Consider the following 71,717-nt stretch of genomic DNA (forward strand, 5'->3'; position numbering starts at 1 on the left):
TTCATTTGCATTTGGGCCTCTGCAAACCATCGGTGTGTTGTGATTTTAATGTTGTTATTTCCTGTTGGAATGCCATCTGAGCTGTTGAGTGGTGACACCAGCACTAAAAGGTACAGGAGAAAATTCATGCCCTTAAAACAGGTCACAGGGATAACGGGCTATGAAGGAAGCTAAAACATTACTGTGAGCCTTGCTACTATTTTAGGAGAGGCCTCTGCAAACTCTCAGGGAGGATGTTGGGAAAATAAAAGTAGTGTTGAGATAGGTGATGCCTTGCATTTAAAATATATAATCCAGGAAGGGCAATGCAAAATGTGAATAGTGCCAACTGCAGATGACATGCTTGCCTTGAGTCTCATCCAAGGTCCCATGGGTTGTGGAGAAGCTGGTGCGGTCACAGAAAGAAGCTACAGGAAAGTATCAAGAGCAAACTGACTTAAGGAGCTGAAGATTGCAGGAGGGAAGAAGAGAAAGGCAAGTGGGGTAGGTGTTTGAGAAGTTTGGGGGTTTATAGAGGAGGAGCAAACAGAAAAGAAGGGAGGAAGTGCTACAGAATGTGAGATGTACGACCTCACGTGCTCTTTCCCAGACACACTGTGGTTGGCGTCAGTTACTTCGTGTTACCTTGGAGGAGACCCTGGGTGGCGGGACTGGGCCACGTGGGCACGCAGCTATACTCGGGTTTCACAAGGCACAGAAAGTCAGCTGAATGTTCGAACATCCATGCATCCATGACCTGTCCTTTTTTTGAGATTATTTACATGAGGTCTGTTTGACTTGATCAGATGTGAGCGTGAGAAAGTGTTGACTGAGCCTGGCTCTCTGGGTGAGACTCAGAAACATTATGCACAGTCCTGGCCTACCCCCTACTCTAACCCTACTTCTTCCCAGCCACAGCTGGCCACAGCCTTCCTCCTTGCCCTGGCCTTCAAGGTCATCCATAGTTGCGCCCACCCCTCCAGCCCTGCTCCCCACAGTGAAACCGTGGTCCTGCCTGAGGCTCACGCCCTCCCTGCTGACTCACTGCCCCGCAGCTGCTCCCGGGTCTGATTTCCCGGGTGATGGGCCCAGGCTCCGGAGCCTCCGTGAATCTGTCTCCCACATTTGGAGGCTCTTCCCCACTCGTCCTTCGGATCCCCTGTAGCACTAACTAGCTCAGCCTTTAACTGTTGCTGCCTTCTGTGCACTGCCTTACAGACCCGTGCTTGGTAAATTCCAAATTGTTGAAATTAACCTGTAAAATACATGATTATTATCATTCAACTCTTGTAGCTGGTCAGTTAGCCCTGGTAAAAGTTGTCATCAATGTTAGTTGAAAAGGATACGTAGAAGAATACTACAATGGTGAGGTTGATAGCTATCTATCATCTATCATCTGTCTATCATCTATCATCTATCATCTATTTATCTATTTATCTATCATCTATCTATCTTTTTTTTTCTTTTTCAAAATCATAGTCATTTTCTGAAGAAGCAGGACACATTTTATCAAATCTCTCTGCAGGAGTTTCCTTAATCTTTATCACGTGGCACGAGAATTAAGCACGAAAGGCCCATCTACTCAGTCTCACAATTACTATTTCCCTACATTCTCTTAGCAAAACCCACAAACACGGTATTCCGAGTCATAGCTCTTTCATGACCCTACTTGGTAAATTATTTTACTTTATCTGCAATGCTACACTTCCCCCTGGTGGAAATAAACCAGCTATAACAACTGGAATCTTCCTTTTCCTGAATCCGTGGGAATAGTATAAAAGGACCAGGGAGGAAAATCTAGCCTGTTTATTTCCAGACTTCTCACCCCCAAACTAATCATTTCATCTCTTTTGGTCCCATTGTGAAATACACTCTTGTGCTTTATTTTCCTCCCTACTTGCGTTGTTGTATGTGGTCTTGCAATTCATCTCTTAAAATTAATTTATCTTCCTATTGAAGTCGAGTTGACCATACTAATATTCTATTAGCTTCGGGTGATTCCGCTGAACAGTGATTCAACATTTGTATACATTACAAAATGCTCACCCGGGTAAGTCTGGTTACCATCTTTCCCTATGCAACATTATTATATTATGGTTGATGAGATTTCCTCTGCTGTGCTTTACATATCCGTGTATGCTCTTGTAATTCTTTCAGAGTGTTATACAAATGAAATGTATATCTTTTGAAAGATTTTTTTGATCTCCCCAAATCTCATGTATTAATTATGTTTTTATCTCTAAAAGCTTATGCATAATATATATATATATATATAGCAAACATTAACCAAAAAAAGTTAATTTTTTATATCATTAGGAAGCATAGAACATTTAGGAAAGAAGGATTATTAGAGAAAAACAGGAATATCTCATCCTGACAAAAGATTTTTTGATCTCCCCAATTTTCATGTATTAATTATGTTTTATCTTTAGAAGCTTATGTATACATGGCAAACATTAACCAAAAAAGTCAATTTTTTATATTATTAGGAAGCATAGAACATTTAAGGCAAGAGGGATTATTAGAAAAAAAGAGGAACATTTCATCCTGACGAAAGGGTCCCTTCTCCAGGAAGATACAAGGATTTTAAATGTATAGGCATCTTACTAATAATACAGCCTCAATATAGAAGAAGCAAAATTAGACCACATTAAAAAGAGAAATAAACAAATTCATGTTAATAGAGGTTTTCCCTGCCTCTTTAATAAAAATGTATTAGGAAAGGCAGACTAAAAATTCATTTTATAGATATAGAGGAAGTGAACATTGCAATTAACAAATGACACCTATTTATGCATTAAAATTAATACATCGGGTGTTTGTTAATATGTATATCACTCCAGCCACACTGCCGAATATTCATTTTCTCAAGTGCAAGAGAATATTTATCTGAATGCACCACAAAACATATCTCAACCCATTTTCAGGAATTAGATCAGACAGGTGTATGCTCTGGCTACAGTGGATTTCAGCCAAAAGCTGCAAATGATTACTTTCTTAAATCCCAATTTAAGAAAATTGAACATTCTTTTCCTTTCTTTTTTTTTTTTTGAGAGAGACTGCTTGTGGGGGGTGGTGGGAAGGAGGTGGAGGGAGGGGCAGAGGGGAAGGGAGAGAGAGTCTCAAGCAGACTCCCAGCTGTAGATCCCACAACACTGAGATCATGACCTGAGTTGAAATCAAGAGTCAGCTGCTCCAACTGAGCCACTCGGGCGCCCCAAGCTTTATTTTTCTATATAACCCATGGGCCAAAGAAGAAGTAAGAAATGGTTTAAACTAGGTGTAAAACCTGTGATTGTTTTTCTGTGACTGTGAACCCTGGAGACCCCTGCTCAGCGAGAATGTCTGATCTCATTGTCTTTCCAGCCCTTTGACTCTTCCCCCGAAGCCCTTCATTAAAATGGTTGAATCCAAAAACAAAAACAACTTGTGGATCGCAAATAAAGCCATGTTTCAAGTGAACTTTATAACCTGAAATACATATATTAGGAAAGAAGAAAGGTAAAAAAAATCAATAGTGTACATTTCTATCTCAATAAGTTAGAAAATAACTTGAAGGCGAGAAATAATATACATAAAACCAGAAGGAAATAAAATTGTGATTAATAAATAAAAAGGCTCAAATGTCAAAAACTGATTTTTTGAAAAAATGAACAAATTTATTAATTGTGAAATATGTAAAATTATATAATTTATAATAGCATCAAAATAAAAAAGACACTGTTAAAAGGAAACCACAGGCCCAAAATGGAGTCACTTGGGCCAAGATGCCAAACCAGGGCTTAATAGCTAACTGCAGTTTCAATCCCCACCCCAGAGATGTAGTCTTAACTGGCCAGTCAGGAATTTTCTGACCAGTTCTTTTTTTTTTTTTTTTTTTTTTTTTTTTTTTTTTTTAATTTTTATTTATTTATGATAGTTACAGAGAGAGAGAGAGAGGCAGAGACACAGGCAGAGGGAGAGGCAGGCTCCATGCACCGGGAGCCCGATGTGGGATTCGATCCCGGGTCTCCAGGATCGCGCCCTGGGCCAAAGGCAGGCGCCAAACCGCTGCGCCACCCAGGGATCCCTCTGACCAGTTCTAATAAGTCACATGGACCCTCTCCACACCCCAGAGTGATCCACCTAATAAGACTCCCTACCTACCCCGATAAGAGAAGGTGACCTGGTCTGAAGCAATTCTTTCCTTTTTTTTGTTAATTGTCCCACTTTTTTTCTGCCCATAAAATCCTTCTATTTTACGCATCACTTCCTTCCTACTTGTTAGGATGCTGCCCGATTCATAAATCGCTGGATAAAGCCCATTAGATCTTTAAATTTACTCAGTTGAATTTTGTGTCTTAACACAGCACTCCATCTACCAAAAGATTTGCAAGGTATCTCCACATAAAACAATAAATGTGCTCGTGGATTAGAAGATCCTACGTGTTAAGTGGTCAGTTCTACTGAAGTTTATAGATTCAATGCAATCCCAGGCAACATGTCAGCAGGTCATTTTGTGTACATGGACAAGGTCCCTATATGTTTTATGGAAATGCAAATGGCCAAAATAATTCAGATGATCTCAAAGGGGAGTAATAAAGTTGAAAAATTACTGGTTATTAATACTTACAAAATCACAGGAATTAAGATTATGTAGTATAGGTACAAAATTTGACAACAGACCAAACTGCAACAAACAAAAATAGACCAAACTAACAAAATACAGAGAGCCTAGTAAGGGACCCACACATATCTGGACACTTGACTTATAATAAAGTTGTCATGATACAGCAGTGGATAAATGACACTCCTTTGTCTAATTGGTGCTCAGTCAATTGTGTGTCTATACAACTGGAATAATGCATAGTGACCCCTCCCTTACACTGTACACAAAAAAATCAAACAACTTATCAGTGGATTATAGACCTATATAAAAAAGGTGAAAGATAAGGCTTCCAGAGGAGCACTACCTTGAGAACTTCTGCGGTGATAGAAATATTCAGCATCTAGCTGTCCAATATGGTAGCCACTGGCCACAGGTGAGTAGTAAGCACTTGAAATATGACTAGTGTGATTGAGAAATTGGATTTTTATCCTATTTAAGTTCAATTTGGGTTAGTTTTTGATTTAGAGAAGGAGGTAAAGAGAAGGGGAAGGATTTCCCCTTGTATGAGTCAGTTGTTTTACATCTACACTCATTTTTCTATTGGGCTTTTGTCTTCTTGTTTACTCACAGAATAAACAAGATTGTAATTTTATGCTGTTCCTGTAGCAATTATACATGTTGCAAATATCTATAGCCAATATCTCGTCTGCCTGTTGACATTATCTATGTGGTATGCTAGTGAACATAAATCTTTAATTTTGGTAGAATCAAATCATGATTTTTTCTCTGATATTTGCACTATTTTGGTTTTCCTTGCCTATGTCCAGACTCCCTCTTGTCTCTTTGTCTTTTTAAATATATCTATGGAAGTATAATTGATGTATAATAAACTGTACATATTTAAAATGTACAATTTGATAAATTTAGCAATATATATACACCTATTAAATAATCACAATGAAGATGATGAACCTATCTACCACTCCCCTAAATTTTCTTACAACCCTTTGTAATCCACCCTTTGTCTCCCATTCCTATCCTTAGAAATCATGGATTTGTTTTGTGTCATCACAGATTATTTTGAATTTTCTAGAATTTTCTATGAATGGAAGCATAAGTATGCACTTTTTTTAGGTCTGGCTTCTTTCATTCAGCATAATTATGTTGAGATTCACTCATATTGTCATAGGTCAGTTTCTTCTTTCTCTTTGAATTACAGAGTGGTATTCCATCATCCATTCCACGATCTATTTATCCTAATCACTTCACTTTGGACATTTTTGTATTGTTTCAAGTTGTTGGATTACTGTAGAAAATAATCTATAATATTTTATAACTTTAAATTCATATTATTATAAATAATAATGCTTGACTCTGTTTATGAATCTTCTAAGTTTGTGTGTGGATGCATTTCTATCCTTCTTGGGTAAATACCTATGAGTGGTGTAGCTCAGAAGCGTCGCCCCATCTGCTTACTTTCAGAAGATTGGGGACTCATCCTAAATCTTACCATGTCCAGGCAATAGGCTGGCATCCATGGGGTTACCCCATCTGTTTCCCCTTTCCCAGGGATTGCTGTTCCCCGTATCTTGTTGTTCTATGTCCGAACCGTTGTTTCACATATTCTGTCCTGGTTTTGTGGTTCTCTAAGGTGGGAGGGTCAATCTGGTCCCTATTCTTCCATCTTGTCTGGACTCAGGTATCACCACTCCATGGAACTGACTTTATAATTTCTCCTTTTACATTTAGGTCTTCAACCCACTGAGGTCGTGCCTTTATGTAGGCTGTTATGTAAGATCCACTGTTGTTTTACTCTACATAATGGGCCAATTCTCCCAAGACTGTCAGCTAAATCATCTGTCTTTCCCCACTGAAACCATCTTTATAATATACATCAGGTTCTCAATTTATAGGGCAAGAGACATCTCTGTTCCAATGCCATACCACACTGCCACGTTACTGTGTCTTTGTGCTAATTTGGTAGGACAAGTCTGACAAGGTTCCCTTAGCGTCTGTGAATCTTTATTCTTCCTATATCAGGAAATATATTATTAAATGAGGAATATGGTTAAAACTTGAAAAAAATCTATCTAAAATTTTGAATATAATTGCTTGGAATTTATAGAAAAATTGGGGAAGAATTGATGTCTTTATAAAGTGATGTAATCTCTTCCAAGAACAGTTTCACCTTTTGAGTTTCAATTTTCTTATATATTCTTTAAAGCACCTTTTCTTTCATAGAGTTCTCATGTAGAAGGAAATTCTTTGGTATAGTTGTCTTACTATCATGAATTATCTTTTATTTGAGTATAAAAATGTGATTGAGTTTTTACAATTTGTTTTGGAGTCTAGAAACCTTAAAGTCATTATTTCTGAACAGTTATGTTTGTTTCAGAGATAGAGTAAGAGAGAGAGAGAGTCAAAGAGAAATTATTCCTCAGACTCATTAAAAATAGCAAGATAGGGGGCACCTGGGTGGTTCAGTGGTTGAGCATCTGCCTTTGGCTCAGGACATGATCCTGAGGTCCTGGGATCGAGTCCCACATCGGGACTCCCTTGTGGGGAGCTTGCTTCTCCCTCTGCCTATGTCTCTGCCTCTCTCTGTTTCTCATGAATAAATAAATAAAATCTTTTTTATAAAATAGCAAGATAGATATTATTTAGATCACTTCTAGAGAGGGGAGTCTTTAGTATAGAACTGAGCTCACCTCCAATGTGTGCAGAGGTGACTGGGTATTTCAAAGGTAGGAGGATGGGAAGTAGGCAATCCAAAAGGTGGGTAGGGGGTTGTTCAATGAGATTAGGCCATCTGTGTCTACTAACTGGCACTTATTAAATTAGGCTGATACCCTCTCCAGAGACTGGGAGGCAGACATGAGACCATTTATGATGAGAGTTTGTAATTCTTTAGGCCAAGATCCCAGAGAGGACTCAGAGGAGCCTAAGAGTTTGGTCAAGGAGACTATCTTGGTCAACAGATAATATTGATGTGGGAAACAAAGCCAAAAGAAAAATTACATTTCCTTACTACTTACAGCCCATTGACAAGTCCTTGAAACAGGCAGAGTGACCTTCCCCTAGGGATTCAGCTGCCTCAATGTTCATACTTTGCGAAGGGCAAGAGGCAATCTTAGCCCCACCCCAAAGATCTTATAAGTCTACTTTAACATATAAAAATTCCTTTGGAAACTTCCTTTATCTCTGCCCCCAAGATATATGTTAGTAATCAACCTCCAAACCTATGGGCTCCCTGATACCCCTATGAAGGGTTTTATGACCAGGATTCTACTAGACAAGACTAAATGAACTGATCTTAACAGCAGCCAACCCCTCGTGGTCCTAGAAACCTTGCTTCCAAATTCTTTAGAGACTGACGCCCTCCCTAACCTCTGCCCAACTTGACAGTCTATAATCAGTTGCTCCTCACAATCCCGGGCAGCAGCTCTTTCTGTCCATGGGTCCTGTTCCCGGGCTTTCATAAAACCATCATTTTGCCCCAAAGACGTCTCAAGAATTCTTCCTTGGTCCTCTGCCAAACCCCAACGTCTTTCCAGAATCACTATCATCTGCAAACAATGCAGTTTTATATCAACCCTTCCAATTCAATTTTACTTATTTTTTATAGTTGTCTTATAGGTCAGGACACTGGTATTTCTTTGAGCCATCCTGGACATCAGATCAAACACAAATCAAAAGGGAGTAGAATAATAGAGATAATGCTAGGTGTCTACAACAAAGACAAAGCCAGAAATAAGAGAATAAAACTACAGATAATCAACAACAAATAGTTAATTTTATGAAAAGAAAAATGAAAGAAACCTTTAGCAAGAGTAATTAAGATAAAAGATTTTAAAAGTGCAAATAAACTACATAGAACACATAAATGGAAAACTGTAGATTTAATTTTTAAATTTTTTATTTATTTTAAAGATTTTTATTTATTTACTCATGAGACACAGAAAGAGAGGTGGAGGGAGAAGCAGGCTCCCTGCGAAGAGTCTGATGCAGGACTCGATCCCAGGACCCCGGGATCATGACCTGAGCCGAAGGCGGCACTAAACCTCTGAGCCACCCGGGCTGCCCTGCTCTGATGTTCTTTTTTAAATTTCCAGGTACAAATGCTTGTTTATTTGCAATTTTTTTCCTATTTTGTAATAAATGCATTTATTGATTTTTCTGTAAGTACTGATTTCTGTTTTCCAAAACATGTTAACCCATGGGGTTTTCATTATTATTGGGGTCTAAATAAATAGTTCATTATTTTAAGGATCCTTACTTTGAAATCCGATCTTTCTTTAGAAAAATTTGTTCAGTTTCCAGTCACATGGGATCTTTTTAGGTTTTATTAATTATTTCAAAATACATTCTCTTATAGAATGTATGATGACTTCTTTTGTCTAAAAAAGAAGTCTTTTGTCTAAAGCATGTTTTCATGGATATTTTATGGGCCTGAAAGCAACATGTTTTCTTCAGTGTTGGAGTAGATTTCAAGCTCAATAATTGTGCTGTTCAGCTCTTCTAATTAAATTTGACCAGCGAGTGTTATTTGTTGCCAAATCTGTTCCTGCTTTTTGTACTTGTTCTTGTAATTAAGAAATTTATATATGCTTAATTACAACAAAAGATGAAATATGATGCCCAAAGTAAACAAATGAAATATGACCACCAAAACTGTGTTCCTAGGAAATCGAAGAATCCTTTAGAATGACAAATAGGAGCAATTTGCTTAAAAAAGCACATGGAATCCAGTGGTAAGGTATTAGTGAGATCGTTGTAAAGAATGGGGAAAAAAGGAACATCTAGAACGATTCTATATTTAGATTTTGTGTATGTTTCCTTAAGGACGTACTTGACTTCACAGAAAATAAAATGACCCATCCTAAAAAACGCTTACAGTTTATGTGGGAAAGATGACTCAAAACACTACTCAGAGCTGAGGCATCATGTGAAAACATGGTCTATTTTTATTTATGATAGGTTTTAAATTAAAATAAAATGTTTAAATTATATATGTATTTTTATGACTTCTGATTTTAGTTTTTGATTAACCACCGATTAATCATTTTAACTGTGTTAGATAAAAGGGCATCTACTGCATATTATTCATGTGAATATTAGGATATCTATAAAAAAGATTGATGGCCAATATTCTAAAATGCTAACAGTAGTTCTAGCTCTGTGAAAGGATTGTATCTTCCTGCAGCTCCCGTCTACTTGACACATTTTTATGGCAAGTTTGTGTTAGTCCTGTAACCAGAGGGGAAATTTTTTAAATAGAAAAGAGAAGAAGTACTAATAAAATTTTAAAAAGTAGGGAAAGGAAAAGTGATCAACAAAAGCAGTAATAACTTATAGTACTTTACAGATTTTTTTTTGTAAGATTTTATTTATTTATTCATGAGAGAAACACAGAGAGAGGCAGAGACACAGGCAGAGGGAGAAGCAGGCTCCATGCAGGGAGCCCGATGCAGGACTCGATCCTGGGACTCCGGGATCATGCCCTGAGCAGAAGGCACCCAGGCATCCCAGTACTTTACAGATCTTAAAACACTTTTATTTGATCTTTACAAAAGCCTTAAGTATCAGCTACTCCAGAAGATCATTTTCTTCTAAACAATGCAAAAACAGGATCTGGAAAGTTGAGGGGCTAGACCATGCTCACTGTTTCCATTGTCTGTCTGCCTGCAGCAAAGCACCCCAGCTCAGGACCTAGTGCCCTAGATCACAGGAGGGAGCTCAGCTGGGTGGCCCTATTTTGGGGTCCCTCCCGTGGTTGCCGCCATCTGGGGACCCTCTAGGCTTGGCTGGCGAGATGGTGCACTCCTGTGGCCACAGCTGATGCTGGCTGTGCGCTGGGAGCCTGGCTGGGCCCTGGCCGGGAGCTCACACGAGCCCTCTGGCAGCACGGATGCCGGATTCTTAGAGATTCTACTAGAAGTGAGCTCTACAAGAGCCCTGGGCAGAAAGAGCATGTCTTCCAGAAGAGCCTTAAAAATTCAAGAATGTCATTCCCACCACCTTCCATTGGCCAACCAGTCACTAAGACCAGCCCATATTCAGGAAGAGGGGGCTTAGGGCCTCCTCCTGATGGAACATGCCGCGTTCACATCACAGAAGAACGTGCAGGACGGGCGTCTCCGGAAAACAGAAATCTGTCACGGTCACCTGGCTAAAGATCGATAGGACGAGGATGATGCTGGTGCTCTTTTTACTGCAAAACACCCCCTCTCAGGACGATTCACGGGTGTGAACTGTCGCACCACGGGGTCTGCAGGGATGTGGGTCTGGTAAGCTTTTCATTTATGTTTTTTTTTTTTTCCTAAGGACTATTTGGGGGCAGGTGCATTTTTAAGTGCAGCATCAGGACTGGCGTTTTCAAAGTTCCGAAGCCAGTTGGAGTTTGCCGACAGTTTGGAACACGCCAGGGATTTCACGAGGGCGCTAGTGGGACGCTGGATTCACAGCCCGTGGATTTTCTTCGAGTAGAAGTCAGCGTGGTTGGGGTGCTGATTGGTTAGTGGTGATAAAGCGATTTCCCTAGGCTTGAAAAGCAAACTTAGTAACTGCTTTCTATATTAAAGTCGTGAATTGCTCAAAGCAGCTTCCTGCCCCCCCAGGAATCCAAAACAAAGCACAGAGTGACTTTTACGGCCTCCTTTATTTCCCCTGGGGAGCCACATGACTTCTGCTCTTCCTTTCTGGCTCTTCTCTTTCCCCAGAACATAATTTCCCTCTGAGGCAGTATCTGGGGAGCTTCAGTCCCTGGAAGATTCCAGAGTGTGGGATAACTGGTGGTGCCACACGGTCAAAGGTCAAGATGCCCCTGGGGACGTTCAGGCCTCGGGGGGCCTAAGCATTTTTTTTTTCTTTAAAGATATATATTATTTTCTATTTGGTTTAGTTCCTCCAGGGTCTTAACACGGTTAAGGAGTCCTTCTATTTTATTATTATTATTTATTTATTAAATAATTAAATTATTATTTAATTTATTAAATTTATTTAAAATAAATTATTTATTTTAAAGAAATAAAACAACATAAATGAAAATATGTCCGCGATCTTTGATGTTTAGTGAGCAAAACCAGAATCTTCCGAGAGACTATCTAGTTATTTTCGTAATCACCAGAACTTTAAATTACGCTAAGTATTTGTTTCCCTCATTATTCCTTGGGGTGATTACTGGACACTGATTTTCCAATTATGTTCATTAATCGTCATTTTTGCTGTGGGTTCAATTCAAAACATGCTTGCCAAATCGGTGGGGGGGCTTCCTTTTCTCCACCTTTTCTCTTCCTTTTCTCCTTTGCCAGAGCCGCTGAAAGACCCCCCACGACTCACCTGCTGAGAGCACCTCCTTCCCCTCGCCCCCACCAGCCTGCCCCTCTGCTCTGTGAGTCCGTGGGATGGGAGACATCCAGGAGGGAGCCCGAGGTGGGGAAGCAGGGCGGGGGATACCATGAAGCGGCATAATTTTTGTTTGGGGAGGGGTCACTGGGGGGAGAATAGGGATTGAGAGCCCAGGGGGGCTGTGGGGAGCCAGAGGGATGATAGAGGGAGGGGGGAACCATTTGCTGGCACTGCTGGGACCACGACATGGCACCCCCAGGGGCTGGCATGCAAAGTGCATCCAACCCTGTCCTGGAAATGTGGGGTCCAGCCCCGGTTGAGCTTTTGGGATGCATTTCAGCAGCTTCCCCCTCTTCTGTTGCCCCGGAACTCTACAACCACGGTTCTATGCTTGCTTGTTGGATTTCCAGCGTGCTCTTCCCCCAGGTTGGGTTTTTTTATTTTTTATTTTTCTCTTCTCTGCCTTGTACCTCCTACATCTCTGAGTCTTAAAACCTGTCACCAGGAAGCCCTCTTGTTGCTGACGCTCTTCTGGATGCAGCCTATATTGATCAAAAATGCTTGCATCTCTTTTGAAAATAAAGCATATTTACAGCTGAAATACAGACCGGTGCTTGTGTTAGGAGCTAGGTGGACAGTTAGGGAGTCAGGGCCGGGGTTCCCAGCAAGAAAATACAGAGTCGGGAGAGCTAAGATGAAACAGCCCCGACATCCTGTTCTGCAGCTGAGACAGGGCCGCACTCACACTCTGCTTTGCAGCCCTTGTGGAGACAACTTCTGCAAAACATCCTAAAATAAGACAATTAACTACAAAGCATTTGTAATATCACAGGCAAGGGGCAGTGAAGACGTAAGCCCCCCGATGTCAGCAGAAAAAGACCATCAGCACCTTGACATTAACCTCATAGGTAGACAGGTATGTGACCATAAGCCCTGATTGGTGCGACTTAGCACACCCTGGTTGCTTAAGAAAATTCCGCAAAAGAGCTCATAAAAATCCCTAGACTTAGATACTCAAGGGGGCAATCCCCTGAGGCCCCCCCTCCCTCCCTGGGAGGTTTATACTTCTGCTCAATAGACTTTGTTTGGCCACCCACCACTCGTGGTCTGGTCCACCTCTTCACTCTTCCACGTGGGGTGACCAAGAACTGGGGACGATGTGAGGGGGGGGCATGCAAATCCTGTGACACCTGGACACAGCTATTTCTCTAGCAGTGGCCTGCAGACGGCTGGATTCATCAGTCCCTCTAAGAAGCTCAGACCTCGGGAGGTTGATGTCCTTGGGATCCTATCTCTTCTGGGGTTTGGCTTCAAGATGTGTGACCCGCACTTTGCAGCAAGCTTCCCCAGCCTGGAATACAAATGAGGCCTCATTGGCATTTATGTCCAGACCATAACGGCCCCCACTGGCACTTCTGAAATGGATCTGAACTTTCCGGAATATTTCCCTGCTCAAATATTAACAAATAACCCCAGAGTTGTACAAAGCCATGAATCAGTGCGGCATCTGAGCGGCCCCATCCCTGCCCGCTCCCCGCAGCAATGGGGTAGACCTTCCCTCTCAGTCCAGAGAGTGGTAGTTCGTCGAGGGAAGGAGGATAGAGTCAGGAATGTCCCACAGGAAGGACCTTCAATGTATCCCATTAGGGCCAGTCCAGCCCCACCAAAGCCCCCCATGTCAAGGGAATGTCACTTCAGTCTCCTTTTCACCCTCAGGTAATTCCACCCTTGTAAAGATAATAGCCACGTATTCACGCACTAGTGGGAGCAGGAGGCCCGAGTCCCTAGGTAGTAGGACAACCACACCGCGAGCTCCATCAGATGTCCTGTTTCTCAAGAGGACACATGATGAGCTGGGGTTTTCAGAGCGGTCTCTCCCTACAGCCAACATGCACCCATCCAGTGCAGGGCATAAAGGGTCTCAGCCCAAAGGTCACGGGCACATGGGAAGGACCCTGAGAGGGGGTCCTGGAGGATTAACCAAGGGGGTCTCTGGCTTCACGCAGGATGGAAATCAAACGTGAGCCAGCAGGAAGTGAAAGCAGAGTTTATTGAAGTTTGAGAGAGAGAGAGAGAGAGAGAGAGAGAGATGCAGGCACAGCACCTGGAAGACTTAGGAAGGAAAAAAGGATGAGTCTCATCTTTGCTTTATTGGAGGTTGTGCTCTGGGGCACGTGTCCTCTTAGGCATTTAGAAACTTGTCAGAACAAGGACAGGGTCCAAGTGTCCTCCATAGGTCACTCGTTCCCTGAAGCCAAGGGTGTTGGCATCAAGGCCTTTGGAGCAGAGTCCTGGGGAACGTGTATGACGACCCCGTCCAGCTGCTCCTTGGATGATAGCTGTTGTGCTGGAAGCCTCCAAAGATATCGTTCTCTGTCTGTGGACGTGGGCTGTTTACATTACAAGGCATGTGCAGAGTGGGGTGGGGGTGCAGGTGCCAGCAAGAATAGAAGCCGGAAAAGGAGCAAAGGAAAAAACAAAAAAGGCTTTTTTAAAAAAAAATTTTATGGGATCCCTTCAGTTTCCCTGTCTCAACATGAAACAAACAATAATAATGACCAGAAAAGAAACATAACTGGTGAAAAATTTCTAGTTTCGAATTACATAGATAGAATCATACCAGCAAAAAATAAATAATAAAAATAAAATAAATATCACGGTACCAAAAAAAAAGAGAGAGAGAGAAAATAAGCACACTTTTCTCCCCCAATGGTTCTGAAATCTACATAATAATTTAAACTTTGATCCTTGGATTATGGTTTAGTAGAATATATATATTTTTTACCTTATTACTTTTTTCCAGTTTTATTGAGGCCCAACTGCCTTACAACAGGGTATGAGCTTCCCCTGTACGATGTAATGATTTGGCCCGTGCGTATGTTGCAAAATGAATGTGCAGCAAGTTACCATCCGTCACCTGACCTGGTTACAAAGGATTTTCTTGTGTTGAGAACTTTTTAAGAACTTTTAAGATCTGCTCTCTTAGCAGTAGATGTCTATGACTGTCTGATACAATAGTTCGCGTGAATAATTCCCCCCATGACCAATAAGCGGGTTTTAGTGAAGACGAAGCGTCTCCAGAAGTCAGAAGTCTGGCACAGTTCAGGCAACTCCGAAATGATACCATTTTTGGACATTTTACTGTCTTGATCTCTCTTGACTTTTAAAACAAGCAACGACAAGAAGTCTCTTGTTCGAAATCGGCGGACAGCTGCTGGGAGGAACTGAAGGAAACCTGAAAGAAGGGGCATCAAAAAAAAAAAAAAAAGAAGGGGCATCAGCGGAGCCTGGTGGGGCCCGGTCACCCCTCCGTTTCTCCGCGGCTCCGGGTGACAGAGAGAGGCTGCGGGCACGACCTGGGCTTCCCGCCGGGACGTTCGTGTGCAGCACAGTGTTATTAGTGTGCAATTTGAACCTTTCTCTTGCGGAGACAGCGACAGGAGCAGCTGATGGCAACTTCACCCCCAAAGCAGGTTCCGGGCCGCAGAGCAGCAGCGTCATTGCTGAACTGCCCGCGCAGCCCCCGGGGACAGTGAAAACCCGACTGGCTTTTAGTTGGTTTTATTATTGTTTTCCACGTTCTTCAGACAATGGCATCCCCTCCCCTTATTGTCCGCTCCGGACAGAGCCTCCCGCTGCCTGGGGAATGGGGCTCCCCGCTTAGGACAAAGGAACAAATCAACAATCTGCAGGAACCTCACCTCCAGGATCTGATAAGGCAGGAATGTCTGCAGTGATGCACGATGCTCCTGCTCGAAGGCCAGGCCGGGTGAGGACCCGGGGGTGGGAGGGCTGCAGGAGCCCCCGGGGTACCTGGGCAGGATGGGAAGCCAGCATGAGCAGCAAGGAGTGAAAGCAGAGTTTATTGAGGTGGGAGAGAGAGAGAGATGCAGACGGAGCATCTGGGAGATCAGGAGGGGAAAGGAGCCTGAGTCTCCTGGAGTCGGGGGGCCTTTACTGAGGCTGGGGGGCTGGTGCACCTGGAACCTTGGGTGCCCTGGAACTGCTTAGAACAAAGATGAGGGCTCAGGTGTTATTCCCGGAGGCCAGCGGTCGTGGCGTCGAGCTGTCTAGCACCGGTGGTCTGGGCTTGCCTAGGATGGCTTCCTCTGGTCCTTCCCACTGGCCCTTCCTGAGATGTGTCCTATTCTAGAGAAATCATTTAATTCCTTGTCCCTTACAAGGAGTATGTGCTCCTTGCATTCTGAGGCATGCGCAGAGTGGGGCGGGGGTGCAGGCAAGAATAGATTCAGAAAAAGGTGCAAAAGGCAGAGTTTTATGGAGTCCTTCCGTCTCCCTGTCCCACATGGAGTCCTGCTTTTTCCAAATACCGGTCTTTTTTTTTTTTTTTTTTTTTATTTATTTATTTTTTTTTCCAAATACCGGTCTTAAAAAACTCTCCCCAAGCCTCTCAGACACAGAAACTTCCAAGGCCCCGGCCCCACGGTGGCCAGCACGTGCCCCTGAGCTCCTGAGATCCCAGGAGTGTGGGCATGAGGCGATCCTTACTGCAGCAAAGGCTTGAGGTCTGCTGCAGTGAGCTCTCTGCAGACAAAGGCCTCAGGGGTCTGAGCTCTGCTCCTCCCTCCCCAAAACCCCAGGCCCCGGGGTCCTCGCGTCCTGCCCGAAGTGTGTTCATGCCTCCACCAAGTCTTTCCAATTCCCCCAAATCTCAAATGAAAAATTAGCCTAGTAACTAGTAATCATTAGTTGCATATTGAATTTCTTTGGGACTAAAGCTAAACATAAACTAGAATCAATTGTTCTAAAATGGAAGACAGGGAAAAATAAACAAACCAGATTGCCTTTTTTTTTTTTTTTTATGAACTACAGTTATTTAAAACTGGCACTAGAGTCCTGCAGTAAACAGGGCTATAGCTCCCCAAATTTGTCTGCATCCTAAACCCTGGAGCCTGTGAATATGCAAAGTGTGGGCTGGGTTCAAGGGAGGGGTAGCCAGCATCAGGAGTGCAAGAGGGGCTGCCGGTGGGCAGGAAGCGCCCCCACCACAGGCTCGACCCGACTCTGAGGGCCTCCGTCAAGGGTGGGTCCCCTGGAGCCCTGGGTCCCTCCAACCTCGCAGCACCAGGAGAGAGCTGGACCGAAGGCCTTGCAATGAAAGTCACCATCCCTTCACTAAGGCAGTGACCAGTCTCATATGGAATGTTCTAGAACCTTGCGATCTAGATAACACACCAGCTACTTGGGCTGCACAAGAATCTTGATCTACCTTAAGGCTGAGATCAGGATCAGTTCAGAGACTTCTAACTTTTCAGGTTTAACATTTTTAATAGTAATGGTGTATGGGCTCGTATCAGTTTCCGATTGCTGCTGTAACAAATGATCACAAATTCAGTGGCTTAAAATAACTCAAATGTATTATCTTACAGCTCTGGAGGTCAGAAGTTTGCACAGAGGCCTCGCTGGGCTAAAATCGAGAGCTGTGCTCCTTCTGGAGGCTCAAGGACAGAATCTGTCCTTGTCTCTTCCGACCAGACAGGCTACCGGCTTTCCCTGGCTCCACGTCCCACCCTCTGTCTCCTTCTCTTACTACATCTGACCACCTCCCGCCTCCCTCTTCTAAAATCCCTTGTGGCTGCATCTGGGCCACCCTGATAATCCAGAAAGATCTTCCCATCTCAAGATCCTTAGCTGAATCATATCCTCAAAGTCCAAATTGTAAAGTAAAACAATCAGAGGTTAGGTCTCAGGGATTAGGATGTGAGCATGGGGTGAGGCATGGGGGCTGTTATTTTGCCTGTTACAGGGCCTGCTTGCCATTTTTTGAAAAATAACTTAAAAAATTAGCTCAGGTCTATTCATTTCTCTGTCTCGTAAATTAAAACAACCTGCTCCCGTTTATATTTAGCGTCAGTCCAAAGGAAATTCGATATAAAACAAATAATTCGTTATTAGACTAGTTCATCATTTGGGCCTTGGCTGAACTTGTTCACTGAACTAAAAGGTGGTTGGCAAATTCGTTCGTTATTTCGATTTAGGCTGTGTATCGGTCTTTAAAAACCATTGAGGTATTTGACAAATTTAAAATAGAATGAATAAAATTGAAACCAAAAATAAGACTCCGAGAGATAAGCAGGCTTCACCAGGCACCTGCAGATGGCGACTGGGGACACAGCCTCAGGGTGGTCTGGCCGCTGGTCCGTTATGGTTTGGGTTAAAAGAGGAGCCCATTCTGCTTCCTGGTCGTGTGGTCAAGGACACACCTATGCCCAGGCCGGGGGTCTAGGGGGTGTCTCTGTACATCCAGGTGCCAAGACCCAGGCTCCCCTTGTGTGTCCTCAGGCCTCCACACCTGCATCTTGAAACCTGTCTGCAGATAGTCCCAGCTTCTCGGGTCCCCTCTTCCTCCCTTCTGTCCTACAGGCAAACTCCGTTTCACCTCCTCAAGGCTCCCCCTCGGGGCTGCTCTAGCTTCTTCCTCAACAGTTTCCCCCGGAGTCCCCATCCAGAGACTGGTAAACATCCCCCATTGGGCGCCTCCTGGCCTCCTCACCTGGACCGAACCTCCCCGCGGCCTGCACCTGCCCTCCATGCTGCTTGGAGGGGGCTCTCTGTTCTTCCAAAGCCCACAGGTAGGGCTGGAGGCGGGGCTGTGGGAGGCCAGCATTCTCAGGGCTACACGCAGATTCCAGACTCTTCCTCTCTGAGCCCCCACCTTGGAGCCACCCCCCAACCCACACCTGCCTAGAGGCTTATCCTGAAGGTGCAAGAACAGAGTCCAATCCTGCGGGGGCTGCCTCCACGCCCCTCCCTTGCAGCTGGCACCCTGGCTCCCTGTCCTCAAGCCAACCACAGGCCCACCCGCTTCTGCCCAGGTGGGCCCGCCATCCCCTTACTGCAGGTGACCCCGGGCAGCCTCCCCAGGCATCCGTCCACCCGGCGGCCCCATTGCAGTCCGATGCTCCGAGGTGCGCCCCATCCCCACCCCGACTTGGCGACCACAGGGCGAGGCTGCAGCAGGTCACGGGGGCACAGGCTTCCCTGGGCTCCAGCCCCCGCTCAGCACCTGCGGCCTGGCAGCTATTCTGATCCCCGGTGTGGTGCTGTTTCAACCTTTCCCCGCCCCCCAGATGCCACCTGCGGTCTCTCTGAAGCCCCCGCATCCAGCCTCACAGAGAAAAGCACACGATGGAGGCTCACCTGCCTCCACCCGGGAGACTTAGGTTCTTGTGCGCACGGCACATGGCACTGCCGGTCTTTCTTTCCCTGACCAATTTTGCTCCAGCTCCGTGAATGCCTGCCAGGCAAGGAGCGTACACACATGCTTTATTTTATTTCATTTATTCACTTTTAAAGATTTTACTTATTTATTTGAGAGACAGAGAGAGTATGAGCAGGGTCGGGGGAGAGGCTGAGGGGGAAGCTGACTCCCCACTGAGCAGGGAGCCTGACTCGGGGCTCGACCCCAGGACCCCAAGATCATTGCTCAAGAACTGAGCCCCCCCCCCCAAAAAAAAAGACCTGAGCCCAAGGCAGACACTTAACCGACTGAGCCACCCAGGTGCCCCACACATGCTGTATTTTAAAGGTACTTCACCTCTCCGTTCCTGGGGTCTAATGCATGGTGGGACTGAGCACATGACTGCTGTCCTGCCAGCCGAAGTCATATTATTCTCAGATGTCACCTTCCTTGAAAGGAGATAATGAGAAATAACCTGCTTTGTGTTGTTCGTGCATTCATGCAAAAACATTTCTAGGCCACCGGCTGTGTGTCAGGCACTGCAGTGGGTCCTGGGGACCCTGAAATGACCAGGATGCCATCAAAGATGTAGTGTAGCCTCGTGATGGTGTCGTATGGTATGTGTGGTAATGTTTCAAACTCAACTCTAATAGGTTTCCAGAGATAAAGGTTTTCCATGATCCTTTATGGAACAATGGCCCAGGATCAATGGTCAGTCCCAGGGGACCCTGCCATAGCTCTCACTGTAATGCAGGGATGACTCAGTCTTGAATTTCTCCGAGGAAATCACTGTGTCCCGAGCTCCTTGGCCTCAGGCCCACGAGCATAGTGGTATCATCACAGAAGCCTCGTTGGCTCCTTCAACACCTGAATGGGGGATGTCTGGCCCCCACTGGTCACAGCTTGGAGAGAAAGAGCAAGAAGTAAAAGGAGAAACCCACTGTGGGATGGCCCATCCTAGTTCAGGGGGCTCCTGTCTCCCTCATCCAAGTGGGCCCTCCTGGAGAGACCTTGGGTTGAACACTCACAGAGGCGTGTCTAACAGGCTTTTTGCATCTAGCCGGAGGGTCAGGCTTCTCTTAGGGATCAGAAATTCCAGGGCCATGGCTCCGAGTAGAGAGCAGCACTGGGGTGCTGGAGGGGCAGCGTCTGCTGACCTCTAATACACCGGAAACACCGAGAGGTCACCGTACCTGGAGCTCACTCTCAGCCCCAAAGAGGCAGAGTGGGTTAATGAACACTAAGATCTAGAGGCACAGGGTGGGGGTGAGGGGGGGAACAAGATCCCAGGTCACTGCTTCCAGCATGCACAGGCATGTCCTCTCCTCACCTCCCCCATTAGGCATGTGGTAACTTCGATGAAAGCAACAGCTAGTGTCTACATTAATAGAAGTTCGTAATTGCAGGTCCCAGCTGCGATGGTGAGCTTTGTGTCAACTGGGCCAGAACGTAGTACCCAGTTAGCCCATCAAAGATGAATGTAGGTGTTGGGGTGAGGGTAAACACCACCCACAATCACTCTGCCTTTAAGTAAAGGAGATAATTCTCAATGGTCTGGGTGGGCTTCATCTAATCAGGTGAAAGGCTTTAAGAGCAAGACTGAGGTTACCCCGAAGGAGAAGACATTCTACATCCAGGCAGCAATACCAGCTCCTGCCTGAGCTTCTAGCTCTGCAGGTGTTGGACTCACCGGCCCCCCAACCACGCAAGCCTATTCCTTCAAGTGAATAAATGAATACGTTTGTTTCTTGGCACATAAAGGATAATACTGTCCTACTAGGTGTTTCACTGGAGGGCCTCGACTCCTTCAATGCTAAGCCTATAGAGCGTATGATGCTAATGCTTCCTTTTCTACATCGTTCTGTTTTTCTTGCAGTTACTCATGGTTTGGTTTAGGTTTGCCTGGCTTGTGACCTACCTAACACCCATTTACCCCTGACTCCCCGGGGTGCACAGCTCTCCTCTCCTACCACTTTCTTGGTACTACTGTGCAAAACCTCAACTTCCCTCAGAGGCTGTGCTCTGGGCCCTGCAGGGCTGGCCTCCTGGGACCCCCACCTTCTCCAAGACCTGGGGCATCCTCGTGGGCTGCCTCTCCTGAGGACCCCCTTCCTGGATTCACACCATCTCATGCCTGTTTTCCTCCCTTGGTTCAGCAGAGCACGTCTTCATCGCGCCCTGACCAAAGGTGACCAGAAAATAATTTTTCCTAAATCTTTAAGATCTGCAAAATGTTCTTTTCTCTCCTCTGACGGAAGGGTGGAGGATTCTGGGCTGGAAACCACTTCTCCTTGGGGATTCGAGGGTGTTGCTCTGGGCAAGTCCTCAAACATTCTGGTTCTGGACCCCCTGTGAGAGAGCTGTCATCTGCTCCCTGAAAGCCACTCTGGGTTCCTTCGGTCCACGGGGCTCTGGAATGTCAGGACGCCAGGCTCAGGGAGCGTGGGAGTGGGGCTACCTGGATCCACCCAGCCGGGCACTGGCCGTCCTTTCATGTGGAAAGTCGGGTCTCTCAGTTCCAGGACCGGGTGATCCTCTGGCCTCCCTTCCTCTCCCCTTTGGAATTTGCATTATCTGGACAATGGTCCCTTTGGGCCAGTTCTCTAATGTTCTCATCTTTTATCCTCTTGATTTCATCTCTTTTCTTTCTGCTTTGCTTTCTGGGAATAGTTTTCAACTTTCATTTCAAAATTTTTATCAAGTATTAGCTTTCTATCTGCCCCCCCACTTTAAATTCCAAGATCTTTGTTGTTACTCTCTTACCTCAATTTTCTAAAACTACTTGTGAAGCACCATATTTATATTTCATGGGAGGAATAGCTCTTCAGTCCTTCCGGGGATTTTGATCGCTTTATTGATTTATTGTAACTTTCCGTCTCCGTGCGCATCCTAACAAGCCAACCCGACACCCTGTGCAGGCGGATGGGGCTTGTGGTGGGGTGGTCCGTGTGGGATGCTCAATGTGGGGGATGCTTTCCCGCATTGTTTCAGATTTCCACACTCCAACAACCTCTTTCCTGGAGGCTGAAAGCCTGAGGTTCTGGAAGCCACATGGCAGAAGCAGGATGCAAGTCCACTGACTCCCCTGGGTGACTTGAGGACCCTTGACCTTGACCTGGGAAGTGCTGCTTCCCCCTCCCATCCCCCCGCCAACACCCATCTGTTTCACCCTCCAGTCTTCTGCTTGGGGGAGGAGGGGTCACCGGTCTGGGGTCAGGGGAGCAGGGGAAGGAGGCTTGGGGGTCTCAATACTGTGATTGACTTCCATGCCTTCATCCTGTGTTTGACCTGCCCTCAGCCCTCTTCCAGAGTCCTGGGTGCCCCCCTCCCTGAGCATCTTGGCTCCAATCCAGCTGCCACTTGGTTTCCCCACACTTTAGGATTTAGGATTCTCCTCTTTTTGTGGCCAGTTACACCCGGCACCTGTGCTCCTCAGCATTCAAATCTCTCTGTTTGCTTATCTTCTGTTGCATTCGCCCTTTGCGACTCATGATTAAGGAATAGAAGAACCAACCAAGGTAAAGACCCTCCCTGTTGTCTCAGTGGGCTTTCAGAAGGGAGCCAGAGGTGCGTGTGTGTGTGTTCGATTCTTGGACTCTTATAGGGTGCTTCTTCCCTCAAAATGCTTTCGTATGTACCCTTTGCAACCCGTGCCCTGGAGCTTCCAGCTGGAGGCTGGCTTCCGTAAGGATACTCCTCCTGGGGGGAGAGCACTTTGGGTTAGAGAGTCAGTCTAGGCATAAGGGACTGCCCTTGCATGGGGAGGCCCGCAGTGCTCGGGTTCCACAGCTAACATCCAACACCTCTGCTACGAGTGTGTCTCCCCCAGGGACTGGCGCCTCAATCTCATCCCTCAAAGGGAGCCTCCTCTTAGTAATGGAAGTGCCTCCTCCAGGTCATGTTCATGGAAGCTGGATTCCCAGCAAATCATTTGTACCCCTTCGCATCATGACTGGAGAGAGCTGGGAGGACTTCAGTTCGCCAGCTGCTTCCATGCAGCCGCCAACAACTTGCCCCACGCCACTTTCTGCAGTCACCTAAGGGGGTCAATAGAGAAGCAAGGAGCCCATTGGACATATGTTTCATAATTTTCATTTGAAAAGCTGTAGAGAGTTTAAAAAAAAAAACAGCATATAACTTCCATAAAATAAAACTCATCTATCTTAAGTGAACAACTCAGTGAGTTTTGTGACGACCGCGTATGGTCATGTAGCCACAGCCACATTCAAGACACAGGATGTTTCCATCCCTGGAAAGCACCACTGTGCCTCGTTGGGGGTCTCTCTGTGCTCTCATCTCCCGTCCTCCATCCTCAGGCAACCCCTGACTGCTCTCCCTCACTACAGCTTGTCTTTTCTAGATAAATAGATCATATAATTATAAAGTCCGGCTTCTTCCATTTAGTGTAACGTTACATACATTCTGTGTATCAGAAGCATGTTCCTCTTTATCTCTGGGTAGTATTCTAGTGCATGGACGTATCACGATTTGTTTTTCCTTGCATCAGCTGAGAGACATTGGAGTTGTTTCCAGTTTCTGGTGATTATGAATAAAGCTGCTACAAACATTTTTTAACACTTCTTTTTTTTTAAATTTTTATTTATTTATTCATGATAGAAAGAGAGAGAGAGAGAGGACAGAGGCAGAGACACAGGCAGAGGGAGAAGCAGGCTCCATGCCAGGAGCCTGACGTGGGACTCGATCCTGGGTCTCCAGGATCGTGCCTTGGACCAAAGGCTGGCGCCAAACGGCTGAGCCACCCAGGGATCCCTGCTACAAACATTTGAATACATTTCTCTGCATGTTCATATGTTCTCTTTCTCTTGCACAAATACCCAGGAGCAGACTTGCTGGTTATATGGTAAATGTCCCTCATGCTTTATTCCAGAACCACAGAGTGTACAAGGTGTCTAGGTGATATACATGGCTGGCTGTCCACATCTAAACTAATTAAAATGAAATAAAAGTGAAAAGTCAGTTCCTCAGTTGCAGTGGCCACCTGACAAAGAGCTCCACAGCCACCCCGTGACTAGTGGCCACCATGCGGAATAGCGCAGATAGGGAATATTTCCACCAACCCGGGAAATACCCTTGGACAGCACAGGCATCAAACCTCACACCTCGAGTTTCAGAATAGAAATTTTTTCATTGATTTGGACAAAAGGATTTATGAAGGCCGCGAGTAGTCTTTCTCACCGTTGTCTGCATAAACGGGAACATCCTTGCCAAATCTGCTTGCAAGTGGAACACTCCCATCTTGTATTCATTTTGCAAAACTAATGTTTGGAGCAGCCCAAGGACCAGAGAGTCCGACAGCCTGAAGGAATTATTGTTCATGTCCATGTGGAGCAGCCACCCACGGAGCCCCAATGTGCACCCCACACACCAGCCTTGGCAGATTCCTGAAAGCAGCTGCAAGACCCAGGGACCCTCCAGAATGGAGAGAGGGCTCTGCTCATAGCTGGGATAAAGCCACCAAGCCACCAAGGTAATGTCATGTCACTGTCTCAGAAATGAGCTCTATCCGGTGCTTCTCAGTTGGCCTCTTCACTCATCGGTCTTTAAAACAAGGGCATGAAGCCCAGTTGATAGAGCTTAGGTCACTGGTGGAGCCTTGAAACTCTACGTTTCAGGTTCCAGCATCCTTAGAGACCCCTTGGATTGAACACATAGAATTTCTTTCTGACCACAGCCCAAATAGGTTTGTTTCACCTTGGCTTTTCCATATAGGGGGGTTTGATTTCCTGGCAGCTGGGGCTAATGGTGGGGAATCTGGACTCAGGACAATCAGGGGCATTGACTGTGGGCATGGCTCAGTCCCTTGTGTGTGGTCTTTCTCAGAGCAGGGGAGGCACATCACATAAGAAGGGGGTTTTGTTACCTCTGGGGTGATGTTGCATTTTGTGAAAGAAAGTATTTTAACCACCAATTTGAACAAAGCTGGCAAAACAATAGTCCTTCTTGTGGTCTTAGCCATTAATCTTCTTTTATGCAGGGGGGAAAATCAGATGCCTCGGTGACGTCATCGTTTGGCTAGGAACAGAACCAATAGAACCAAAGGACACCATTGTTTCCCTGACACGGTGGTTCAAGAGGAAGCTACGCTTGCTTTTTCTTTTTTTCCAGAAAGAAGAGGGGCACATCTGCAGCTGACCACCAATAAACATGGCTGGAATCTTAACATTGGGAGAATTTGCCGGAATGTCTGTCTTTGTGGAAGTGATTCAACATTTCCAAAGAGGCTCCCCCATCTGTCATCTGCTTTCTTTTCAGCCCCAGATAAAAAGAGCTCAATTTTTTTTTATGGTAAGTCTGGTGGAATGTTGGGTTTTTTTTCCCCCTTCCTTCTATTGTTCTTTTCTCTCCTCACCTTTGGTAGACAAAGTCATTTAGAGCAATAAAACAATAAAGTTATCTTATGAAAGGTGGTCAGTATTAGCTAGGGGGAAACGTGTCACGTCTGCAGATACTTTTCACGAGGAAGCCGAATGGCCATAACGAGCCTGTTTTTTGGGAGAAGCCTAAAGGCTTGGCTCTGCCCTCCCAGGCTGATTCTGGGAAATTGAAATCTCCATGGCCTTGTGAGGGAGGATCCCTGGGGAGAAGTGAGGGAAAGAGAAGACATGGGCTAGAAAAAGGGAGGGGTACTAGACCTGACAGTGAGGGACTCCTAGACGCCTGTCAGGATTTAACTTTGCGTACACCAGATGCTACCTCGATGACGAAACACAGTTCACAAAATGGGCCACTAGTGTGACTATTTATGCTGTTTCTACATGTCCTTGTTGAGATTGCAGGGCACGCCTGCCAGGTAACAGAACCGGCTTTCAGTAGATCGATTGCAAAAATGACCCCGATTTTCCACTCCTTCCCATATCCATGCCTTTTGCAGTGTGGCTTCACGCTATTTCTGTCAAGAGTTAGAGGATATCTCCTTATCCCTTGAATCCAGACTGGTCTTTGACTTGCTTTAGCTGATGAATGTGGTGGAAGTACCTAAACCTAGGCTTCGAGATGTTTTGGGAACTTCTGCTCTTTGGCTTGGACCTCTGCCTTTACTGTGAGAACATGTTGGGGCTAACCCGCTGGAGAATGAGAGACCACACGGAACAGAGCCCAGTCTTCTTGGCGGAGACCATCGTAGACCAACTAGCCTCCAGCCGGCTTGCAGATGTACATGCAAGCTGAGCCTGGCCAGCCAAACCACAGGTCTGTAAGAGGTAACACATGACTGGGGAGCCTGGTGGCACAGTCAGTTAAGTGTCTGACTCTTGATTTTGGCTCAGGTCATGATCTCAGGGTCGTGAGATGAGCCCCACGTGGGGCTCCGTGCTCAGCATGGAATCTGCTGGAGATTCTCTCCCTCTCTCCATCTGCCCTTCTGCTCATGCACACACACACTCTCTCTCTCTCATTCTCTAAAATAAATAAATTAAAAAAAGAAGTATCACATGATTGCTTTTTTAAGCCACTAAGTTTTGGGGTGGTTTGTTACACAGCAGTAACATAGCTGGTAACTCTTTAGAAACCGAGTCACTTAAGGCAAAGAGATGACACGTGACATAAGATGAGAGCAAAACCCAAACAACTAGCACTGGCTTGTTGTGCAGGAGCTGTGGTTACTGACAAAGCAGAGCGCTGCAATGAGTTCTCCTCCTCACTGGCACAAGGGCCACGAGGCACCCCAACCGAACTTCCTATGGAGCACCTTCTCCAGATCCCTCAGCTCGTCAGCTCCCAACTCAAAAGCCAGCATGCAGTCCTCACAGACAAGCCCAACTGCGAAAGCCAGCAATCTCTGACCTCGTGTTACATAGCCGGTCATCTGCAAACTGGAAACTTAGAGTTTACTGTAAGAATGCTCTCCTTTCTGTCCTGTTCACGATGTCAATGCAAGGATTTCCTCCAGGGCGAAATTCTGGATTTCCTTGGGTCTCCTGGTAGGAGCCGTGATCACCTGTGCTGACAACACAGGAGCCCAACATCTGTATATCATCTCTGTGAAGGGGACCAAGGTACAACTGAACAGACTTCCTGCCGCTGGTGGGGGTGACATGGTGGTGGCCACAGTGAAGAAAGGCAGGTGGGAGGTCAGAAAGAAGGGACATCCGTAGTGGTAATTCAACCGGAAGTCATACTGGAGAAAAGATGATGTGTTTCCCTATTTGAAGATAACTCCTGGGTCATAGTAAAAAAAAAAAAGAAAAAGAAAGAAGAAAGAAAGAAAAGAAAGAAAGAAAGAAAGAAAGAAAGAAAGAAAGAAAGAAAGAAAGAAAGAAAGAAAGGAAGGAAGGAAGGAAGGAAGGAAGAAAAGGCTATCCCAGGACCAGTTGCAAAGGAATATGCAGACATGTGGCCCAGGATTGCTTCCAATGTTGGCAGCATTGCTGGCTTATTTGGTGCGTTTGTTGAAAGAAAGAAAAGAAAGAGAGAAAGAGAGAAAAAAAAGAAAAGAAAAGAAAAGGAAAGAAAAGAAAGAAAGAAAGAAAGAAAGAAAGAAAGAAAGAAAGAAAGAAAGAAAGAAAGAGAAAGAAAGAAATGGAAAGAAAGAAAAGAAAGAAAAAAAGAAAAGAAAAGAAAAAGAAAAAAATTAAAAATTATTTAACTTTTAGCCACTGGGTGGCTCAGTCAGTTGGGCATCCAACTCTTGGTCTCAGCTCAGGTCATGAGATCAAGCCCCATGTAGGGCTCTGGGCTCAGCAGGGAGTCTGCTCGGGATTCTCTCTCTCTCTGCCCCTCCCTTTGCTCATGCTCATTCTCTCTCTCTCTCTCTCTCTAAAATAAATATATATAGGGGACACCCCATGGCTCAGTGGTTCAGCGTCTGTCTTTGGCTCAGGTCATAATCCCGAAATCCTGGGATCGAGTCCTGCATTGGGCTCCCCGCTGGGAGCCTGCTTCTCCCTCTGCCTGTGTCTCTGCCTCTTGTCTGTGTGTCTCTCATGAATAAATAAATACATATTTTTTAATAAATAAATAAATCTCTTAAAAAAGTATTTGCTCCTCCCCCAAAATAGAATGCTACTTCTTTATTCAAGCAGACGCAGAGCAAAAATCCCCTCACTTTGAGAAAAGAGCTGCTCTCGTTTTGGTGTCCGTCCTTTAAACACGGCCCGGTGCACACAAGCACACACACACAGCTCTCACGGACGGGCTCCTGTGACACAAGTGTATGCTTATATTTTCTACACTGACATCACATGCCCATTGGCTGTCATCCATATGACAATCCAACGATTCTTTTTAAAAGGAATTTTAAAAATTAGGGAGAGTCCAAAGTCGGATCTGAAAGTCCTCCCTCCTCGTGAATCCCTTTCAGCTCCTTTACCGTCACATTACCCCTTCGTAAGCTGGCTTTATGTCCCGTGTTCTAGAATGCTGCTTTGTTTTCCAGTGACGTCTGTTTCACTATCCGATCCTTCTGCTGAGGTTCTTGTTCCAATATTGGCTGTTGGTGTGGTTTATTGCTTTTAATTTCCAAGAAGCGTTTGTCGGATTGATTCACGGCGGCCTGGCCCTGTGTAATGGGCGGTATTGGTTCGAGGATATCAATCGGGCTTCTACAGGACTTCTCTTTCTTTCCTTTTCTCCCCATCTTTCAAAATATATTCCAAAAATAACTGATCAGTTAGAAAAATCGGATAAGCAACCAGGCTACATTTTACACCCTCTCACTCCGTAAATAATCCCTGCTACTTTTCTTTCCCCCCGTATTTCTTTTTCTTGTGTTAACCGTGTTTCCTCGCGAGTCATTCGCTGTTGTTTGCCACTTTCTGGCACGTGGCTTTCCTTCAATGTCTTGGGATCCTTGCCTGTGGGTTTGTATTTATGAATGAAGATCTGGATCCATCAGTATTGACTGCTGTTGTGAGCATCCTTCACAGATGGGAAGGTCCCTGTTTTAATTCTCTTGTCACGGCTATTCCCGGAGTGCAACGTTTGGCTGCATGTTTGGGGGCTGGGCATGACCTTGCCTGCAAGGGGAGTGCGACCAAAGGGGCATTCTCTCCATTTCTGGTGGACGGGGAAAGGGACTGGAGATTCTCTTTGGTGGAGAAAGATGGAATTTGCCCTGGGAGCAGAGTGGTGGGTGTACGTATCTCAGAATTGCTTGGAAGGTCTGTTAAAACGACTACCTGGCCCCACTGGCTGTGTTTCTGATACAGAGAGATTGGGGTAGGGCCTGAGAATTTGCATTTCTTTCTTTCTTTTTTTAAGATTTTATGTATTTGAGAGAGAGAGCGCACACAAGCAGGGGATAGCAGGCTCCCCGCTGAGCAGGGAGCCTCATGCAGGGCTCCATCCCAGGACCCTGGGATCATGACCTGGGCCAAAGGCAGCTCCTTAACCAGTTGAGTCACCCAGGAGCCCCAGAATTTACAGTTCTAATGTGTTCCCAGTGACTGCTGCTGCTGGTCCAAGGTTGGTACTTTAGGAAATCCTGAATCGTAGGATCTCACTGAGGTATGAAGACTCCTGGCTGTTGACCCCTCTGTGCTGTGACGTGGTGGCCAGAAGCTGCTCCAGACAGGACCTCAGTCCTTTACAGTCTTGATGTTCTGAGGACCACAGACCCACAGCAAACGTGTTTGCAGTCCAGGCCTGGGGCTCTTCCAGAACCTGGTTGCCACCCCCAGCCCCAGCCTGCTCCCTACGCTGGGGAGGTCCCTGAAACAGTCGTCCCTTCACTCCTCCTGCGGCTTCTCGGGCGTGAGCTGCGTGGTTTCTGACCAAGCTTGGACCACTTCCGTCCTATGTACTGTGCATCGTTCAGGGATTTTCAAGAACTCCTCAACTGGTGTCGGTTTTCCTTTCCTGTTTTCCAGCATTGCCAGGACCTCCGTCTCCTCCCTCCCTCCTTCTACTTAACTTTTAATGTGGTTCTTTCTCCACATATGTGAAAGATGAAAAAATAAAATAATATAAAAATCCTGCTAATAAGTAAATAAATAAATGCACCACTAAATTTTAAGCGCTTCTGTTATTTATTTATTTATTTTTAAAAATTTTATCTATTTGAGAGAAAGAATGAGAGGGAGGGAGGGAGAGAGAGAGAGAGAGCGAGCGCACAGGCAGGGGAAGGGCATAGGGAGAGGGAGAAGCAGACTCCCAGCTGAGCAGAGAGCCTAATGCAGGACTCGATCCCAGGACCCTGAGATCATGACCTGAGTCCTAGGCAGACGCTTCACCAATTAAGCCACCCAGGCACCCATCTACTTGTCTTATTTAATTATTTCTTGTTGTTTAAATGAGATCTGGGGAGGATGGGAGGTAAAGCTGGGGTTCAATCTGCCATCTGGAGCTGGTGCTCCCCCATGATCTTGAATAACATCTCATCCTAACGTCTATGTTTTCATTCTCAATACTCCCAGCTATCTAGTCCTTCCCGTTGTACTTTGTTTTCTAGATAGCTTTGTTCATGCCACACATCCCACTTCACTTCGGGAATCCACCCACAAATAAGCCATGTCTATATATGTCAATGGAGGCCAAGTGGATATAACAGGACATAATCTCCATGGTAAATCCCGCAAACCTTTAAATCTTGAAGACACAAGACAGGATAGCGGGTATTAAGATCTGCCACATGGGAGGATAGAGTTTTGTTCATTTTGTTCATTTATGGGTGAAGCTTTACCTTGGGTTTAGCCCATGCCTCCAATCCTTAGATCTTGCTGCTTTTCTTGTGTCTGCACACTCTTCCTTCTGCCCCATGATGGCAAGCCTGGGCCACGTTTGGATAAGTTTCTAGATGCAAGTGATTTACAGGTGGGGATCAGCTATGTTGACTTAGTTAATACTCTTCTATGTGAGGAATGTGCGTGGAAGTGGAGAATAGGGATTTAGAATGCGGGAGTCTCTGTGGCACAGCTCTGGCCCTCTCCGGCCAGCACCAGGGTCTTCTGAGCAAGCATAGCAGCAACGTCACCAGGCAGAGCTGCGCACCTGCCCCTGGGAGTGGGAGGGTAGGATGTCCCTCCAACCGCTTCTGGCCAGGTGGGGTCTTTGAGTTGGTAAGTTGTGCCCTATTTTTAAAAAGTAGGTTTATAGTTTTTTGGGGGGAGGGAGCAGGAAGCAGGTTTTAAAGGAAAGAGAAAGCTCAGCTAGGGGTGGACGGGTCTACACCTGTGTGGTTTATCTGTGGGTTTGCAAACTCTGGGCATCAGAAACCTGGAGTCTGTGCCAAGGGTCACGGGGATGGAGCACTGGGTCTTGCCTGAACCCTCCCTGGGCCGGGCACACCGGAGAACCTACCAAATGAGCGAATGGACACCAGCTACCATTTCTTGCTCTTTAATGTCTTTGTAAATGAAGAAAAATGTGCAATAGACACGAAAGGCCGTCTCTCCAATCTTACATCCCAGACGCACCCACCACTAGCAGGTAGGTACTTTTCATTCCAGAACTTTCTATGCATATAAACGTGCTCTGTCACTCTCTTTCTCTAGCCTATTAAATGCATATTATAGACATTTAGAGCCATAATTGTACAGCATTCTTCCCATGGTTACAGAATCATCCTTTGTGTGGATACAGTGGGTCCTAACTGAGGACCACTCAGGTCAGGGCTGTTCTTTCCCATCGTCAACATCGTGTGAGTGCATCCACACAAGGAGCGGCTGGCTCAGAACAGTGAAGCATTTAGACTGGGTAAACAAGGCCAAAGGGCCCCTGCTCCTGCTCTTTTAAATCTTAGCACTTCAGGTGTGGCCCTTCCTTTTTTTTTTTTTTTACAAGATTTTATTTATTTATTCATGAGAGACACACAGAGAGAGGCAGAGACACAGGCAGAGGGAGAAGCGGGCTCCATGCAGGGAACCCAATATGGGACTCGATCCCGGGGCTCCAGGATCAGACCCTGAGCAGAAGGCAGATGCTCACCCCTTGAGCCACCCAGGTGCCCCTTCCTGAGGCCATTCTAAAATCACCTGGCAGGCCGCCCCCACCCACTCCTGCTCCTAGAAGGCCCACTGGCTCCTCCACTGGGGCTCTGTCCTGGGTTTCTGCCCTCAGTATTCTTTAAACATCAGGATTTGAAGTCGACCTCGAAGCTCCAGCCCGTTTCCTTTGGAGGGCTGCCTCTGCCGCTGCCTTCTTCCCCGTCTGCTGTGTCCCCGTTAACAGCTAAGAATAGTCCTGGGTCAGTGCGGGGTTTGCCGCAAGATCCAGGTCTCCCTCGGAGAGCGCCTCCCCGGCACACAGGGTGCCCGTGGCCTGTTTGGCCTCTTCCCTCCACCCTAGGTTCCCACTGCCGGGTGGAGCTCCCCGCAGAGGGAGGGCTTAGGATTCTGGGGAGAAAGAACCTGTGCCGGCTGCTCCCCGGGCTGCCATCCTGTGGGCCCAGTCTCCGCCACACCACAGCCAGGAAGTGTGGGGGCCGAGGTCTCCCCTGGGGCAGGCGTGAGCAGGGCAAGAGACAAGCCCAGAGCAAGCCTTCTGTTTCGAATGGCTTCTGCAGCCAGAGGAAGCCAGTGTGCATGTGTGTTTTCTCATCTGCACCCTCCCCCTGCCTGGGCTGCAGGGGTCACCCCATTCTGTCCATTTTTTCATTCCCCTTGCGAAGCAAGGACTAGGGGCAGTGGTGAGCTGGTAAACGTTAACCAACTAGCTCCCTCCTGCCCCAGGAAAAAAGCTCTGATGAGCATTTACAGATTTCCAGGGTGTAAATATTGCCCCCACGGCCAATTGCAAGTTATCGACGTGACATCACTAGATCTAGAATTGGGAAGACAGGCACAGAAACCACCACGGGTGCACGGGGTTTCAGCCACACACACAACAGATGTAAATAGCCTCAAAAGCCCTGGTGTTAGTAAGAGAAACAGGCAGTGATGAGTTTTCAATATTTGTTACTTCTTTTTTAACACAACTTATTTCTAAGTTTATATGCTTTGATTTTGTAAAACAGCTCGGTTTAACAGCTGACTCAAAAAAATTCCTGAAACATTAGCAATTTGCTCCTCTGCACTGGTCCAAGCCACTGAAGGCCCCATACGCCCCTGAGTGGCTCTCGGAGTGGAGCAAATAAATGCCTGAGATCTGGCCTTTTCTTACACATTCCTGGGAGGCAGTTCCCCCACTTTCCTGCCCGGTCCTCGGGGGCTGAGTGGCAAGGCCTCTCTCAGCCATGATGCCCGACACCCAGATCTCAATTCTCCAATTTTCCCAAGTGGACTTCTGATCCTTTCTTTGTCTTTTTTTTGGGGGGGGGGGTAAGGGGATAACTTTCTAGAATGTTCTAGAAAGAACAATTCTGGGGGACAGTTGTCCTGAGTACCTCTCACAGAGGTCAGGGTGGGCCTTGATTCTAACAGACAGATCAGTTAGAACATATTCCTTGTTTCTGAGTCTCTAGAGTATCTGAGTAGAGAGCTCTTTGAGCCTCCGCAAAAGGAAACTAAGAGCCTTGGCCACCCTGACTCCTGGGGACGTGCTTCTCCGAGACCGGGATAGACACCCTGCAGCCAGAGAGCAGCTGGAAAAGATTCCAAATGCATTTTCAAAAGCGTTCCTTACATCGACTCTCCATTCTAGCTTTCAGCGAGAGAGCCGGAAGATCTCTTTCCACTAATTAGGAATTCAAATTCGGTTTTGGGATTAGATCCAAGAAACCAACTTCAGTCTTCAAACCGGCACGATACATAGACTCATCAGCAGTAAATAGAGAAGTCAAGAGCTGTGTGTGTTCCGCCGTCCTCCTTGGGTCAGCCTGCTGGTGGGGGGCCTGGGGGGTGTAGGCGTCGGATTCCCCCCACACCTGCCTCCGTGTTTAGCTTCAGGATGTGCAGCTGGCTTGCCCACACCTCTCACCCCACGCCCGCGGCACCCCACTCCCTCCGCACTCCCTCTGGGGTCATTTTGCACCTCCAAGGGGGAGCACAAGGGAGGAAACAAATGTGTTACTCCCCGATTACTAAAACGTACCCAAATATACACTCGCGCAAAGACGCATACACATACGAACACACAGAGACAGCCAAACACGCACGCACACACACACGCACATACACACAGGGTTCTTAATCTGTCTTTCTGGAAACCTCTCAGATGCCGAATTTCTTGCCTCTGGCCCCCCCTTCTTTCTTCTCCCGGCCTTGGCCAGCCTAACTAGCAGGGCTCCTGCAGCGAGCTACGCAATTCCACGCGAACACATCGCTGTGAATGGTTTGAGCCGTTCCTGGCTCGGGCGTCCGTCAACCCGAGGATCCGGCACCCAGTTATGATGTGCTGGGAGGGGGCAGTTCCCACCCCAGGGAGCAGCGCTCAGACACCAGCTGGGTGGCCCACAATTCAGCTCAGTTCTGACATTTGTCTACGTGGGGATGACATCAGGTCGCGTAGGTTGAGGGCTCCCACCCACAGGGCTGCCTGCCATTCCGGATACCAACGGTCAGCCCAGGGTGTCACCTGTGCTTCTCATGAACTGGCTGCAGATTGGGGGTTCCAACAACCCCTCCTTGAGTTCCATTCATCTGCTAGAGCAGCTCTCAGAACTCAGAGAAACAGTTAGTTAGTAGGGCACCGGCTTATGATAATAGGGTATAATTCAGGAACAGCCAGATGGAGGAGGTGCAGAGGACAAGGTGTGTGGCAGGGACATGGAGCTTCCATGCCCTCGGAGACCCCCACCCTTGCCTCATCTCCACCTGTTCACAACCCAGCAGCTCCCCACACTCTGCCCACTTGGGGTTTCATAGAGGCTTTATTACAGAGGTACGATTGATCAAACCACTGGTGGTCACACGGTGACTTCTCCCGGCAACCAGCCCCATCCTCGGGTGCTTTCCAGAAGTCATCTCAGGAACAAAGGACACCTTCGTGACTCTCATCACTTAGGCAACCCCAAGGGTTTGAGCAGCTCTGTGACAAAAACGAGTGGAAACCAAATACATATTTCTTCTTATACGTCACCCTATGGCAGCCCTCGGTGGGAAGGGGAGGCCGGCTGGGTGGCGCAAGGCCGTGTGCCCATCACATGAGGTCCCTTGTGCCTCACTTTCAGTGGTGTCTCTGATTCACAGCGGGGAGGTAATGGTGTGATCCCGGGAAGGGGAGGCTGGTGGAGCCTCATGTGAAGGGAGCACACACACACACACACACACACACACACCCCGCAGGCTGGTGTGGAATCAGCTACTACAGAAGAGAAGCTGGGAGAGCCCTGGCAGGGACCCGCACGCGAACACGGCACAGTTCACCTGCCTCCTGGTCGCATTTATTAAATCTGTTCAATGTCAGGGAAACACTCTTTATTAGCTTTCCTAATAAAGCCCCCGACTGATATTTACCATTCTTTATTTCAAAGTAAAATCTCCACGGAATGCTTCAAAGCCCTAGAAAGTTGGTTTCCCCTCCCGTCACCGCGCGTCACCGATGGCCAGTCCTTCCTGTGCTCTACTGAGTTCCTCACGTGTTCACGTGGCTCATGATTCAAGGCTCCAGGCTGCTTCATTACCGGACATTTTCTGAGCACCTGCTGTACGTCAGGTGCGTGGAGCGTTGGCCTGTCTCCCACACAGCCCTTCCACGACAGTGAGCGCCAGCTCCGTTCTGTGAGACCAGGCCCCAGAGGCTCACACAGGCCAACAGACATCCCCAAGCCCCTTGGATACACCTTGCTGGTCAGGAGCTGGGGGCTCCATCCCTGCAAGCCCACCCCACCTGCCTCCCCCTCTTCTGGGCGCCCCCTGCTCTGGGCCCTGCAAGGCTGCCCATACACTGCATCAACCTGGTGCTCTGGTTTGGAGGCTCAGCTAATGGGGCACCCAGCAGGGTGTTGGAGGGGGACAGGTTGGGGTATCCATACCCCCCAATCCTTCCCTGCAGGTCCCCTCACGCTGACTGTCACTGGTCCTCTCAGGACAGACCTCTTTACCAGCCCCTTTCTTCCACATCCTTGCAGCTGCTCCCTTTCCCGGCCCCACTGGGCCTGGAGATGCTGTTCTTCGCTCCTGGGTACCCGGGAGGCTCTGGGCCCTCTGATTCCCCCTCTCTGGGCCCAAACCTTTGTGAATAGCTCCCCCACTGCTTTACCTCCACACTGCTGCAGTAGCTTATCCCACAAACGTGGGAGCTCCAAGCAGCACTTTATTCTCTGACAGTTCTGGAGGTCAGAAGCCCAAAGTCCGTACCTCCAGGCTGCAGTCAAGGTGTCTGCACGGCTCTGGGAAGAATCTGGTGTCGGCCGGCCCTCCTTGGCTCAGGGCTGCGCACCTCCGCTCCCTGCCTCCAGAATGCCACGGCCTCTTCCCGCCTCAGCCAGGTCTCCATCCTCTTCCAAGGACACTTGCGACTGCATAGAGGACCCACCAGGACAATCTAGGATAGTCTTCCCATTTCAAGACCTTTATTGGCCTCTGCAAAGTCCTTGCCCTAGAAAATAACATTTGCAGGTTCCAGGGATTAGGACCTGATCTCTTTGGGGTTGTTATTCAAACGGCCACCTCGTTAAACCTTCCTCAAACCATCCCACTGTCTGCCCCTGCTAGGCCCTGACCCATACAGCCAGGCTCACAATCTAGGAAGAAGTGCAAATTCAGGCTGGGTAAGTCATCATGAGAACCTGCCTTTCAAGACCATTTATATGTTAATGACTCCCAAATGGACATCTCTGGTCCATTCCTCCCCTCTGAGTTCCAAGACCGTGTGTCCAGCTGACTACGTGATATTCCCATTTAGATATTTGCATTTCCATTTTGCCTCACAGGCATTTCAAATTTGGGTGCAAAACCCCATCTCTTTTCTTTCCCTGCCTCCCACCTGCTCCGTGCCCAGGCTTCCTGTCCAGCAAACAGCCCACTGCCCACTGGCTCCACCGAGCTGGAAACCTGGAAGTCCGCCTGGTACTGACATATCCCAGCAACCTCCCCACACCCGCCAAGCCATTCAGTGCACCTGAGCATTCTATCTCCAACTCATGACCGCGTCCCCGTAGGCTCCACCTCCAAAACGGATCTGGATTCTCGTCTGTTCTCCCCATCTCTGCAGACCCCAGTCCAGTCCAAAGTGCCGCCTTGCTCACCTGGACCACAATGATGGCCCGCTGGACGCCTCCTGCCTCCCCCCCGCCGCCTGTCTCTCCTCTCTCGTGCAGTCTGTAAGCATCTGGACGGAGAGTCCATAAACCTAGAAAACTGCCCCACAGCAAATCCGTCCTCGCCTTCACCCATCCCACTTTTTGCAGGCTGCATTCCCACCTCCACCCTCCTCATCGATATCCCCGTGCCTGGAATGTTGCTTCCCCCACGTCTTCACACGGCTGCTTGCTTAGTCTGGGTTATCCAGAGCTGAGCACAGTCCTCAACACAGTGGAAAGCCAGCGAGTGCGCCCTTGATGGGACAGGATCCTGATGAGACAGGATCTCGCAAAGGGTGAGAATACCAGGGCGGATGAGGGACAGCGGCCCTGGGTGGACTCCACCACGTGGCGGGCAATACGGACACCGGGCAGATCCAGGGAAGCGGGTCCCATGAGCTCCCCGGAAACAGAAGGGCCTTCTGAGTCCTGAAGTCATTCTGGACTGGCCATCTGTGCCTCCTGGGTCCCACGAGGGATGCCCACGAGGGATGCCGGGACGAGAGGCGTCTGGTCTGTAGGGAACTTTCTGTCTGTGTCGTGTCCCGGCTCAGGGTCACTGGAGGGGTCTGATTAGCAAAGGGTCGCATCACCATCGTTGGTACGTGTCACGTGACTGGGGGGCCCTGCGTCCTTAGCTTGCCGTTCAGGTCTGCTGGCATCCCCCCCAGGGGCAGTGATTGGCAGCTGGAAGAGGAAGTGCAGATTCCTGCTGAGTGTCAGAAAAAGGCAACCTGAGATCCGGGATGAGTCACAAAATAAAAATAAAAATATCTGCATGGACAGCGAGCTGAAGAAGCACAGGAGCACCGTAGAAAAAGCCGCTGTGGTGGCAGCGATGTCGGAAGCGGTTCCTGGCCACACCCCCGATGCATCAGGCCCAGAGTGGGGGCTCCCGGGCGGCCAGGGGCTGGAGGGGCGTCCGGGTGGGGCCTGGGGCTGCACTGGGGGGGCGGGGGAACCGGAATCTGGGGGACCAGCAGCCGCAGGGTCACCCACACTTTCTGACTCTAAAACGACCCTCAAGGCTGGGCATAAATCACTGGGCTTCTCCCCTGCGGTCACTAGATGTCACTGCAGGAAAAAATCTGACCTGAAAACAGATGCCTGGGAGCGAGGTGTTACTGTTTTGCATCCAAGCGGTGGCCTGGGTGACAATGAGCAGCAAGTGAAAGAACTTCCTTCTCGGTGATATCACCATCGGCGCCCCCATAACCATCAGGGGGCCCCCAACAGAAGATGTTGTCCCCCCTCCTGCTCCCGGGAAGGGGAGCAGCTCTGCAGGGGGGGGGCGGGGGTGGAGACTCTGGGGACCAATGCAGACTGACAGCTGACAGCACCGGGGAGGCTCCAGGAAGCCCTGTCTGCTCTCCCTCGGAATTCCAAAGCCCCGACCCCAAAGCCACTTCCCCTACCGGGGTCCCCGGTGCTCACCAAGGTGCGACCTTGGGCCAGTCGACAGAAGCGGAGCCCAGAATCTGGGCGGGAGTGTGTGCCACCGAGCCCCGCAGGCCGGAGCCCCGGATGCGGGCAGGACCCTGGGGGGCGGCCGGGGGCAGAGGTCAGCGCCCTCGCCAGGCTGGTGCACGTTCCGGGCCACCTCGGCTGACTAGCTGATGCTGTGGCCAGGGAGGTGCAGATCCCCCCGCCTGCGGTCACTGCACCCCTGACCAAGGTGGTACAGGGGAGCCTTGGCCCAGCTCCCGAGCTGCCAGTGCCCTTGAACTGCCCTCTGGCTTTTCACAGCCAGCTGCCTTCCCGCCTCTGGGGAGGGGGTGTCTGGCTGCTGCAGCCCCAAAGACCTTTGCATATTGGAATCATGGGCTCACTAAAGTCCCCAGGTGTGACCCTTTGGGGATATTAGCATTTGAAGGCCAGCTTCTTCTCCAGTTGCTTCAATGTATGCAAGCGGGAGCACAGAGAATTCTAGACCTGGCTGCATCCAGAGCTATGAAAACCAGGCATCTTTCATGGGCAAGGCCTTGGGCAGGGATTTCCACGAAGCCCCGAGTGCAGCGGGGAGGGGCAGACCCGGGAGTGGGGGCCACCAGGCCGGCCTCCTTGTGGAGACATGCTGGTGGCTCGGGCAGGGCGCTCAAGCAGCTTGCCAGGAGCAGTTGTACCCGGAGATGGGAAAAAATTACAAAAAGACAAGAGACATATGTTCTGAAGACCCAGGGCCACACCAGTCCCGCCTGGATCACTCCAAGGCCACGCAGGAGCCTCGGGCAGCGGGGCAGGAGAGACGGGAGCGCTTGGCGCCACACAGGGTCACACAGGCCGCTCCCTGCAAACGAGGGCCGGGACCCTGAGCCACGTGGCCAGCCTCTGGGGACAGCCCTTCAGGACCTGCTGTAGTTTTGCTTCTCTGTATTTTCATTCTTCTACAAAAAGCATTTGTTATTCGTATTATTTTAAAATTGCAAACGCATTGTTTGGGCCTGCTGCGCACAGAACAGCAAGCTGGTTTCTCTGCTACTTCAAGTGTTAGTTTTATTCCACGCTTTCATTGTTACTAAATGTCGATTAAATTTATTTGTGCCAAATTATCCACACTGGCTGTTGTTAAGACAGCATGTTGTAGGCCTCATTGCCCACGTGCATGAGTGATGAGAGCACGGGGCGCGCGCTCACGGGGAAGCCTCCCATCCTGCCATGGGACTGCCGTCAGACTGCCTCTTGCCGCCGAGCCTCAGCCTGGCTTGCCAGCTGTCACAGTTCAGGGAGCCTTGAAAATCATGATGGGAGAGGGGGGCCTCAGCTCAACCCTCAGCAGGAAATTTCTCTCTTCAGAGCTGCTGGGTGATGCTCTTCACTGCTCCCCATACCCCCATGACATGTGGCGCACTGTCACCTGCATTTGCAATAAAGAAGGGAGGGCTCTTTGGAGGCTTAGCTCTCTGGGTTGCTAGACCCAGTTCCAGCGTGTGAGACATGGAGGGGGGGCTTCCCCACAAGCCACAGGCGATTCTGACACCTGCACGTCAAGGGCTCAGTCTCCCAAGACTCTCTCCACCCCACACCCCTGCCTACTTCAAACACCAGCTGCAAGTCTAGTTCATCACCTGGGCTTCTGCCCAACGGGATATAAATGAGAGGTGCCCACAAACTGGTCCTCTGGTTACATTAAATTTGCTAAAGTGGTTCACAGAACTCATTAGATCACTGGTTTATTATAAAAGGCTTTTACTCGGGGCACCTGGGTGGTTCAGGTGGTTCATTTCAGCTCAGGTTATGATCTCATGGGTCATGAGATCAAGTCCCATGTCAGGGCTCTGCCCTTGGCAGAGAGTCGGCTTGAAGATTCTCAGCCTCTGCCCCCTCCCCCATGCACTCCCTCTCTCTCTCTCTCTCAAGTAAATAAATACATCTTAAAAGAAATAAATAAACAGGGCACCTGGGTGGCTTAGTGATTGAGCACCTGCCTTCAGTCTAGGTCATGATCCCGGGGTTCCAGAATTGAGTCCCACATCAGGCTCCCCACAAGGAGCCTGCTTCTCCCTCTGCCTGTGTCTCTGCCTCTCTCTGTGACTCTCATGAATAAATAAATAAAATCTTTAAAAAATACATAAATAAAAGAGTATAACTCAGGAACAACCAGGATGGAGGAGGGACGAGACACAGGGAAGGGCCTGGAGCTTCCATGGTCTGAGCAGCTCCACACATTCGCCAACCCAGATGCTCTCCAAATCTTATCCTTTCATTTTGTTTTTGTGGAGGCCTCATCGCATATGACTGATTAAATTGTTGGCCGTTGGCAATTGATCAGACCTCCAGCCCCTCACTCTTCTCCAGAGGTCAAGGCATGAGATTGAAAGTTCCAAGCTTCTAATTGCACAGTTGGTTCTTCTGTCAACCAGTCTCCACTCTTAGGTGCTTTCCAAAAGTCACCTCACTAACATGACAAATGTCACCTTTATGCTCTTGTCACTTCAGAAATCCCAAGGGTTTAAAGAGCTCTGTGCCAGAAATAGGGATGAAGACCAGACACGTATTTCTCATAAGTCAATATCCTACGGCTAAATACCATCCATGTTGAAAACCACATGTGTGAATCAGGAAAAGAAACCACATTTTAGGTTTTGGCAAACGTCCATGTGTCTGACAATGCTTGCCTAGAAATGGACTCATTGTGGAATATTATAGCTGTTCTCAAGGTGGGGCCACCTCTCTCCAACACAGGAAACCAGGTCCTGCAGACCTGACACCATCAGGGCTCATGCCCTTCACCAGATGCTTCTGTTGCACCTTCAGGCCTCAACCCCAAGGATTCTCAGAGGGACACTGTGCCAGCTGCCCCAGAGAGTTTGTTAGAAACCAAGTCTCAGGTCCCACATCACCCATCACCCTACTGGCCAATGTCTATCTACAGCTTCACACTGAAACCTGAGCAACACCAATGTAGGCTGTGGTTGCAGACTGGCACGTGGGCTAAATCTGGCAACCACCTATATCCCATATGGCCCACAAGCTAAGAGCAGGGTTTATGTTTGTAAATGGTTGGTGCTGTACACTGGATGTTTGTCTCTCCCCAAAATTCATATGTGGAGACCTACCCGCAATGTGGCAGTACTCGGAGGCAGGGCCTTTGGCAGGTAATTAGGTTATGGGAACAGAGCCTCGTGAATGGCATTAGTGCCTCTTATAAGAGAGACCCCACAGGATGGAATATTATGCAGTCACAAAGAAGGCAATCCTGCTCTGAGTGACAATACGGACGGACCTGGAGGGCATCGTGCTAAGAGAGATAAGTCAGACAGAGAAAGATAAATACCATATGATCTCACTTATATGTGGCATCTAAAAAGAAAACCCCAAACTCTCAGTAACAGACTAGAATGGTGGTCACCAGGGGTGGAGGAGGGGGTTGGTGGGGTGGGTGAAGGCGGTCAAAAGACACAAAATTCCAGTTATGAGAGAACAAGTCCTAGGGATGTAATGCACAGCATGGTGACTCTAGTTAACGATTTTGTATTGTCTCTTGGAAAGTTCCTAAGATAGTGGATCTTGAAAGTTCTCAGCACAAGAAAAAATATTCTGTGTGAAGTGAAAGATGTTAGCTAAACTAATTGTGGTAACCTCTTTGCAATGTACACCTGTGTCAACTTGTAGTATTGTTTATCTGAAATAAATACAAAGATAGATGTCTATTATATTCTAAAATCACTGAGGTGAAGAAAAATAGGGAGCCCAGAGAGCCCCATGAGGACATGGCGAGAAGACAGTCATCTATGGACCAGGAGGTGGGGGTCTCACCAGACGCCAAATGTGTGGGTGTCCCAGAAGAGTGAATTTATCACTATCGTTTGTAAGTCACCCTGACCCAATGGTATTCTGCTACAAGCAGCCCCAACAGACTAAAACTGTTGGAAAATAAAAGAAGAAAATATCCCATGATGTGAGAATTCTACAAAATCAAATTTCAACATCTCTAAATAAATTGGGACACAGCTCCGCTCACTCCTTTATGTATTTCTGTGGCCCTTTTCACACCACCACAGCAGAGTTGAGTAGTTGTGACAAGGACTATACATGGCCCACAAAGCCCGGAATTATTTATATCTTGTCCTTTATAGGAAAGGTTTGCCCAGCCCTGATCTGTGAGATCAGATGCCTCCAACTCATCTCCTATTTCCAGTGATTTTGCAACACTGGTTCCCAGGAAAGAGCAAACATGGCCTCCCTCTTTGACCTTGTCACCCTATCACAAAACTTGTGTGACTCCCATCCTATTTCCGGGGCCTTCAACCCACATCCCTCCTCAGATAGGTGCAGAATGCAAGGCCCTCCTTTCCTGAAGACTGGGTGGATTTCTCAGCCTTTATTTCTCCTTTGCTAAGCTCTGATGCAGCCTGGCCACTGGGACCACACAGGTCAGCATGGCAATGAATGCCTTATTCCAATTTTATTTGAGATTTTTTTTCAGGATTGCTAATCCAAGTGCCATCCTTGTAACCCGAGCACCCACGGAGCCCTTCACACAGCAAAGGTGCTCAATGAGTTGTTTACTGAGCCAATGACTGAATTAATGGTCCACGCCATCTATTTCTGGGTGCTCTTCACAGCACCCAGCACAGCCACAGGCTGACAGTATCTAAGAGAATGATTAATTGATGGATTGATTTTCCTTTAAGAGGTCCGAAACACCTGGTCTCATCCGTTCACCCGTTCATCCTCCACAAATACATCAAGTCTTGATGTTTGTGCTAGTTTCTACGATTACAAAGATGAACTAAGATAAAAAACACCTTTATTATCTTGCAAATCAATAAGAGGGAGAGACCTGTGCGGGAAGTAACCCAGTTGTTGGCTGCTTTCTGCTTATGTAAGGATCTCTCCACCTGCCAGGCATCTCTGGGAGCCCCACATACACACGAAACGCTTCAGCTTCCAGGTGGAAGGTTGTGGTAGGTGTGGTCCTGCTGCCGCTCTGCTTTACCAGCAGTTCCTGGCACTAAGTTCCCTGCGTGGCTCAGGACCAGCCAGAGCCACATGGCAGGTGCTTCCTGCCCCATGCTGGCCGCTGAGCTTCACAGGGCACAGAGGTCTCTCCTGATGGTTTCCGGAGCTCCTGGAACGCTGGATGCCCTGCAGCCTGGAGCAGTGTGATGTGCATCCTCCCCAAGCGAGGGGTGAGGCCATGCTGTGTTGTGCCAGAGTCCCAGTGTGTGACTGGGTGCTTATATTGAAGTCCTAACCTCCAGGACCTCAGAATGTGGCCTTAGTTGGAGAGAGGGTCATTGCAAAGGTAATTAAATTCAGGTCATTCTGGAATAGGGTGAGCTCCTGATCCAACATGTCCAGCGTCCTTCTCAAAAAGAGGAAATTTGGACCCAGAGACATACATGCAGAGGGAAGTTGGCGTGAAGACATAGGGAGGAAGATAATCACCTACAAGTCAAGGAGAGAGGCTTGGAACAGCTTCTCCCTCACAGCCTGTGGAAGGACCCAACCCCACCAACATTGTGAATTTGGACTTCTAGAACTGCCGATTGTGAAACATTCCATTTCCAGGGTTTAAGCCGAGGATGCTGTCCTCAGAATCCCCACTCCTACTGACCAGCAAAATTTGGTTATCTGGTCCAGCTCATCCTGCATGGCTCCTTCCCCCTTGCCAGGAAGCCTTTTCTCTCTGGGCTCTTTGGGCCCCTTCCACCCACAGGTACCTGTAGGGAAGCCGGCCCATTTGCCTGGCCAGTGGAGGCTAGCCTGGTCCCTGGCAGAGGGCACAGTATGAGCCTTTTCCAGGAGGGCCCTCAGCCCCCATGCAGATACCACCCCATACTGACCAGCTTGCTCCCATATGCCAGATCCTGGAAATGCATAGTGGACGGGTATGTTCCTGGCTGAGCAACTATCTTATACTGCCCTTGAGGCCATAGCCAAGAGGAGACTGGGGGGTAAATGTGGAAAGAACAGCTCCATTCCTTGGGTGTTTGTGCCATCAGAGCGTGGAAGCCCCACTGCTCATAGAACCCCTATCTCTTATATGGGGGCTTGCGTGTGGCAAATGAAGGAAGAGTGAAGACTACCCGGGCATCATCTACCTACTCACCTCTTGTGCTTCTGAAGGAAGTCCTTGACCTGGTGGGCTCAAGGGATGAGCACCATTGGCCCTTCTCCCTGGTGGGAGAGGCCAGTTTAAGCTGCTTTTCACAGCCCTATGCAACCAATCCATGGCATGCAACTAGTCTATGGCAGCAACCAGTCCATGGCATGCTCCACAGCAGGAAGCTCCATTTAACCAAAGGAAATGGAAAGTAAAAAGTAGTGAGCAGTCCCCTCCCTTAGTCATATCCTTTTACCTCTGTCCCAGGAATAGGAGACTTATGACAAGAAAAATACTGTCACTTAATCCCCAAAGGCCTCTTAAGGCAATTCTGAAGACCTTGGGGCCTCATTCAGCAACTTTATTTTCCCAAGGGCATTGGATCTTTTAAAGGTCACCCCTTGTGGCCTGAATACTTTCTGTTTATTGGAATAAAAGTAAACTTCTGCAATATTCCACGTAATCTGATTTCCAAGACAGGTTCAGTCAAGGAGAATTAGAAACAAATGCCCTACGGCCCGGGATGAGCCATTAGGGTGAGCCAACGTCTTGCAGAGATGACAGGTGGAAGGAAGGGAACTTTCTCTTCCGTTTGAACTGGCTCTCCGGAATGGGGCAGGAGACTCCAGCAATTGATAGAAACCCTAAGACAGGCCCTCAGGGCTTCATGTCAGAAATCCCACTAATCACTTCCCACCCGTATGGAGTGAGGCCCGGTCAACAAAATTACTGCGAAGAACGTTATTAAAAATCAAACCAAGTAACTCCTGCCAAACCCCAGGGGGAGAGTTGCAGGGAACGGATAATTCTGAAAAGATCTTGGACATCCGTGTGCATGGACCACAAACAGCCATTAAAATGGAAACAGCGAGGGGAGGGACCCGTATGAGAGGCCGGCCCTGGCCCATCAGCCCACCTGGGGTACTCACGTCTAGGCCCCCACCTACGGTCTCAGCCTGGGGGCGGCCCTGTCCCTCTTGTGATCACTGTAAAGGAACAAGCAGAGTCTACCTCAGCGGTTCAGGGGAGGCTGCTGTGTCACTGTCTCAGGTTACTTGTAATGGTCTCCAGTGCCCCTCAGGGCGGAGGCATTGAGGATGTGGGGGTGACAGCCAGGAAGGGGGCTCCGCGCATGCAGCCAGCCAGGTGGTGGTGAAGCCAGGGTAGTGACCCGCTTCCTGGCCTCAGGTATGGACCACAATTCACCAAAAAGCTCAGTGACCTCTTCCCTACTCGGCCTCTCCTTTTGCGCTCCCCACCAATGACCAACGTTCCAGACTTTTCTGTCTGGATGATGCTGAGTTTGCGCATCGGTCTACATTTAGGATGTTGGGCCCGTTATGGAACCAACCTGAAGCTCAGTTTTCTCATCTGTCATATGGGAGTGATCGCCCTCTGGTTGCCAAACAGAACCTCATTTAGGTCACACCGGAAGACGCAAGGAGAGGCTTGGAAGGAAGAATGGCAGGGACCTGGAGCACGGGGCCGCCTTGCCAAGAGGCTGGATGGTGCTAGGCCCTGAGCAAGAGCTGAGCCGCTGGCCGACCAAGAGCTCTGGGGGAGGTTTCCTCATGGGGACGTAAGCACCCATCCCTGCATCATCGACGTGATTCAGCTAATTTCTGTGTCTTTCTCTATCCAGTTGGCGTTCGGGAGAAACAGCCTGCTGGACTGGGCACCCGCCACTTCCCCTGTTCGGTCCTTTTCGCATGAAGCTACGTGGTAGGCTGATGGCCAGATGATAGGCTCGCCGACCTTGCCGCATGCCTGCCCCTGGTGCCGTCAGACCGGGAGGTCAGCGTCAGTCCACACCGGCAGAGGAGGTATTTCTTGCTGCGCCCTCGGCAGCGGAGCAGGTGGGTGGGGTGGGGCCTTGCTTCCCAAATGCACCATCGTGAGAATTCTCACGAGTGTCCCGGCCCCTGCCGTGGAGCTTCTGTTCAGGTCTGAGTGGTCAGACGGATCCAGACGTCTAGCAAGTACCTTCACGAGATTCTTACGGTTCCCCACGCGGGACTGGCTTCGTGGGGGTGCAATCGGCCCAGCGGCACCGGGGTCCTGTTTAGAAGGGCCCACGGTCGGGTTTTCACACTCCAGGTCGCGGTCATCCACTCCATCATTTTCTCTCCAAATTTGTGTTTTCTAAGTAAAATGTGATGGGATAAGGGAAGGCACCCCCATCACTCCCCTGCTTCCCTGGAATGGGCTGTGGGCCAGACTCCCTGCCCCCTGCCCCGGGTCCCCCAGGGCCTGCCTGGCCCCCTTCCCTGCCCCAAACCACAGCAGCCTCCTGCTTGGGACAGAACCGTCCCCAGTGCTGCAGTGGCGTTGCCGGGAGAAGGCCTTCGCTCTGCCGTCAGCCTCCACCCTCTGCGGATGGAGGCCTGGGCCCGACCACGGTGGGGTCGGGGTTGGACACATGCCCGGCAATGTCGTGGGTGGGCCTCTCTCCCAGGCTGGCCGTGTCACATCACAGTAAGCAGGTGACTTGGTGGAGGCCCCTATTTCAGGTACCGAGTGCCCTCTAGCACGGTGGCTGCCCCCTGTGGGTCACCTGCCCACTCCCGGCTGGAGGTGCAGCCCTGTGGGAGGGGAAGGTCGAGTCCTAACCTCCTGGCTGTGGCTCGGAGCCTGCATGGGTGGCTGGCAGAGGGGGAGGCTGACACCAGAACCACTCTTACCTTGGGGTGCAGGGAGGACTCCGGGTGCCCCGCGGGAGGCTGGGCTTGTAGTATCTTCTGCTGGAGCGAGTGTGACATTGCAGGGCAAATAAGAAGCACTGTGACAGGTTGAGAGAGATAATAGAAGAAAGAAAAAACAATGCATATCTTGGTACCTTCAACATCACTTTTTCCCTTGATAATAAGGAGCCCCACAAAGAAGCTGGCCTCGCCTCAAGTTTGGGAAAAAGTGTCCTAGACCAGAGATTCTCTCACGTGTCTGCATGTGAACAAGACCTGGAGAACTTACTATTAGTAGGAGATCCCTCTCGTGTGCTGAGTGCCCGGTACACTGCCCTCCACACCGGGTGTGCTCCACTGTGACCTCCTTTCCTGCTTCTAAACAATTGGGGAGCTCAGCACCTTTGCCCATCCCTGCGCTGGCCTGTTGCAAGCTCTGGAGCCTGACCCAGGCCACAAAGTCCGTGCCAGGGACGATGGCCCACGCACCTCGGTAAGGGAAAGGTGGGAAGCCAGGCAGATGACGTGGAAAGGAAGGCCGAGGTGAGCTCTGAGCGCTGCTGGGCACAGCCAGGCTGCTGTAGGATTTCATGTCTCATGGGGCAAGACCGTGTGGCTCAGTACAGTCCCTCCCCAGTGGAGCTCCTGCGAGCGCCAGTCTGATGATGTGATTGCCCACTTAGAATCCACCAGGGGCTGGGACAGAGTAGCAGCTCTCACACTTTACATTAGAATCCCTGGAGGACTTGTTAATTAAAACAGGTCTCAGGGGCTCCACCTGCGAGTATCTGATTCTGCAGGCCTGGAGCAGGGCCTGAGAATTTGCATTTCTATGCAGTTCTATCCCACATCAGATGGACCTGGCTGGTCTTGGCTCCCTCAGTCGCCAGCCATTTGCTAGTGGACCAAGCACTTAATCACATGTACCTCCTGAGGTTGTCCAGGAGCCCACGAGCCAATGTGTGAGATGTTTTGGGGCACAGGCCCCAGTCCTGAGCCCCCTGAGTCCCTAGCTGGACCTCCCCGACTGCTCCCAGGAAGTCTTGACATTCTGCTTATAGAATGTTTTCAGGACAAAGACACCTTGGACACCTGGTCTAGACTCCGTCCAAGTGGTAGAAGAAGCCAGCCTTGGTGGGGCATTTAGGGGGAGCCTCTGCAGACACCTGTAGGGCCTGATTTCAATGGGTGCCTGCAAACATTTGGCACTGTTCTGCACCCCATGGGGCTTCAATGCTCTGCCTTCCCTGGGGAGGGCCTGAAGCACCCTCCCGGGTCCTGCATGGAGTAAGGGCGACCCCCACATTCTGCTACTCTTTGGAGGCCTCTGGAAGCAGCCCCAAGAGGTATCGAGTGACCTTGCTCTAGTCCACCCTGGGCTGTACCTCCAAGCCCTCAAGACTCCTTCCCACCTGTAACCACTGGGCTTGCTTCTGCAAACTACTGCTTCGTAATGACACAGATTATAGACGTGCTTCTGAACTGCACTGACCGCCAGCTCCGTGGGGCAGAGCTCCCTCTCGGGCCGAGGTCCTCCCAGAGCAGGTGGGTGGGACACCAGCATTTGTCTTTCTGTGACTTAGTATAATGTCCTCAAGCTTCACCCATGTGGTAGCATGTGACAGGACGTCCTTCCTTTTTAAGGCTGAGTCATATTCCCCTGCACGCATAGAACACACTTGGTGCATCCATTCATCTGTCGATGGGTATCTGGGCTGCTTCCACCTCTTGGTTATTGTGAATATAGCTGTTGTGAATATTGTGTGCAAATATTTCTTTGAGGCCCTTCTTTCAATTCTTCTGAATGTACACCTGGAAGTGAGATTGCTGGGTCAAATGGTAGTTTTATTTCTAACTTTTTGAGGCACCACCATGCTATATCCCACCGTGGCTCAGCACTGTACATTCCCACCACCAGGGCACGGGGGTCCTGTTTCTCCACATCCCCATCAACACTTATTTCCTGCTGTTTTGGGAGCAGCCATCCTATGAGTTGTGAGACGACACCTCGTAGTGGTGTGATTTCCATTTCTCTGACCATGAGCGATGCTGAGCATCTTTTCATGTACTTGTGGCCATCAGTGTGGCATCCTTGGACAGGATCAGTTTCAAGCACGGGGATGCAGCATGAGCAAAATGAACCCTGGCCTTCCCTGGGCATCCATTCCACTAGGCCAAAACAAACCGAGAGTACAACCGCAAGAGCGTGTCATGTGATGACAGACGCTACAGTGAACCTCCAGGTAGGGTTGGGGACAAAGGCGATACTGGGGCATCCTTGAGGGGGCCTAGAGAGGGAGCTCTGTGTGTGGAGAGTGTGGGGAGGAGCCATCCTGGAAGAGCAAGCACAGGTCCACAGGCCCAAGGATGAGCAGCCAATGTGTCAGATGACCCAGAAAACTAGGGACTGGAGGGGAGGGGCAGGGACCAGGACAGGGGAGAAGCACCGGGGGATTTCTCGATGTGATGGGGGGCAGTTGTGCGAGGTCTTTATGCCCAGTGGGAGTCCTTGGCTCTTACTCTGAGCAACGTGGAGGCATAAAAGTGTCTAATGATGTCTTGTATGTAAAAATGCTTAATATTAGGACATACTATTAATGTCAACCTATTTTATTGATTTAAGAGAAAACACCCTGGCTGATTTAATGTTATGCTAAATGAAGGAGGGAGGCTGAGGAGAAAACATAATATAAATCCCCTCTTCCCTCTGGGAGCTGGGCATTCAGGGGCTCTGGGGGCAGCTCCCTAGTTTTTCTGAAGTTGCTGATCTAGACTTTATTCTGCTTCTCAGTCATTTGGCTGCTTTCTGGAATTCTTGAAACTCTTCAGAAAGTCTAGGGGATGGGAACTGTTATGCAAGAAAACATTCCAGGGAGGAGAGAGAGAGTGAGCGCTCACAGCTTTTGAGATTCTACTAGACACCTCAGCCTCTACGGACACCTGTGGCCCAGAAGGGAGGACTCAGGCTCAGCTTGCATCTTAAGCAGAAATCTTTGAACGTTTTCATGCTTTCAAAATAGTGTAGACCGCTTGCTATTCAGAAATGACCTTCAGACGTCTGGGCAATCCCAGAGAGGAGGATGGTCCCGGTGCAGACGTGAGGTCATTCCACAGGAGACAGCATAGTTCTTGCTTCAGAGATGGATCGCTCCACACAGCAGAGGCTCCAGTCAACCTTCCTGACCATTGGGGCAGCTGTTTCCATGGCATCCACTGGCTCTGGACACATCGCAAGAAAGAGCCAGAGGAGAATCGGAAAGATTCTTCATACACATCGCGGAAGGGAAGAAGAAGAGGGAAGGGGAGAGTGTGTGCACACCCTGCAGAGCCTTCTTAATTGTTCTTTTATCTCCAGCTCTGCACTGAGAGGGCGCCCTCCTTTTGCTAAGGGTAGGCAAGGTCATTAGAATGGCACTGTGGCATCATGAAGACTTTGCTTCAAGGAAGGTACAGGAACATGCATGGCGGGGCTCCTGAGGCTCTGAGGTCAGATGGGAATGCCATTTGCCAACTTTGCTGTGAGCAAATGACCCCACAGAGCAAGGCCAGCGAAGGTGGGCTTATGCTGGGTGTTATCAGCATCGCTCATGTAGAGTAGGGCATGAAGTGTAGGGTACGTTCTCAAGGGATAGAAAGATACGTGAAACATGGTTTCATCTTCAGGAGTTAGAGTCTGAAGGGGAGAAAAGACTGAGCCAACCGTGGGCATTGACGTGAATCAGTCAGCATTCTAAGAAGAAAGCCCCATGGCACTGCCTGCACCTCCTCCCTCAGTCAAGAAGGGCAGAAAGAAGCACATAGGAAACCACAAATCCACCGGATATTCAGAAACACTTAGAAATTTCTACTCAAAACATTACTGAAGGGAATATTTCAGCTTAGGAGAGAGAAGGTATCTTTCCACCTGAAAATTCTTATTCTTCAAAAATGATTGTCTATTAGAGATATTATATCTGATTCTATAATGGTGATAACATTTAAAACCTTGTTATTAAAAACAATGCATGCAGGGATCCCTGGGTGGCGCAGCGGTTGGGCGCCTGCCTTTGGCCCGGGGTGCGATCCTGGAGACCCGGGATCGAATCCCACGTCGGGCTCCTGGTGCATGGAGCCTGCTGCTCCCTCTGCCTGTGTCTCTGCCTCTCTCTCTCTCTCTCTGTGTGACTATCATAAATAAATAAAAAAATTTTAAAATAAATAAAAATAAAAATAAAAACAATGCATGCAAATCAGAGAAAATGTGAAGCGTACAAAATAGTTGTAAAGGAAGCATTGAAATTGCCCATAACGTACCATCCAGAGACCATCACTGTTAAGATTTGGAGCTGTGCCCTTTATTTTTATGTTTTATATTACAAAAATATATTTCAAATATAAAACATAATAGGCTACAATGTATATAGAGTAACTTGATTTTTTTTCCACATCACATTATGCACATCTTTCCATGTCATTACAATTTTGTAAATGCCACTTTAAGTGACTACCCAATGTTTCATCCTATAGATACACTGGAACTTTTCATGTCGTTTTAAATGACATTTGTGTCATTAAGGACAAATCATTAATGGCATTGTGATGAATATTCTTGTACAGACATCTTTACCCCCTTTATTCATTTACCCAACATTTGCTGGGCTTCCATCAGGCATCCCTCATATTCTTAGATATGGATGGTCCGACAGGGAATAAGATAAAATCCTCACCTTTGTGGAATTTATATGATGGTAGGGGATTAAACAAATAATGTGATTTCAGATCGTAGCACTTAAAAACAAATTCAACAGACAGTGACCATGGGGTAGAGCTGTGCTGGTAGTGGAGGCCTTCAGAGAAGACCTGTGGTTGGGCCAGAGACCTGAGTGATGGTAAGGAGCAATCCATGGCATTCCAGGAAGAGAATCTGAAATGGATAAAGGCCCTAAAGAAGAAAATAGCACGGTGGACTGGAAGAGCTTCAAAAGACCAGTGTAGGAGGGCCTGGGTGGTTCAGTGTTTGAGCATCTGCCTTTGGCTCAGGGTGTGATCCCAGGGTCCTGGGATAGAGTCCTGTAGTGGGCTTTCTGTGGGAAGACTGCTTCTCCTTCTGCCTACGTCTCTCTGCCTCTTTCTCTGTAACTCTCATGGATAAATAAATAAAATAAAATTTAAAAAGTCCAACGTGGCTGCCATTAAGGGACAAAGGAACAGATGGCAGGAGGTAAAAGTCAAAGGCCATGAAGGGTCTAGGCAATGGAGACCCAAGCAAGTGGTCTGGATGGTGAGTGTGATGGGCAGCCATTGGTGAGGAAGGTCAAAACATGACGTGACCTTGATTTACACTGAAAACATTACTCTAGCTACTAATTTAAAATTGGCTCTGGTGAGTGAGAGTTGAAGCAGACCCTGTAAGAATGTTACCATGATACCAAAACCAGATGAAAACATCATGAGAAAAAGAAAACCTACATGGCACTGTTCCTCCTCATGAGTATAGATGCAAAAATCCTCAACAAAATACTAGCAACCGCAATTCAGCAATATGCAGAAAGCAATATTCACCCTGACCGAGTCTGTTGTATCTCAGGAATGCACAGTTGGTTCAACATCTGCAAATCCAGAACTCCAGGACCCTTCTGCTTCTTTGTTAAAATGAGTCCCAAGAGGTAACAGCTCTGAGTGAAAAGACAGAGAAGATTTGCTTGGTAGAAGTTTTACACTAGTGGTTCGTAACTCACTGGGGTCACGTGGCCATTGACGTCATGAATCAACCCCCAGTTGTGGTATTACTTAGACATCTTAGGATAGATACAGATGGGAAAAAGAGTCCGGGTCTAATTTTAGGGACTTTGTCCAGGAAACCATCCACATGCCCCCCAAAACCAGAGCTAAATTGTCCACACTCTCTGGATCCAAGTTGCATCTCCCTTCCACCAAAGAATTGCCGGCTACTTTATAGAAATGCAGCTTAAACCCATAGCTGATGCTTGCAGGGACAGACCTCAGCTCCTGGAGGAGATCTTGGCAGTTTGAACCAGTTTAACAAACTGTGGCGTGTGGAGAACTTGAGGAGAGGGAAGACCCAGACAATCTGTATAGTGTAGAGGGAGGAGAGCGAAGATGAAGAAGAGAGCTCTTAGTGGAGGGCATGGGGTGAGGATCAAGGGTCTAACACAGAGCCCGTCCTTCCTCCTGGGGCCCAGAGGGCTGGCCATGGGAGCCTGCAGAGAATCGGGGTCACAGGACTGGAGCCCCTGGGAGAGGGCAAGGGAATCGGGAAAAGCCTCCCGCTGCACACAGAGCAGGTTTGGGGGAAAGGCAGCTCACACATAGTGAAAGACTGTGTTATCTTTCTGGACTCCCTGGGTGCTGGATGAGCTTTTAAAACAGCAGCAACACAAAGCAAAGAAAAACCTTTGTCCCCGCTCGCCTCTGTGGGTCGAGGGTCAGCCGTGGTCACTTACCTGCTCAGGAGTGACTTTCAGTACAGGGCCTGCTGCTGTTGATCTCAAAACTGCAACACAGTCTCGGACCCGTGCTCTTTGCTTTTGAGGTCAACGAGCTGAAATCAGTGAGCTTAAAAAATATCTGTAAGCAAGGGACCTGGAGCTTCTAGTTTGCTTTTTTAGTTGAGGTTTGCACTCTGTCTAAGGATTCCAGAATGTTCCCAGGCTATTTGAGCTGAATCCCTGTTGAGTCCCTTCCTTTGTCCACCAGGCGGTGACATGGCCCCGATGAACCTTTCATTGCTTCCTCGAATGTTGTGGCAAAGAAAGGATTACGCGCCCACATTTCCACCCGACAGTCATCGGAGGAAAGAAAGCATCTAAAGTTTGGCAGGGTTTCCGGATCTCCCCCTGGATCAGAGATTTGAGGTCTGGTCACCCCACCCACAGCCCACCCTGCACTTACCCTAGGACTGCAAAGTCCATCCCCTTCCAGCCTTTTCCTCCAGAGAGGCAGCCTGACCAGAACACCCTGCAACTTTCTAGTAGCTCTGTGTCTATTGCAGACTCTTGATGTGAAAGATTTATGTTCCTCCCGTGTCCTAAAATATTCTCCCAGAATCCAACTGTGAACAAACACATGTGATCCAATTGATTTTTCCTGTTTTCGCTCAAGAAAAGCCAGGCTGGGTGGATTCGCACCGTTGGTTGGTAACTGTGTCCCCCTCAGTGTCCCTCGGATGATGTGAGCAGACAGGGGAGGGACCCCAGGGGAGACACTGTGATTGCCCAAGATGAAGGGGAACATGATGGAGTGAAGAGGCAAGGAAAACAGAACAAAATCCCAAACAAACAAAACCAGCTTGGCTCAGACATGACCGGGAGATGGGAAGATGGGATAGAGCACCGGAGGCCTTTGGCTACAAATAAATTGGAAAGGCTCCTTCTGTTCAAGGTGTCTGGGAAAAGAGAGGACATCAACTGGAAGGACTTAAAATTGTACTGATGGACGCTGCCTGACGTTGAAGTACAGGCAACCTCACGGCGATCTGCAGTCAGTGCTCCTCCCTGAGTCCAGGAACTGCCCCTCGGGGCTGCTTTGGAGACTAAGGGAAGCTTGATAAAACCCCCATGCACCATAGCAGGTTATTCAATTTTAGAAATTCTTATTTTCAGAGTTTCAAAAAAAACCCTATTTGCATAAGAAATATTTATCGAGGTGCTACTAACATATTTTAAATGCATGATTTGTTGTCATCTTTCCAATGACCAACCTTTCCTATTGGTCCCATTTTTTTTTAAGTGAAGATAACTTACAGCCAACTTGTCTACAAGAGATGTTTCTGAGAGTGAGAATTTGGGAGAAATTTCCCATGCATACAGAGTAGCTCTAAGTGAAATTCCTGAAGATGAGGACAAGGAGGCGGCACATGGATTGCGCTGAATTTAACAGCAGCAAACCCAGAGCTGAGTCTTCAAGGCATCTACACCTGCTGTTCCCTGGGGTGGGGGGGCACAACCAGTCAGTAGACACCCATTCTTGGAGAAGAAAAATACAAAGATAAGGGCATATTTCTCAGATGAGAAAGCTGAGGTGTCAGCTCCCAGGTCCCACCTTACTAGCTGGTGTTAAGGAAACTAGCTAGGTCTTCCCACAGCTGTTCTCAAACCACTGGTCTAGGGATGGGAGGAGAGGCTCACAGTGGACGGAGAGACTGGGAAGGTCGTGAATGAAGATGCCATAGAGACAAGACACGAGGTGACCCCAGGTTCCTCAGAGGAGCTGCCAAGAAATGTTTCTTCTAGCATCACGGGTTCAGAACCTCCGAGGCTGAGCAGCAGATCCAGAGAGAAGAGAGAGAAAGTTGACCTCTCTTGGTTGGCATGCTCTTCCTTGGGGGTTTACACTCAGCGTGGCCCTGTGGATGGGAAGCCAAAGGACTGGGGTCAAACCCAGTGTGACTTGTTTAAAAATGGTCACTGGCTGTGTCTCGTGGACCAGGTGCCATTGCAGGTTTAGAGACACGACATCGGGCGGGTCCAATGCTTCCCTCACGTTGGTCCCTGTCTAAAGGCGAAGTCGGCGTGCTAAGCAAGCAGAGGTTATGAAGTGGAAGGACGGCACTCCCACCAGAATGATCCAGACCCAAGGGTCATGGGGGCAGCCCAGACTAGGCCTGATGCCCAGCCGCCCCAGAGCGATGCGAGAGGGAGCCCCTAAGGACCCTCCAGCTCCCACCAGCTCCTCATTTTAGAAGTGAGGGAGATACGAGGAAGATAAACAAGTGGCCAACAAGCACATGGGAAGATGAGCTCAACCTCAGGAAGAGGGAAACGCAAATCAAAACCACCGTGAGATGCTGCCGCATGCCCATCAGGGCGACTACTGTTGTAAAACAAGCAAAATAACAAGTGTTGGCGAGCATGTGGAGAAATCGGAATCCCTGAACGCTGTTGGTGGGGGTGCAAAACGGTGCAAACGCTGTGGGAAAACGACGGAGTTCTCTCTGAAAATTAAAAATAGAATTATTGTATGACCTAGCGATTCTCCTTGTGGGTAGACACTCAATTGAAAACATGTTGGGTGCAGAGATTACTAAAAATAAACAAATAAAAAATGGTTAAGATGGTAAAATTCTGTGTTGTGTTTATTTTACAACAATTTTTTTAGAGTAGGTTCCACGCCCATCTTGAAGCCAACGCAGGGCTCACAACTCTGAGATCAAGACCTGAGCTGAGGTCAAGAGTCAGGTGCTCCACCCAGATGCCCCCATTTTATCACAATTTTTTTAAAAAATGGGTAAGGAGGCAGATGCGGGAGGTTTCAGGAGAAAGTCATCCTTGCTCCCAAGTGTCAACCCCCTCTCTCCCCTTCTCCAAAGAGAAACTCCCCTCCCTTGTGGGTTTGTGCCCTTGCTGACGTCTGGGTCCCGGATCATGGTGACCGTGGTTGAGAGTCACATGAACCTCTTTTTCTCATGAGAATAAAAACATCCCCCCAAGAGAAGTGGGGCACGCAGAATGATTTATAGGGCCTCGGCCACCCGGGGTGGGGAGGGGCCCATGCCGCCCATGGTGGCAACAGTGGCCACTCAGGGCCTCGCATAGACGCACAGTCCATCTGCGCCGAAGCCCTGGCAGGAGAGGATGACCCCAGGCTTACAATAAATGCGCGGAGTCACCAGATCCGCACGACCCGAGCCGACACAGAACAGGTAGGAGGCATCAGCTGGCACACCTGTGCTCGGCCCCCAATCAGCTGCGCGATTTTCGTCACATTCTCTGGTCTCTTTGGGTCTTTGTCGCTAATTTGTCAAATTTGAAGCCCGGTGAGCTGAGCCCTGGACCCCCTCCCAGCAGTTGTAAGAGGGGTCCCTTGATCCCATGAGCTCATGTTTGAACACGTGTCAGATCTAAAGAAATTTGTGACAGAGCTGACTTTCAAGGGCGACTGGCCACCAGGGAAGTTTGTGGGATTTTAGTCCCCAAAGGATCCTTGAGAAGGAAGAGAGAACCATCCCTTTAGCCTCTGAGAGGCGCAGTCTTGCTCGAGGGCAGACAACTGAATGGCCAGCCTCTGGGTTCCACAGCTACTAGGGCAGCAGGTGTCAGTCACCCCCCCCAACACCCAAGGGAGACGCTGTCCCAGTCCTGCAGGACAGCAGGATCCCCCGTGTTTTAACGTCTTAAGAGATCGAGGTTCTGTTCCCCAGTCGCTCAGCCCTTGATGGGTGAAGTGATTGCCCAAGTTGCAGGGATGTCAAACGTGTGTGTCTTCATGGCATTTCTCGGTTGCTTGGTAGCTCCCATGTCCGTTGTTCAACACTTTCTGAAAATGCGAGTATGAGTCAAGTTTTAATGAGTGGAATTATTTTAGGTAACTTTACTATTTGGGGAGGGGAGCGGGAATCCTGCAAAAAATTTCTGTGTGCAAAGGTCTTAACGTTTAGGTTCTAGAAGGCTGGGTGTTGGTGTATTTATCGGCTGTTAAAACAAACAAACAATGGGGTGCCTGGGGCGTTCAGTCCGTTTAACATCTGGCTCTTGATGTCAGCTCAGGTCACAATCGCAGGGTCATGGGATCAAGCCTCAGGTCGGGCTCCGCCCCAGGGCGTGGAGCCTGCTTAAGACTCTCTCCCTCTGCCTCTGCCCTCCAAGTTCTCTCAAAAAACAAGCAAACCCAGATATATATTTGAGTATTAAGTTTTTGCATGGTGGATTCTTTCTTCCCTAGGAGGCCTTCCCTGCCCTCCTAGTTCTGGGGGTAGAAGGCCCACTGCTCCCTGGTGGTTCACGATGCTGAACACACCATATCAGCCAAGCAAATTGCTGATCTTGTGGTTCTATTTTTAAAAAGCGCTGACACAGTTTTTATGTATGTCTTTTAAGAAGCCTGTGAAGTGGCCCAGATGGGGTGGGGGCCCTGGTTGCCCTCGAAGAGGTGAGCAAGGGAAAGACTGAGTCCTCCATAATTAGGTGAAGGGTTTATGGAATGGCAGGTCAGCTTCCCAGGGTTGGCCTGGCTTCTGCCCAAGGGGAGGAAGATACTCTGGGTGACGTTGTATTGAACTTCTGACTCATTCCTGGGCCAGGTTCCTCTCTTATCCTCCAGGTGTATTCATGGCCCTTCTCCCTGGCCTGAGCTCCCTGACCTGATTTCCAAGAACATTTATCTGTCTGCACTTGTAAGAGTCAGGGCTCTGCAGAGAAACAGAACGAAGGGGGTGCATAGAGAGACACTTATTTTAAGGCATTGGCTCACACGACTGTCAGGCTGGCAAGTCCAAAGTCCACAGACCAGGGAGAGAGGCTGGATGTGCAGGCAAGACTTTTAATAATATAGTCTTGAGACAAAATTCTTCCTGCTGGCAATATTTTTTGCTCTTACAGCCTTCAACTGATTGGACCAGGCCCACCCACATCACAATGGGTAATCTGTTTAAAGTCTACTGATTTTAGGGGCACCTGGGTAGCTCAGTGGTTGAGTGTCTGCCTTCAGCCCAGGGCGTGATCCTGGAATCCTGGATCGAGTCCCACATCGGGCTTCCTGTGTGCAGCCTGCTTCTTCCTCTGCCTGAGTCTCTGCCTCTCTCTCTGCATCTCTCATGAATGAATAAAATAAAATCTTTTAAAAAAGGTCTACTGGTTTTAAATGTTAACGACATCTACAGGATACTTTCACCTTCACAGCAAATCCAGATGAGTATTTGGCCAAGCAAGTGGGCATTGTAGCCAAGCCAAGTTGACATGTAAAATTAAGCTTCAGGGGACCTTAATGCCTATCTTTGTTCAGACCCGGACCCCTACCTACCTCATGTTTGACCCCTTCTGGTTTGCTGTAGGACACCTCCCAGTCCACTGGTTGGTTACCTGCCCACCCTGGGCAGTGTGTCTGGCCCCATCAATCTCATGGTCTGATAAGAACTGAGCCCCATCCTCGGGTACCCAGCATCAATGCCCATTTCCAGGACGTACCCCGCAAGGGCTCTCGGCAACACGCGTCTCTATCTGTGACATTGTATGCGCCCTGAGCTCCCTCTCAGGTTTAGTGTGGTTGTGTCTGAATGAGCTAAGAAGGGACAAGCAGGGAAACGGATTTCCTGTCCCAGAGACACAGAAAGATGTAGGCAACAGTGTAGCCCAGCTCAGCTCATCGCACTTACTGATTAAAATGGTAACTTCTATAAGATTGCAAGAAAGTGGAATAAATACTGCTTTAACTTCAAAAAATAAAATAAAATAAAATGGTAACTTCTAAATAACATCTTTAAAACAAATATCCTTTCCATTAACAGATGAGTAACTAAAGAAAACATGGTATATACGTACAGTGGAGTATTATTCACCCATAAAGAGGAGTGAAGTCCCGATCCACGCTGCAATGTGGATGAAACCCGAGGACAGGCTGCTGGATGGAAGGAGCCCGTCGCAGAGGACCACCTGCGGAATGAGTCCATTTCTACCAAACAGTGGAGAAGAGGCCAACTCCTAGAGGTAGAAAGTAGAGTTGAGGTTGCCAGGGGCTGGGGGTGGGGGAATGGGGAGCTCCTGCTAACAGGTATAGAGTTTCGGCTTGGGATGTTGAAAAAGTTTTGGGAAAAGATACAGTTTTGGGAAAAGATACAGTTTTGGGAAAAGATGGTCGCAGACCATCGCCAGTGTACTGAATGCCACCGAACTGTACACGAAAAATGGTTATGACCCATCTCCTATCATATGATACACAGATGGATGGAGATTACCACGATTTTTAGAAATAATGTGATGTACCCTAAACCACTGACCTGTATGCTTTAAATGGGTGGATTGTAAGGAATGTGACCACGTCTCAATAAAGCTGTTTAAGAAAATAAATCTTATTGTCGTGTCAGCTTGCGCGCAAATGTCACTGTCACTGATAAAGGGAAAATAAAAAGGATGGACTAGGAAAAAGAGCTAGGGCAGCCCCTGTGCCCCCTGGGGGCCCATCTCCACCCCACCACGCCCTCTCTCTCCTGGGGTGTCCCAGGCTGCGACCTCCAGCCATCACACCCAGCCTCTCGGGTCAGGGACCCGCCACAACAGGCCAGCAGTCACTCTCGCGGAGGCCCAGCAGCCCAAGGAGCGGGGCTAGCCTACCCCCACCACCGCTTTTCAGAATTAATCCTGTGGATTGGACACAGCTGTGCTCCTTCTTCCTGACTCTTCCATTTCAAAGCCGCTCCAGGCACTTTGATCTACAAAAGTCCAGTCTGTCGATGTGGAAGTGGTTTGCTTTCATTAATGATGTGCTACTTAGTTCTAATTTGTTCTATATTTGTTTGCTTTCCCCACTTGGGCATCTTCTCTATTCGAAGCAATGAGGAAAGTAAGTCGGGTTACATGATGGGGCTTCCAGGCACGCAGGGACCAGCTGCAGCTTCTGGCTTGGACTTTTGCCTCTTTGCAAAGCCACTGGAGGTCGGGTGGGGGGTGTGTGTGTCAGGGAAATAAATGTGTGTAATGGAAGGGAAGAAGTGTGCTCTGAGGACAGGAGAGCGATCGACTGCATGACCATGCATCCGACAAGCCAAATATGGTTTTTTTTGGGGGGAAAATCAGCTTCTAAAGATCGGGTTTAGAGCAAAAGGACCTTCTACAACTTCACGTATCACCTCCTCCAAAACATTTATAAAACCAGCAGAGCCTCTTTCTATTAAGATGTTTGTACTGATCCCGAGACACTCATTCTAGGAACAAACATTCATTTCTGAAGAACTTGACACCTACGTCTCCGACACAACACTCCTGAAGACACACACACGTATGTGCACACACACAAAGGTGTATTCCAGATTTTTCATTAGTTCATCCAAGATTGTCCCTGATCCACAAGCCACCCAACAGTCCTGAGTCCACAGGAAATGGAAGAGTCTACCAACGAACTGAATTTCTAATGCTCACGACAAACTATAAAGCAGGTGGCACGAGGCCCGTTTGACAGACGACGCTGCAGACTCTTCAGAGTAGATGAGGAATTTGCTCGAGGCCACCAGACCGCCAGATACTGGAGCAGGTGTGTCTGGCTCAAAAGCCCACGCTCTTTCCATGGACCTAAAATGCTTTTCCAGTGGCCCAGTGAGGGATGGAAAACCACAGAAGACAAGGTGCCTACTAGGACCTACAGTAAGATTCGCAAGCATCCAACATCCAGCCCAACTTCCCATAGAAATTCAAATTCTAGGGGTACCTGGGTGGCCCAGTCAGTTAAGCATCTGCCTTCAGCTCAGGTCATGATCTCAGGATCCTGGGATCAAGCCCCACATCAAGCTCTCTGATAAATGGGGAGTCTGCTTTTCCCTCTCCCTCTGCCTGCCCCTCTCAAATAAATAAAATCTTCAAAAAATTGAAGTTCTGTTACTCTGTTCGAGGCACCTAGATGATCACATGGGAAGATTAGCGACACTTTGGCATCATACCCTTATCGTAATGACCATTGATTGATGCAACATGGGAGCAGAGCCACAAACACAGGCACCAGGAATCCGGAACAAAAACATTGCTTCTTGGGCCGTCCCAATGATCCTCGGCAAATGGACACGCTCTGTCTGGTTGTTAGGTGGGTTGTGATTCACAACAGTGTGTGTGCGTGAGTGTGTGTGCTGTGCGGCTGCTCACTGTAACACCTGTGTGTCCACTCCCACCATTCAGCTGCTGCTTGGCATATGCTGATGGTTCGACCATCAAGGACCCAAGCCATGAGATAAACCAGTTCTTGAAAGCAAGCACCTGCTAATCCCCGTTTGCCTTCCCCCCTCCCGTTGAGGACACCCGCTCTCATAAACACCGTGACGATGGGTGAAATTCACCCTCCCTCACACTGAAGTCCACCATGTTGCTGCATGCTCTCCACCCCTTCCTCCTCATGGCTCACCTTGGCTGCCCCCCGCCACGGGGCCTTCGCATAGATTGTCCCTCCTCTATGGACCCCCCCTCCTTCCCTCTTTCCTTGGCTAAGTGCTGCTTGCCCCCAGATCTCAGGACTCCCGTCACCTCTCCAAGAACCATTCACCCATCTCCTTAAGTCAACGCCCCATTTCACCTTGGAATATGACTCCATGCCCGGTCCACCGAGTATTAAGACTCTCCCATTTTACATTTATTTCTAGAGTAACGATGAATGTCTGCCTCCCATGGGCCACCTGCTTTGCGAAGACAGAGCCACCACCACACCTGTTGTCTTACCATTGTGTCCCCAGCGCTCAGCAAGCATCTGGGACGTGGTGAGCGCACAAAGATGCTCGTTGCCTCAAGCAAAGAATCTAGGCTGAGTTTCAATGATCTCAATGCAAGAACAATGGTGAATAGTAGTTTGTGGTGTCAGGACACCCGTTGACAGTCAAGCTGTCAGTTAATGCTTAGAAGTTTGATTCCTCCTGTTGCCAAAGAGCCACATGCCAATTGGGGATACAGCTGTTAAGCCTCTCCGAAAGGTTTATATTTTTAACCAGGATATATACCAACCACAGCACAGGTCACAAGTAGGGTGAGCACCCACATCAGTTAGGTAACAGAGCACTCGGACTGTCACCCACAGCATGGGGGTACACGGCCAGGGAGCAGGGGCTGTTTCCAGGTGGTCCCAAATAGTCATATAATCAGAGGCTTGTATTTATTTGGGAGTGTGTTACAAACACACACAACCAGGGTGTCCAACCTGGGACTTCAGAGATATTACTACTTTGGACAAGGCTAAATAAGAAAGAGAATATGTAAACAATTCATTTAAGAAGCCTATTCCTAGAAAAAAAAAAATAAGTTAAATCAGAGGTTGGCAAGCCGTGGACCGTGGACCAAAGAGGGCCCGGAGATTGGTTTCATACAGTCCTCAAGCTAAGAATGTTGCTTCTTTTCTTTCTTTTCTTTTCTTTTCTTTTCTTTTCTTTTCTTTTCTTTTCTTTTCTTTTCTTTTCTTTTCCTTTCTTCTTTCTCTTTTCTTTTTTTAAATGCTTTGTAAAGGGTGTAAAAAAAAAAGAAGACTTCTTGGGGTGCAGTGCTAATTCTGAACCATTCTGTGTTTCCCCCAGACATCTAAGAGTGTGCTTAGCTCCTTAAAAAGGCCAGCATAGGGTGGGCTAGTCAAAAGAAAAAAAAAAAAACCTACTCCCATCCTGTTATTTATTTATTTATTTATTGCAACTTGAAGTGGAATCTTGAGTGCTGTGGGGGTTGGACATCGCTGTGGAGTCAAGCGATGAGTGCTTGACCCCATGTGAAAGAGAGCGGGAACGAAGGTTCTGGAAGAGGTCTTCAGCTGAGTGCAGCCCATGTCCCCCTTGCTGCCCTCGGTGCCTGGATGGGGGCAGCCCCTGGGAAGCTGGCCGTGGTGTGAACAGGGTGATGGGTTTGAGTGCTGGTCGGGCCCTCGGTCAGTTAGGGTACCTGCCCTTAGAGATCTGAGAGGCGCGTTTCCATGGTCACCACAAAATTCTTCATGCATTTCGCCCACTCATCAGTAGGTATTGTCATGGCGTTTAATTACTTTACATGAGAATTTACCATAATTACTAGCTATTTGCTTGCCAGTAATGTCTTAGATGTGTTTGTCAATTTAGGATTTTCTTTCAGTTTTTTTATACAGGTTTTTTTTATTTATTTTTTTTTTTGAGCAGTCAAATTTATCTGGGTTTTCCAACTCCCCCCCCCTTTCTTACATTCTAATCTCAAAAAATAGGTTTGCTTTGTTTGAGTTCTTATATTTAACTTTCGAATTGTTCTAGAATTTAACAAAGGGCTTAAAGTTAAGTACAAATAGTTTTAAAATTCCAAATCACTGGCTAATTTCCACCCCCACCCCCAACAGTTGTTTGAACAATCCCTCCCTTCTCTATTGAATCGAAATAGAGATACCACTTTTACCGGATATTATATCCTTACATATGTTTCTTTGCTGTCTGCAAGTATCCCAGTACCACAGTCAACGCCCAGTGGTGGCTCAGCACTATCGGTTTTGGGGTTCTGTGCTCGTTGTGTGCTGGACCCTGTGCTGAGACCTGTATCTGAGTATCTCATTTAATTCACACCACCAACTTCAATACAGGTATCCTTATTATCCCAGCGTGTAGAAGAGGACTCTGAGGCCTCCAGGGGTCCGCTGATTGGCAAGTGCATCCAGCCAGCACGTTATGGCAGCAGAAATCTCACGCAGGCGGAGGCACCCGCTTGTCACACCCCCTCGCCCAGCCTGGGACACCCGTGAGCTTCTATCATAGCCTCGATACGTAACTATGCTATGCAGGAGGGTGTTTGTGAGCCGTCAATGGGGTCCCGAGATCTGAGATCAGCCTCTGCTAGAGCAAAAAAAAAAAAAAAAAAGCTTCGAGTGCCTAAGCTTGCAGCTCCTCTAGGGCACAGATGAGCACCCCGCTGGGCAAGTCACATCCTCACATCTTCTTGTTCAACGTCTCCCCGAGAGGGCATGAGCTAAGCTCCAGTTCGATGGTTTTTTTGTTTGTTTGTTTGTTTGAAGGATTTTATTTATTCATGAGAAACACACACACAGAGGCAGAGACACAGGCAGAGGGAGAAGCAGGCTCCATGCAGGGAGCCCGACGTGGGACTCGATCCGGGGTCTCCAGGATCACACCCTGGGCTGAAGGCGGGCACTAAACCGCTGAGCCACCCAGGCTGCCCCAGTTCGATGGGTTTAAACCACGAGTGTTGAAATGTGTGTCTTAGCTTCCCAGGGCCGCCGTAACAAAGCATCAAAACCTGGGTGGTTTAGAACACCAGAAATTTATTCTCGCACGAATCTGGGGGCCAGAAGTCTGAGATGAGGATGTTGGCAGGGCCAGGCGCTCCCTGGAGGCTCTTGGGGAGGATCGGTTCCAGGCCTCCCTCTTACTCCTGGGGCTGCCAGCAATCTGGGCGCCGCTTGGCTGGTAGAGGCACCCCTCCCACCTCGGCCTCCCTGTCGCAGGCCTTCTCTCTCGAGCTCCTTCTGTCTTTTCCAGCAAGGACACCAGTCACCTTGTAGCATGGGCCCCCCACCCCCAAGAATGACCTCATCTTAAATTATCTCATGTGCAGAGGCTCTTCTCTCCTGGGTGTGGCAAGAGGAAGTGCGGGGCCTGCGTGGGGTGGGGTCTTGGGGGTGCTCAGCCCTTCTGGGCGCTCCCGTCTCCCTCTCTGTGCCTGTGCGGGGTCTTCCCCTGTGCCCTTGCGTCCCTGTGCTCAGCCCATGGCCTCGGGCTCCAACTTCCTTCTGGAGGTCTTGGCTAAGTGGGTGCTGCTCAGGGGACCCAGACCCTGGGTTTGGGCAATTATTCTGAGATGCTGGTTCGGGGCCCCCCAGGAAAGCTGGCCCCTCCAGCTTTCCCGGGACGAAAGCTGACTTAGGACGTCTGTCTGTCGGAAGCCCATGTCTGACCTTCGAGGAGGCTGGGCTCTGGCAGTCAGGTAGATCAGAGAGGTGGCCGGAAGGGGTTGGCGTTTGGGGGGCCAGAATTCACGTGTGGGGAGACGGAAGCTTTGGGCTGGGAGGGGGCAGTGGCCCGAAGCTTCGGGAAGCTCAGAGCTGGCGAGGAAGCGGCCAGGCGTGCGGAGAGGCGGGTCACTTTGGGCTGGGTCACCTTGGGCTGGGTCATGGCGGGGCCGCAGAGCCAGGGGCAGGGGTGTTTGGGGGTCCCCGCCAAGGAGGGCTGCGGGCCTGGGCTGCTCAGGTCCTGGCAGCTGGCATTTTTTATGGGTTTTTTCCAGTCTTATAGCCAGCTCGGTGTTTATTCTCAGGCAGATCTCCCCTCTTCCTCTTCATCTGGTCTGACCTTTACCGATGGTGCCGGTGGGGTTCTCTGGGGGTAGCGAGCCCCCCCCTCCGCATTACAGAGCTAAGCTAACCTCTCAGAGCTCTGTGATCCAGCAAGGCGACCCTGACTATTCTGGATTTGGAAAATCGGGGGTGGCTTTACACACAAGGGCAACGGCGTAGAGACCCGCGTGGGAGAGCGACATGGAAGTCAGGGTGAAGGACATGAACATCGATCTGCAGGGGGGAAGCCAGACAGGAGCCTCATAGCAGGAACATCTGGAGGGCTGTCCCAGATTGGGATCATGGGAAATAGACACTGGCCTCCGCCCCCGCTTCCTGGCCAGAGCTGCTAAAAGTCTTGTCATTTCCTAAGTGATAAGAGCACCAGGAGCATCTTTTGTTTTTTTGTGGGTTTTTTTATTTTTTGGAAGATTTTATTTATTTATTCATGAGAGACACACAGAGAGAAGAAGAGACACAGGCAGAGGGAGAAGCAGGCTCCCTGCAGGGGCCCCGATGTGGGCGTCGATCCCAGGACCCCAGGAGCACGACCTGAGTCAAAGGCAGACGTCTGCTCAAACTCTGAGCCACCCAGGGGCCCCGGAACATCTTTTGTTCTAACATCTGGTCTTTGACCTTGGTTCCTGACACCATTCTCCTAAATGCCTTGTAATATCCTGGGTGATAGGGGCGACTTTTGCTCTAATGAGGTGACTCCGGGTGGGCTCCTGGATGGAGGCTGTGTCCCCAGAAAGACCAAGCTGTGATCCAAAGTTTGGGATTTTTCAGTGCCCCCACTCAGTTTTTCTCCAGAGAAGGGAGAGGGACTAGAAATGGAGTTTATAATCCAACATGCCAAAGTGAAGAAGCCTGCAGAATATCCCAACAGTACGGGGTTCAGAGAGCTTCCAGGTTGGCGGACACATCCATACAAAGAGGGTGAGGCTCTCCAACCTGCCAGGGACAGAAGCTCCTGAGCTCAGGATGCTCCCACACCTTGCCCGTGTGTCTGTTCCTCTGGCCGTTGGTCTTCATCCTTTACCACACCCTTTAGTAAATTGGCGACCGTGTTCTCCTGAGTTCCATGAGCTCTTCTCACAAACAATCTTATCCGAGGGGAGAGGAGGTCATGGGGCCCTCCAACTTGTCACCGAGTCAGACAGAGGCTGTGGGTAACCTGGGGACCAACTACTTGCCGGTGGTACCTGAAGTAGGAGAGTCTGATAGACCCGAGCCCTAGCCGGTGGGATCTCATGTTATCTCCCGCTGGAGAGCGTCAGAGTCAAATCGAAGAGCACACAGCTGGTGTCACAGAGTTGCTTTGTGGGGGAAATAAATCCCACACATGTGATGACCAGAAAGGTCAGAAGGGAAGTGTTCTGTGGAAAAGTAAAGGCTACACACAGAAAGGAGAGACTGGAGGTTTTTCCAATTCATGGACTCTGCAGAGACCTAAGGCAGCAGTCAGAGAAGTTTCTGGAAGCCATGGAACTGGAGAGAGAGGCAAGTCTGGACACAGCCCACTCCCGCATGGAGCCTCCCATCTCCAGAGCTAAGTGCTGAGCAAAGATGGGTTTGGGGGAGAGCAGGAACACTGACCCCACTGGGCCACTGGGCACTTCAGAATCATCAGTGGCCCCTGCTATTTAGAAATCTACTGGGGGTGAGTATCCCGCCAAAACGAGTGCCAAAAAGGAGAAATAAGTTAACCTCTAGAAGTTAGGTTTCTCTGGCTAGAGCAATTCCACAGCAAGCGGCAGTGGTAGCAGCCAGGATGGCCAAGACACCATCACTCAGTGGCCCACTGGCCCACCTTCAGTGCAGCCCCCAGGAGCCAGGAGCTCCGGGCTCAAAAGAAAGTGGAAAATCAAAGTCTTTCTATACTTAAGGGGCACCTGGGTGGCTCAGTCAGTTGGGCATCCAAGTCTTGATTTCAGCTCAGGTCATGATCTCTAGGTCCTGGGATTGAGCTCTGAGTTGGGCTCTGTGCTCGGTCTGCTTAAAATTCTCTCTCTTTCTCTCCCTCTCCCTCTGCACGCCCCCTGCTTCCATGCACTCTCTCTCTCAAATGAATAAACAAAAAACGATTTTTTAAAAAAGGTCTTTCTATACTTAGAATGTGCAAAGAGGAACCCAAATCTAAGATCTAGTGATTGAAATGTCATCATCATTCAGTGTCCTAAAATTTTTCGAAGATATGAGATATCTTACAAGTTACTCTCGCATAGAAGAAAACGGGTATTTGACTTCTTTGTATCTAACAGCTGTTGCTACGATAATGCTGCTTAACAAACAAGCCCAGAACTTCAAATTGTATTTCTTGTTCCTAGGTTTGGGTGTAGGCTGTGGCTCTGCTGCGCCCGGACAAGGCCGGGTTGGACTCCGGGCTGTGGCTCTTAGCTCAGGCTTGCTCCTTCACCTCCTCATTCTCCTTAGAGAGAGTAGCTGGCTAGGCATGTGCCCTTCATGACAGAAGGCAAGAGGCCAACCCAAGCCTTGGGCACTCCTGAGACCTCGATCAGCATCCTGTGTGCTCACTGCTCTCCAAGGAGTGTAGAGCTCTAGATTATGGTTATAGGCAGGTGACACCGATGCTCCTGGAAAGAGTGAAATTGAGAAGAGCTTCCTTTCATGTTGCCTCTGTCTGCCTTTTTTTCTTTCAGATACACAAATCTCTATGGCAGTTTTGGAAATGTCACTGGCTTTGCATCTTGAAGCCTCTTGATGCAGACTTTGTGCAGTCTTCTGATCACATTGCAAAGCCTCTGGTGAGCTGCAGAGCACAACTAGCTGGACATCATTTAAGACAATTACTGGGACGGAGAGTATATTTTCAGCTCCAGGCACAATATGGCATGAAGCAAATTTGATTAATGTTCTGTTCAGCACGTTTCAGAACCATCCTGGGGAAGAGGCTGAATGGCTCACCAGTGGTCGCCTGGTCCCCGGAGGATACACAGAGGAGCAGGGAGTGAAATTAGGGAGCGGCCTCATGAAGCTGGAAGGCAGTGATAGCTCTTCTCTCCCATAGGGTCCAGCCACAAACCCCTGGTAGACCATGAGCCTGATTGTTGAGTCCAACAGGCTGACAGCACAGAATGCAAGGTGAGCATTACTCTTCACGTCCTGCATTTTCGTGGAGGGGAGATGTATTGGTCAGCGTGCACTGGGTTGCACCATAGTAACAAACACATACAAACTCTCAGGGGCTTAGAAAAACCAGAGTTTGTGCGTGGCTTACTCTGCACATGACCAATACAGGTTGCTGGTTGCTCCAACCACCTCATGCTTACTCGGGCACTCAGGATGCCAGAGGAGCCTCTACTGAAGGACGCGCTGCCCATCACATGGTGAGTCTTTCGCTCTCAAAGGCTTCTGCCCCAGATTCACGAGCCGCCCACACCTCCTTTGTCTAAGACAGTCACACTAATCTTGCATGTGGTGGGGAAGTGCATCCCCCCATGTGCTCAGGTGGGAGAGAACCAGGATGTTGGGAATAGCCCCGGGGACCACTGTGGGGAGGATTCCTAATTCTGTCTCCAGGAGGGAAAGTCTGGGAGAGCCTCCACTGGCCTCCTTCCTCATCCCCATTCACTTCCACCTCCCAAAGACTTTTCTGGCTGCTTAGACTAGACACAGGCACATCCATCCATCATGGCGGACGATCAGAGGGTGGATTCAGCTCCCCTCTGCTGCCATAAGCCCACCGGGGTCAGGTGCAGGTCAGGTCACCAACCCTCTCTGTCCCCAGGCACAGGGGCTGGGTGGTGGGTGATGTGTCAGGCTCTGTGAGTCTTCCTTCTCTGCAGACCTCAACCCCCCACCCTGTGAGTCAGCCTAAGGGCTGGCCTGGAAGAGAAGCTGACAAGAAGCCCAGTTGGGGCCATAAATCCAAATGGAGCTCTTCAATCAACGTTTATTTCTCAAACTAAACTCCTTCTGTTGGTTTTAAAGCTCGATCTCTATGGCTTCGGAGTCTTATTTCTCAGCAAGTTCTTAACTCAGAGGGGATTTAGGGCTTATGACTAATTAGCCCTACACACCAACAAGCTCCTCTGCATTGGGATGCTTTTTTCATTTTTTAGTAAAATTTTCATTAAAGTATAATGAAAAGCTTATAGGGCTTTTATGTCCTGCTCCCTTAAAGACTTGGGTAGGAAAACACATGGTCAGGAAGAGACCCAAGGTGTCCTGGGCCCCTCAGCTGTGGAGGGCAGATAGAAAGAACTTTCTCTTCATACCTGTGGGGATGCACAGAGGTCACTGATGTTTGGCTGGGAAGTTTCCCAGAGGAGTGATAGGATGGGTGAAATGACCCTGAGGGCAGCCACAGGGCCAGATACCCCGGCTAAGGACTGAGTGGGAACCCTAGTCACACCTCATTGGGAGACACAGCAGGGAGGGCTGGGATGGTATCCCGTCACTGTGCCATGACCACGCGAGGATGGATAATGCCAACTGGTCCTTTAAAACCACTTGTAGTTCACAGGCTCCAGACCAGTATGCTTATTTTTTATATCCTGGCAGCCAGGGTCAAAGCATGAAATCTAATGGGAAAATATGCGTCCTTGTTTTTATCCATGTTCTTCTCATTTCTTAAAAAATTACACCGTTTTTGAAGGTATTCTCAATTTTTGTTTTCCCTGTTGCTAGCTCAGCTTTCTGAAGTGCTATTTCTTTCTTTAAATTTCTCCTTCTTCCAACAATGATGGTATTTGGTTTATTGCATACCTTGTTCTCCATTTCCCCATCATACTTTTGTTGAAAAGATTATGCACCTTTAAAAAAAAATCTCTTTAAGAATAGAAAAACGCCGCTGTATAAATCTTCTCTTTGTTCAATGAAATTAATTTATTTCAGGGCAAAGACTTTCCGCTTGGTTGTTGTAACAAGGATCTGTTCTAAATGTTCATCCTAGACCCCTGCTCCTTGTGGTTCTCTGCTCCCCTCCTTCTTATCTTTTCTCTTATTCTTGTAGCTTAGGAATATTGAAGGCCTGCTTGTTTTTATATGGAAAACTATCAAACATCACAAAAGTATGTCTCCAATGACCATATATTCCCATCACCCAGATTCAAGTATTAGCAAAAGAGTGCTACATCTTTTCCTTCCTTCCTTCCTTCCTTCCTTCCTTCCTTCCTTCCCTCCTTCTTTTTTCTTTCTTTTTCTTTCTTTCTTTCTTTCTTTCTTTCTTTCTTTCTTTCTTTCTTCCTTCCTTCCTTCCTTCCTTCCTTCCTTCCTTCCTTCCTTCTGAAATATTTTGACACAAATTCTAGATATCAGATCATTTCTCCCTTACCCTCTTCAGCATGCATTTCTTTTAAAACGTGGGCATTTTCTTACATAATCACAACACTAACATAATTAATCTGAATTCCTTGATACCAGTTCGTGCTCTTTTCATGTTGAAATATCCCTAATTACCTCAAAAAATGACGTTCATACCAGTGGTTGGAAACCATCTACTTGCAAAACCTATTCTCAGAGGCCCATTTGAATGTCATGCTGGGCTCCAGGCTGTAGTGTCCTGGGTCTTAGAGAAGAAACTCAATGGAGAGCCCCTCACCCTCCTGCCCCCTGAAATCCCAGCTCATCCAGCTGTCCCA

General features: G+C 48.5%; 1 long non-coding RNA gene and 1 pseudogene across 1 annotated transcript; one reads left to right on the plus strand and one right to left on the minus strand.

Moving 5' to 3' along the window:
• Positions 1 to 26,066: 26,066 nt before the first annotated feature.
• Positions 26,067 to 28,476, minus strand: LOC140616242 (uncharacterized). Its single transcript, XR_012016787.1, has 2 exons — positions 28,444 to 28,476; positions 26,067 to 26,326 (listed from the first exon to the last, which is right to left on the minus strand). It is a non-coding gene; the product is annotated as an uncharacterized lncRNA (long non-coding RNA).
• Positions 26,666 to 28,278, plus strand: LOC140616556 (large ribosomal subunit protein uL14-like; annotated as a pseudogene).
• Positions 28,477 to 71,717: the final 43,241 nt, after the last annotated feature.

Source organism: Canis lupus, chromosome 24 (genome assembly GCF_048164855.1).
Source record: "Canis lupus baileyi chromosome 24, mCanLup2.hap1, whole genome shotgun sequence".
Lineage (NCBI taxonomy): Eukaryota > Metazoa > Chordata > Mammalia > Carnivora > Canidae > Canis > Canis lupus.